General features: G+C 40.6%; 1 protein-coding gene across 3 annotated transcripts; it reads right to left on the bottom strand.

Moving 5' to 3' along the window:
- Nucleotides 1-35,002: 35,002 nt before the first annotated feature.
- On the bottom strand, nt 35,003-69,991 carry Rpf2 (ribosome production factor 2 homolog). 3 transcript variants are annotated; one of them, XM_004873993.3, is made up of 10 exons: nt 69,860-69,991; nt 67,361-67,493; nt 65,343-65,380; nt 62,193-62,232; nt 57,673-57,754; nt 54,229-54,305; nt 52,655-52,754; nt 47,397-47,499; nt 36,933-37,077; nt 35,003-35,268 (listed from the first exon to the last, which is right to left on the bottom strand). In XM_004873993.3, exons 1-10 carry the CDS (start codon nt 69,910-69,912, stop codon nt 35,089-35,091), a joined length of 951 nt encoding a protein of 316 aa, XP_004874050.1. In that variant the 5' UTR covers nt 69,913-69,991; the 3' UTR covers nt 35,003-35,088. The 3 variants fall into 3 exon arrangements, with proteins under 3 accessions (XP_004874050.1, XP_004874051.1, XP_021107206.1); XM_004873994.3 differs by lacking the exon at nt 69,860-69,991 and adding an exon at nt 69,518-69,814; XM_021251547.2 differs by lacking the exons at nt 62,193-62,232; nt 65,343-65,380.
- Nucleotides 69,992-72,089: the final 2,098 nt, after the last annotated feature.

The raw sequence follows: 72,089 nt of genomic DNA, 5'->3' as shown, positions 1-72,089 counted from the left end.
AGGTTAGGGGTTTCTACTTAGCAGCTATATGATTGGTTAACATTTTAGCAAGCATGAAGTGTATATTTTTGGTTGGCTAGGTCTATCGGGGGTCGAGGGGAATTACGTATAGGTTTTTGCAAGGGAGAAAGGGACAAAGGTTAATGGCCGACTGTCACATACTGATGGTTAGCAGATCCACTGACTAATGGTCACGTCTATCTTGTGTGGATAGTCAGTCCATTAACTGCTTATCTTATAGATAGTGTGCCTGGAACGCTCTTTCTCTGGATACACAGATGGCTGGGTAATAAACTTAGGAATTTGGCTCTGTTTTAGATTGTGTCTTTTTGTCTCTGAGCAAGCACATTTTAACCCTTAGCTTACAGGAACAATAGAGATGAAGAGAATGGTGAATTTTAGCAAGATGGAATCACTGTGGGCCTCACATTCCCCCCTTCACAGGATGGTATCGAGGACCAATCATGGGCCTCTGTGGGCTAACTCTATTAAGTCTGTCGACACTGGCTGGGCTGGCTGGTATTGGGACCTGAGTACCATCAGCTGTACAGAGTTAATGCGTTCTCTGACGAATGAGACCAGTTTGTTAAGTATGTAGGGCCCGAGGGTTAACAATAGCACCAGAATAAGTAAGGGGCCTATCAGAGTGGAGATTAGGGTAGTCAGCCATGGAGAGGAATTAAACCAAGATTCAAACCAATTTTGAGCCTGTTCTTGTTCTCGTTTTCATTTAGCAATACCTTCTCTGACTTTGGCCATGGATTCTTTGACCACTCCTGAGTGATCTATATAAAAACAGCATTCTTCACCTAGGGCGACACAAAGTCCTCCCTGCTGTAGAAAGATTAAATCTAGTCCCCTCTGATTTTGAAGGACCATCTCTGCCAGGGAAGTTAGAGACTCTTGTAAGTGGGAGATGGAGTTTTCTAGTCTCTCAATATCTATATCTATGGCCCCTCTTAGATCATTGTAATGTCTATTTTGTAACGCTAATGATGAAATTCCTGTGCCTGTTCCAGCCAGTCCTAAGTCTAAGAGAACTGTCAGAGTGATGGCTGTTACAGGTTCTCGCTTAACCTTGGCTGGGGCCTCAGTCAGGCGACGGAGGATGTCTTTTCCTGAGTGATATAAGAGCCTAGGGACCAACTGTACCAGTACACAGAAATCTTTAGTCCGCTTAAGCACCTCTCTATGTACACAGGGGGTGAGTCCAGAGGAGCAAGCCCACCATCCATCAGAAGGAGGGACAAGGTATTTCTTCGACCTGGACTGATAGGTTTTGCCACAAAGGTGTCGGTGGGAGGTTGGGACACTGCCAACACAAGTCCCTTGTCCAGTTACTGACTGTAGGGTCAGTCTGGCCGTTCCTTTTTGTTGCCATCTACACTGAGTTGGACTGTCCGATTTAGTGAAGTTGTCTAGATAAGCTATTGCCTCATAATAAGGGGGCTTGATATCATAGCATAACCAGCAGGACTGAGTGAGATCTGGCCTAGAAGCATTCAGGGCCTTAAAGGTGTGAACCATCAGTCCCAAAAGGGGGTCTTGGTCCTGGTTATGGTCGGCTTTTTCAGCCTGGGTGACGGTTTGAACAGAGGGCAGGAGCGTAGGTGTGGATGTCAGATTTGGTATCTGTGTGGAAGTCCTTGGAGGCGCAGATGAGATTTTCAGAGGAAGGGGTTTAGTGGGTCGAGGAGGAGCTAAGGGGACTAGCGTCAGATTTGGCCCAATCGGCTGGGGAGATTTTATGATGAGTGGCTCTTTTTTAAGTCTTACAGTGAACAGTAACCCGCTGTCAAAACCATCTTGATATAGGCGGAGTCCCCATGTCCGGCCCGATTCCCACCCGGTATATTTTTTACCTTGGTCGGTAAATGAAAATCTTATTGGGTTGCAAAGGAATCCTGTATACGATCCACTAAAAGTTGCAACACCATCGCTATTGAGGCCAGTGGGTCTGGGGACTTTTTTTAATGAGATTAAATCGTCTCTGATGGGTGGAGCCCACAAAACAGTACCTGTGGACTCACATCCCCATGTCGCACAATAGAACTTGTCAGGTCCCCCACATTTGTCTATTTGAGACTGCGTGTGCCCTTCTCCTGGGCAAACATAAAAGGGGGTACTCTGTAGGATGTTTCTTTCAAGGGAATGGCTGCACCCGGGGTCAAGTCTAGGAGGGGCCATGGGTACTGGGGCCATGGGCAGGGATATCCTATTATTATTACATTGGCCAATGCCTTTTTTACATATTGGCTCTCCCCCAGGCCCGATTTTCCAGTTCCCAGTGTTCCAAGTCCCTGCGGCGAGCAGACACAGATCAAAGTCCAGGTTTGGCCACCAGGTCAGTGGCGGGGCCACTTTGGATGAGCTGTTAACAATGTTACCTGTGGATGTGTTAATGATCATCCAAGTCAGGGTTAGGGGAGTGTGTGGGCTCTGCCCTCCCAATACTGGTGTCAAAAGTACAGTTACCACAATCATGATCGTCGACGACGCAGCTTGAGCTTGAGGGGGTTGTCGCGGTCTTTGGACACTTGTCATGACGGGATGTATTCTTCTATAACGGCGTGTGGATCTGCAGGGTGGACGTGAGTGTAATGTACCCACGAGGCAATTCCATCGACTTTGAGAGCAGTGGGCGTGGTCAGGACAGTGACATAGGGTCCTTTCCAGCGAGGCTCAAGGTCTTTCTACGGACAAAGACCCAATCTCCTGGTTGAAAGTGATGGGGCTCGGGAGGTGGTCCGGACTCGTACAGGGCCTTTAACTGGGGCCAGATGTCCTTGTGAACACACTGGAGGTTTCTTAAAGAAGACAATAATTCTTGATCATCAAGTTCAAATTCAGTAAGCACTTCTGACTGGAGGTTAGGAATAATAGGAGGGAGCCTCCCGAACATAATTTCGAAGGGTGTTATCCCTAATTTATAGGGAGAGTTGCATACCCTATAGAGAGCAAAGGGGAGGAGAGTCACCCAGTCACTGCCAGTCTCTATGGTTAATTTAGTTAAGGTCTCTTTTAGGGTCCTGTTCATCCTTTCTGCCTGTCCTGAACTTTGGGGTCTGTATGCACAATGTAATTTCCAATCTGCCCCCAATACTCATGCTAAACCTTGACTCACCTTAGAGATGAAGGCAGGTCCATTTTCTGATCCCAACAGTACCGGGAAACCATACCTTGGCAAGATGTCTTCTAGTAATTTTTTAGTCACAACTTGTGCCGTCTCGTGCTTGGCGGGGAAAGCCTCCGCCCGTCCTGAAAAAGTATCTACAAAAACTAACAGATATTTGTAACCATATCTTTCAGGTTTTACCTCGGTAAAGTCCGATTCCCAGTATGTTCCTGGGTGGTTTCCTCTCAGTCTGTTGCCTGGATTGGCTGTATTATGGGTAGCATTCGTCAATTGACAGGCTTTGCAGGCGGCAACGATACAGTCAATTTTGGAGTGGGCACCTTGGATCTTGATTCTGGCATGTCGCAAGAGGTCTTGCATCTTACGAGCCCCCATGTGGGTGGATCGGCGCATTTTGGAGAGAACTTGTTCTCCTAGTGCTTCAGGAAAGATGATGCTACAGTCAACCGATCTCCACCATCCTCTGAGGCATTGGGCCATGGGCTGTTGTTTTATCCATTCTAAATCTGTCTCTGTGTATTGGGGAATTTCAGGTAAAATAGCTTTCCCTGGGTCAGGCAGCTGGGTGGTCAGTATCAGGTCAGCCTCTAGGGCTACTTTTCGAGCAGCCTGGTTGGCCAAATTATTTCCCCTGGCAATCGAGTTATCACCTTTTTGGTGTCCGGGGCAATGGATAATAGCCAATTTTTTTGGCAGCCATAAGGCTGACAGCAGGGCAAGAATTTCTTCTTTCTTTTTGACAGTCTTTCCCTCGGCCGTTAGCAGCCCTCTTTCTCTATAGATGGCCCCATGTGCGTGAGCGGTGGCAAAAGCGTATTGGCTGTCGGTATATATGTTTACCTTCTGGCCCTGTCCCAGAGTCAATGCTTTGGTCAGAGCTATAAGCTCCGCCCGTTGTGCTGAAGTTCTGGTGGGCAGTGGCTCTGCCCAAACGACCTCAGTCTCTGTTACCACAGCTGCCCCGGCATGCCTGCGGCCATCCTGTACAAAGCTGCTTCCGTCAGTATACCAGGTGTTTTCAGCATCTGGCCATGGCTGGTCTCTCAGGTCAGCTCGAGTCCCATGTACTTGAGCCAGAATGTCAGCACAGTCATGGAGTGAAACTTCTAATTCGGGATCTGGCAGCAATGTGGCCGGGTTTAAGGTAGCCGGAGTCTGAAAAATAACTCAGGTTGCATTTAGGAGCAAGCTCTGGTAGTGGGTTAAGCGGGCGTTACTGAGCCATCGGTCTGGAGGCTGTTTCAGGACTCCCTCAATAGCATGGAGGGTGGTTACGTACAGTTCTTGGCTCAATGTCAACTTGTCAGCGTCTTTGACCATCAGGGCCACTGCCGCGACCATTCTTAAACATGGGGGCCCCCCAGACTCGACTGGATCGAGCCTTTTTGATAGGTACGCCACTGGGTGGCGCCACGGCCCTATGTACTGAACTAATACTCCTTTAGCGACTCCTCTGTTTTCATCAACATACAGGTGAAAGGGCTTGGTTATGTCGGGCAAGCCCAGTGCGGGTGCCAACAAGAAGGCAGTCTTTATCTGATCAAATGACTTCTGTAATTTTTCAGTCCACTGGAAGGTCTGGTTGTTTTTAGTTGCCTCATAAAGGGGTCTCGCCAATTCTGCGAATCCCGGTATCCATAAACGGCAGAATCCGGCCGATCCCAAGAACTCTCTAACTTTTCTGGGGGAGTCGGGCACAGGTATTTTAAGAACTGTTTCTTTTCTGGTGCTAGACAGCCACCTTTGTCCGTTTTTGAGTATGTAGCCCAAGTAACTCACCTCAGACTTGCAGATTTGAGCTTTCTTGGCTGACGCCCGGTACCCCAACTTTCCGATGATAGCCAGGAATTCTTTAGTTCCCTCAAGGCAGGCCTCCTGGGTTTTGGCTGCTATGAGGAGATCATCTACATATTGTAACAGGGTTAGCTGGGGGTTTTGAAGGCGGGAGTCACTTAAATCTTCATGCAAGGCTTTGTCGAAGATGGTAGGGGAATTTTTAAACCCCTGAGGCAGCCGAGTCCAAGTTAGCTGTCCATTGAGACCTTGTTCAGGATCGCTTCATTCAAAAGCGAAGATGTGTTGGCTCTTGGGTGCTAGCAGAAGGCTGAAGAAGGCATCCTTCAGGTCCAGGACTGTATACCAGTATTGACACGGTGGCAGGGAACTCAAAAGAGTATAGGGGTTAGACACTGTGGGGTGAATGTCCATGACTCTTTTATTTACTTCACGGAGGTCCTGCACTGGTCGGTAGTCATTTGAATGTGGCTTTCATACCGGCAACAAGGGAGTATTCCAGGCTGATTAGCAAGGCTTTAATGTCCCTTGTGCTAGTAACCTCCTGATATGGGGGGTTATTCCCCATTGGGCGTCTAGGGACATAGGGTACTGACGGACATGGACAGGATCTGCTCCAGGCTTTAATTCTATATATATAGGTGGTCTGTGTGCAGCCAGTCCCATGCCTCCGGTTTCAGCCCAGGCTTGTGGGTACATTGTAAGCCATTTATCTATTTCAGGATCTGGTGGGGACAGTCCTTGGTGTAGCCGATACTCATCTTCTAGGTTTACAGTTAGTACTTGGATCAGTTTGCCTTCTTGGTTAAGAGCTTTCATGCCCCCTGGTTGGAAGTGGATCTGAGCTCCCAACTTAGTAAGCAAATCTCTCCTGAGTAAAGGGTACGGGCAATCAGGAATAATCATGAACGAGTGGGTTACCCAACCCATTCTCAAGTCTACTGTTCTTTGGGTAGTCCATGAATACTTTTTCATGCCTGTGGCTCCCTGAACCCAGGAAGACTTATCAGAAATATGGCCATGAGGTTCAAGTAAAACCAAATGTTGGGCTTCTGTATCCACTAGGAACTCAACAGGTCTCCCCTCCACTTTTAGGGTTACCCTGGGCTCAGGGAGGGGTGCCGAACCCCATCCCCCCTAGTCACTCAGTTCATCCATAGCCATGATGGGAGCCTTAGGGCGATTTTTAGGCTTTTTAGGGCATTCTCTAATCCGATGGCCTTCCTCCTTGCAATAGGCACACTGATTTTTTTTCAATCGGGGGTGATCTCTATATTCTCCCTTACCTTGTTCTTCTGTCGCAATTTCTCTCAGTAGACGTTCACGTTCTTTTGGTTCTCCCACAGTGGTGGCAAGAAGGATCTGGGCTAGGTTCCTAGTTTGCTGATCACTATTCTTTGCCTGTTTTTTTTCTGCAGTTTCTCTATTGTTATATACTTTCTCTGCTACTGCCACTAAGTCCTGAACACTCTTTTCTCCCAGTCTAGCTACTTTCTGTAACTTTCTCCTAATGTCTGGCACCACCTGGTTGACAAAATGCATTATTACAGCTGCCTTGGTCTCATTTGCTTCTGGGTCCATAGGAGTATACCTACAGAAGGCTTCCTGAATCCTCTCTAGGAAGGCAGCAGGGCTTTCGTTTGACCCCTGCTGTACATCTCCTACCTTAGCCAAATTGGTGGGCTTCTGAGCCGCTGCATTGAGACCTCTCAACAGAGCCTGGCGATAGACCCGGAGTCTCTCCTTACCTTCTGCTGTGTTGAAGTCCCAATTGGGCCAAGACAAAGGAAAAGAGGTGTTGATAGTGTCAGCATTGATGGTGGGTTGGCCATTGTCACCAGGAACCAATTTCCTGGCCTCATTCTGAATTCTGTCTCACTCTTCTGTAGTAAACAGGATCTGAAGAAGCTGCTGACAATCATCCCAAGTGGGCTGGTTAGTGAACAAAACAGTTTCTAGCAGGTTAATTAAATCTCTAGGGTTATCAGAGAATTTGGCATGTTGGGTTTGCCAATTGTAAAGATCACTGGTGGCGAAGGGCCAGTAATGATGAGGCTGGTTACCATGTTCATCAGGGGGCCCTATCGCTCTTAAGGGGAAAACTGTAGAGTCCGCTGGTCCTGCCGGCAAAGCAGCATGTCGGTGGCGAGTATTCTGGGCAGGGCCATCCCTGCCATCAACACCTTGCACCGTCCCTCCCTCTCTAACCCCGGCTGGGGCTCCTCTTTCTGCCTGTTGTTGGAGGGGGGAAAGTGAGTCATAAGAAGGGGGAAAAATGAGATTTTCTTCGGTCCCCCCTTGGAGGACCGGGTACAGTGGCGCCGTGGGTTTAATTGGTCTTTTCTGGTCATCTCCTTGGGTAGTTTTCTCGTGCACCACTAGAACTACTGTGGCAGGCAGCTGTTTCTGTGGAGATAGAAAAGGCTTAACCCACGGGGGAGGGTCTTGTACCAAACTTTCCCAGGTAACAATGTATGGTACCTGGTCAGGGTGTCCTGTTTGGGAACGAAAAACAGCTTCTTTAACTCTCCCGATTATTTCTAGATCAAATGTGCCCTCTGGTGGCCAGTTCTTCTCAAGGGCTGGCCATTCCGAGCTGCAAAAAATAATTAGCTTTTTCTTCTTGATTTCTAGACTCAAATTATGTGGCCTTTGTCTAACTTCTTTGAAATGACCTGTCATTAAGGAAAGGGGAGTAGTCACAGTCTGTCCCATCATCTCTGTCTCAGTCAGATAATGATAAAGCACAACCGACAAGCAACCAAGCCAAACAGACAAACAGAAAGCAAGACAAAAAAGCCCTCTGCCTGATCGGAGGCAAAACCAAGAGTGGGACGACAGCCTCACACCGTGCCGCGGGAGCAACCTGCTTCGTCCCCCTAGAAATCTCAGAAACACTTGGGGCACTCCACCCCCTTCAGAAGGGCCTGGAACGTCTTCCGAGACCCCGGGTAGACGGCCCGCCAGCGCGTCCGCTTAGACCCTTTGTCGACCTATTCAGAAAAATGGGCCCCAGGTTACTGAACACAGTTTACAGACACCGAGACACTCACCAGCTGGCGTTGAGAACACAAACAGTTTACAGACACTGAGACACTCACCAGCTGGCGTTGACCCTCCGGTTCGGGGATCCTGGGAGTCTTGGGGATCCCGGACGAGCCCCCAAATGTTGTGCCCAGATCGTATAGTCCCAAAGACCACCAGGAGGCCGATTCCGATGTAAGCACACGAGGGTCATTTTATTCAAGCTCAAGCAGGGGCTCTCAACTGTCACCAACACAGCGGGTCAAGATTGAGAGCCCTGAGTTTCAAATTAGCAGGGTTTTTATAGAAGTTACAGCAAGGTTAGGGGTTTCTACTTAGCAGCTATATGATTGGTTAACATTTTAGCAAGCATGAAGTGTATATTTTTGGTTGGCTAGGTCTATCGGGGGTCGAGGGGAATTACGTATAGGTTTTTGCAAGGGAGAAAGGGGCAAAGGTTAATGGCCGACTGTCACATACTGATGGTTAGCAGATCCACTGACTAATGGTCACATCTATCTTGTGTGGATAGTCAGTCCATTAACTGCTTATCTTATAGATAGTGTGCCTGGAACGCTCTCTCTCTGGATACACAGATGGCTGGGTAATAAACTTAGGAATTTGGCTCTGTTTTAGATTGTGTCTTTTTGTCTCTGAGCAAGCACATTTTAACCCTTAGCTTACAGGAACAATAGAGACAAGGAGAATGGTGAATTTTAGCAAGATGGAATCACTGTGGGCCTCACATTGGGTCCAGAGGTCTTGGTCAGCCACTACTGTGACTGATGTCTATCTAGACATCATTAGGCCAGGTGTCATTGCTTATCTTGTCCTTTGGGGAAGTAGGCAGGCCTGGTCATTTTGTCTTTATCTTGAGCACAATTATGGGTGAAAAGGACAGATCCACTGCCCAGATTTACAGGCTTATTGTAAAAGGACAGATTTAGAGCCTGGATTTACAGGCTTATTGTCTTTAAGACCTTTAAGGTTTTGTTTTGTTTTTAGTTTCCTGGAAGGAAAAAGGCTTAAGTAACTTGTGTCTTGAAACTGCAGTTAAGTAAAATTTCAGTCTCAATTTCCTTGTGATATAGGAATGACATTGTACTTCCAAATGATATACAGAAATATTATCACTCTCAACCTGCTAGATGTCAGATATGCTGAGTTTGTGATCCCCAAAATCAAAGAATTAATTTCAAGGAACAACAGAGGTTAAAAGTAAGAAATATTTATTGAGAGATATAGCTTCTGAGAGGCAGGAGGGGTCCTGAATGGGTTCCTGAGTACTTGTCTCCTTTCTAATTTTTATTTCTTACACTGTACTTCATCCCCTCCTAATCCACACACTTTGGTCCCTTATTCTTAAGGAAGTACAGGAACCCTGACCATCCAACTTCATGTAACTGCTTCAGGCTGAGGAGGGGCATTGATTCTGCATAGTCAGTGACCTTAAGTCCTGTCCTGACTGATCTGAAAGAGACACAGGAATATTGGGTTCTATATTTTGAAGAACTATCATCTTTTAATAGCCTGAAAAAGAAGGGAAGGGCATAGGAGACATAAGCCCACAACAATGGATCATGCAACAAAAAAGAATTGCAGTGCACAGTATTATAGCCAGAAAATGAGAACATTCTACCAGGTTGTTCCAGAGGACCAGGATGCTAGCCAATTATTAACATGTACCCTCCAGCTTGAACCATTGGTGGTTAGAGATCTAATATCTTCAAATTAGAACCACATAACAATAAGACACATGAATTACAGCCCCGTTGTGAACATATTAAAGCTTATGGCAGAGTCTGACATTACACTGATTTGTGATTGTAGATCCTGTAATGCAGAAGACACATTTGCAGAGTTGTCAGGAATGTTGACACATTCTGTTTTGATAATGGCACATGTTCCACCTTGTGCTGCTGTTAGAATATCTAGGGCCATCCAATTTTGTATAATGGCTTCTCATCATTTTTACTTCTGAATTTAGTAGTGAAATACCCTCTGAAGTGACATTTAGAGCTTTTTCCATATAGTTAGTAAGAGATTCATTATACCTTCAAGTCCTATTTGGGGAATAAAGACAGTAGCCAAATGATCATACCAGTGAAAAACTTGATCTGGTGCAGTTGCCAGGACTGGGATGTTAGCTGGGTGCTCTATTGTTTTAACCCAGTGCCCTTGGACCTGTGTGTGCCCATCCTGGAGGCAACTGAGGCCATAGGGTTGTGCCACAGAGGCACTGGGTACCATTTGGGGCTAGCCATCTTATTCCACCTCTTGCCTTCCAATCAGTAGCAAACAAATCAGTGTCTCTTAACACAAGAGTGTGGTTACAATCTTGGGTAGGAATCCACCCATATTTGGGGTGACATTGCTCCATTTATCCTAAGTAAGGTTTTGGTTCTTTTGTTGTTGTTGTTCTCAACAAAGGAGTTAGCTGAGTAGATGTCAGCCAAATATGTTCATCCCAGACCTGAAAATGTTTATGAATCAATGGTTATCTTTCACCATGGGAGTTTTAGTGGTCTGGGGTAGACCAGGATCTCTATATTTTCATATCTGAGTATTAATCATGGCTAGAGCAGAATTTTTCCTATGGCCCTTTTGATGAAGAGTCTCATGTATTGACCACTGAGAGACATTAGACCCAGTAGCAATCTTTAAAATAATTGCTGGACTTTATGACTACTCTATAAAATTTCAAAGCTTTATCCAATCATCTCCCTATAGAGGAGATATCCACCATGGTAGGTCAGATGCACTAGAGGTGGACAATTGTCTGCAAACCCAGCGTGCACCTACGTTAATGTTTTGGGCATATTGCTGGGCCCAGTGAAGGAAAGCATTAGTTCCCCCATTGGAGAATGGTGTAAGGGTTAAGGAAAGAAAAATAAAAGAATTGCCTGATTTTGATTTTAAAGTGGTAATCAAAACTTGTTATGACTATAAATTATAAGTGTAGCTAGACTGCTAGCAGGGACTAATGTAGTATTTGGAGCCCCTTTTAATATCTATTCTAGCTCTTAATTTAATATTACTACTCTCTCTCTCTCTCTCTCTCTCTCTCTCTCTCTCTCTCTCTCTCTCTCGCTCGCTCTTGCTCTCTCTCTGGGTTATACTTTCCTGCTGGGTATTTAAGACCAAGTTTTAATCAAACTTAATCTCTCTATATTTGTCACAGTCAGTTCAGGCTCCTCAGGCATTATTTTGAGATCTATGGCCAGACCTTCTTAGCTTTTCCAGTTTTTCCTCTACCAGTTATGTCATCTGGCAGGATGAGTCACAGTCTTTGCTTGACCACATGGCTTCCCTCTTTAGTGACGCTCTTTTTTTTTTTCTTTTTTGCAGTACTGGGGATCAAACTCAGGACCTTGCACTTGCAAGGCAGGCATGGTGCCACTGAGCTAAATTCCCAGCCCTAGTGACCCTCTTTTGAGCACAATATATACTGGTTGCCTCCTGTCCTCTGGGGTTCAACAATCTCCCTGCTTGGGGGTTGGGTGAGTTACTGGAGTTGTAGTATCCTTTAGAGAGGTCCCCTCATATCCTGGGTCCTTGTTGACCCTGGAGGGCCAGGGCCAAAATGCCGGCTATCCTCTTAGCCCAGTTACCTTTCAGCTTTGGTCTCTAAGTCTCAGTTGTTGAACACCCAAGAGATTAGTTATACCAGTATTGAAGTGGGATCAATAGGTTTAACCATTACAACCCTATCTGGATATCAAGCACATTGAAATACAAAGTATGGCAAAAAACTGCTATTTTCCCCCTAGTCATGGTTGTCTTAGAAGTCAAATTCTTATACAGTGTTAACAGATAACAGTTACAAAATTTTATAAGGAAAATTTAAAATCAAGAGCAAATAACATTTTAGCATAACAGCTATGATGACACATATTAGAACTATCAGGTTCTTTTTAGTATCTCTAAAACATTTACATTTCTATTTTGTCAGTTACCTCTAATTACAAAATATTAAATGACACAAAAAACTTTTATCTAAATGTTATTTTTTAACCAAGTGACTTTCTAAGTAGAATGTATGTATTCACTGATGTATTTGACAATTTACTAATATCCAGTCTTTAATTACTATACTGACATTGCCTCAACTGTATAATGTTTAAGAACATCTCACTATCATAACACAATTATATAACAATCACATAACATAAACCTGAATTAGTCCATCATAAACAACTATAGTCTAGGGCCGGGTATTTAGCTCAGTTGTTCTGCCACCTGCCTTGCAAGCGCAAGGACCCAAGTTCGATCCCCGGGACCAAAAAAAAAACAACTATAGTCTAGAGGCCATCAGTATGTTAAGATGTTTTCCCAAGTTTCACATCTTAGAAGGCCTGTACACTTGGGAAACACAAATATATTTAATATACCAATAATATAATATAGCAATAATTAGCATCACAGCTATGTAGAAATCTTTACATATATTTACTTACGTTTTACTCTAAAGGCAAAATTTAGATTCCTTTAACAGGTTTATAAAGTATAACTACACTGGAAAGAATTTTAAAAATATATCTTGGGCAGGGGATTTAGCTCAGTGGTTCCACTGCCTGCCTCGCAAGCACAAGGACCTGAGTTCAATCCCCCATACCAAAAAAATTTTTAAAAATCTTGAGCCTCTTACAAATTTAAGAAACAGTATTACTAACCATAAGTAGATATAGATCAAGTTTCAAATGGCAGAGCCAAATTTAAAGAGATGCCAAAAATTTTGATCATATTTTATGTCTAAGCTCTAAATGTAATGTATATTGTATAAAAGAGAGCAACTATTAGTTATTTTTTATGTATTCAACTTAACTTTATTAGGTTTATACCATATTTTGTCTTTAGATGGATATACATCTCTGGTCCCAAATTTACAGGGTTTTTTATAAACCATGATAATAGTTATTGATTTAACCAATCATAAACTGATTATTAAAAATATTTTACAAGTTAACATTTAAATAATCTTTAACTCTTAAAACTCAGTTTTTTAAATAAGCAAAAGCCTAAAAATGGAAAATGTAAGAAATTAGTGAAATATAAAACCCTTTTAAAGCTAGAGCATTTTAATATCTGAAGAAAACTTTATTGTTTTAGACATAGAAAACTTGATCTTTCAATTATAGCAAGCTTAATAATATATATATATACACATATACATATACATTTTTTTTAAATCACATTTGTTGAGGTGAGACACAATAAGACTCAGGGAAGAACTGAAGAAACTGCCCATCAGTGGAGAAAACTGCTGCAAATTGGTTCAGGCAGCTGCTTTTTCAGCCACACGAAGGAGTTTTGTCTAGTGGTTCCTCAGGCCCTTGGGCCCTCATTTAGAACTTTTTTTTTATTATTTTACTATAAAACTATATATTAGAAATTTAACTTATACTCAACTCAAGAAAGCGATCTTAACCTTTTACATATGTTAACAATTTATGAGCTGGGCATATTTACCAGCTGTGTGTGGTAACACATGGCTATAATCCCAATACTCAGGAGGCTGAGGCAAGAGTATCATTGTGAGTTTGAGGCTAGGCTGGGCTACATGGTGAGACTCTGTCTCAAAAAAATAAAATTTATGAAAACACATTGAGTAGACCAAAATATATTATCTTACCATAAGCCTTAAGAAACCAAGAATGCTTGAATTTATATTTAGCGACTGAAGACTTGGATGTTGTTATGAACATTTATAACCATTAATCTTATTTATATTTACTTATTTACCCATCTTAATAATTATTTTAGAAGACTCATGAAAACCAAACCATAGCATAGTTACCTTTGTGTGTGTGTGTGAGATGGGTTTCTCTATGTAGTTCAGGCTGGCCCTGAACTTATGCTGATCCTCCTGCCTCAGCCCCTGAAGTACTGGGACTATGGGCATGTGTCACACCACACCCAGGTGGAAAATATTAGGAAAATATTATCTTTTTTTTAAATTTTTTTTTCTTTAATGGAAAATCAAATTTGTTTACCTGTTTCAGAGAGGGTGTAAATATATAAATACAGATGTACATTTAAGTATGAATATTCATATAAAATATATATCCCCACCATCACTACTGTAGTGTAGAAACTATGGTAAAATACAGAGAACCACAGTGAAAACACAAGAGTTAAAAGAATGTTTATGATGACTCAAATTCAGTTATAATGATACTTATTTCCTCAGTTTGTTGAGTACTGAGAGAGACATTTTAGATGGATACCCCAATTTTACCTCATAAAGCATTACGCTTTTCTAGTCTTCAAAAATAAAACCCTACATTGAAAATAATGCTTCTTTTTATTTTACCCAAAACAAAACAAGAGAATAGCACCATTCAGATTCTTTACATTTCTGGAAAGTGAAAAAGACCAGTGAATTAAGTTATCTCTGAAGCAAGTTTTGCTTTCAGTGAAAGTTCTTAAGGACTTTTCTGAATTACTCACCACAGAAATTAAACCCTTGTTTGGGGCATCCCCATTCTTTGTCACTTTAATTCAGTTATTTAAATGTACATCAATTTTCCTCTCAGATATAATGCAAATAGTCTTCTTAATCAGGACAGAAGCAAATGAGTACTTACATATTCTACCATCATTCCAGTTAGCAAGGCAGAAGGATTCTTGTTTTAAAGAAGCATGAGTGATCATCCATAGAATTTCTCAGCCTTGCATGGGTCATTTTATCTATTAAGGTTGTAGGCTTATAGTATCAACAGACAAATTATCTACTTGTTCATATAAGCTACTAAACGCTCAGCTACCAAGTGACAGTAATCTGGCTCCAATGAACCTAAATTGGATATAAATCAGTATTGCTAAACATCTGTCATATTTTAAACTGTACACATAAAATTCATTTGACAATCAATCTTTCGCATTTTCTTCATTTGTTCATCTCCAAATAGCACATGAAGTCCTCAAAGTGCTTTCCCTAAATTCTTTTTTTTTTTGTATTAAATTCTTTTATTGGTACATTGTAGGTATACAACACAATTACATTTCTCATTGGGAATTGTACCTTTATATAATGCATCTTGGTTCTTATTTTTTCCCCATTCCTAGCCCTCCCTTCACACCCTCCACCCTTCCCTATTTACAAAGACTTTATTTCCATTTTTTCCATTTCTCATCAGTTTTCCTTTCCCTTCTTTCCTTTCCCCTGCCCCTCCCACTACCCCTACCCCTTTGGACCTTTTCTTCCTATTTTACATTATCGATTATTCATTCTAATCATTGGTACATTTTAGGTATACAATATAATGACATTCATCATTGGAAATTTGCACCTTTACATAGTCTCTCTTGGTTCTTACTTTTCACCCTTGTCCAGCCCTCCCTTCAACCCCACCAGCCCTCCCTATTTACAAAGATTTTGTTCCTATTTTTCCATTTTCTCATATTAATCCCATTCCCTTCTATCCTTTCCCTTAGCCCTCCCACTTCCTTCCCCTTTGCCCCTTTTCTTCCTATTTCACATGACCTATTATACATTTAGTCCTTATTTACACTTTCAGTTTCTCACACCAGAGAAACTATTTGGTATTTACACATCTGTGTCCTATTTATTTCACTTAAGAGTATTGCCTCAATGTGCATCCACTTAGCTATAAATGTCTCTAATTTCTCATTTTTTATGGCTGAGTAGTACTCCATTTTATTAAAAAACCACATTTTCTTTATCCTGTCTCCAGTTGATGAGCATCTGGGCTGTTTCCAAGTTTTAGCTATTACAAACTGCGCTGCTATGAACATGGGTGCACATATATCACTGTGGTATGATTCTTTTAATTCTTTGGGGAAGATCCCCAGCAGTGGAATAGCGGGGTCAAATGGGATTTCCAGTCCTGGTTCTTTGAGGTATCTCCATACTGATTTCCACAGTGGTTGCACCAGTCTACACTCCCACCAGCAGTGGAGCAGGGTTCCTCTTTCCCCACAGCCCCGCCAGCATTTGTTATTGGTTGATTTCATGATAGCAGCCATTCTTTCTGGAGTGAAGTGGAATCTCAGTGTTGTTTTCATTTGCATCTCTCGAATGACCAGTGACGTTGAACATGTTTTCATGTATTTATTTGCTATTTCTACTTCTTTGTCTGAGAAATGTCTGTTCATTTCAGATGCCCATTTTTGGATTGGGTCTTTAAATTTGGGAGGTTTGATCTTTTGAAGTTCTTTATAGATTCGAGATAGTAGACCTTTGTCTGAGGAAGAGCAGGTGAAGATTTTTTTCCCACCTTGTGGGTTGTCTCTTCACACTGCTGGTGGTTTCTCTTGCTCTGCAGAAGCTTTTTAATAAGAAGAGATCCCATTTGTTGATTGTTTGTGCTAGTTCATGGGCAACTGACGTTTTGTTCATAAAATCTTTTCCTACACCGATGTCTTCAAGGGTTCTACCTAACCTCTGTTCCAACTGGTTCACAGTTTCTATTTTAATATTTAGATCTTTAATCCATTTTGATTTTAGTTTAGTGCATGGTGAGAGATACAGGTCTAGTTTTAATCTTTGGCAAGTTGAAGCCCAATTTTTCCAGCACCATTTATTAAAGAGGCTATCTTTCCTCCAGTGAGGGTGTTTGTCTCCTTTGTCGAAGATGAGATGGCTGAGTGTGTCTGGAGTTGTTTCTGCATCTTCTAACCTGTTCCACTGGTCCTCAAGCCTGTTTCTTTGCCAGTACCATGCTGTTTTTATCACAGTAGCTTTGTAGTAGAGTTGCAGGTTGGGGATTGTGATACCCCCTGCCATGTCTCTGTTACCTAGAATTGCTTTTGCTATTCTGGGTCTCTTCTTATTCCAAATGAATTTTTGGATTGTTTTCTCAAGGTCTATGAAGTATGCTGCTGGGATCTCAATTGGAATTGCATTAAATCTATATAGCAGTTTTGGAAGTATGGCCATTTTCACTATATTAAACCTTCCTACCAAGGAGCAGGGGATGTCTGTCCATTTTCTGATATCATCTTCAATCTCTCTTTTCAGAGTGCCATAGTTTTCAGAGAAGAGCTCTTTGATTTCTTTCATTAGGATGATTCCCAGGTATTTCAGTTTTTTGGATGCTATTGTGAAAGGAATCATTTGCCATATTTCTCTCTCAGTGAGTCTGTCATTGGTGTAGAGGAAAGCTATTGATTTTTGTGTGTTGACCTTGTAACCAGCTACTTGACTGAATTTGGTTATTAAGCCTAGAAGACGTTTGGTGGAGTTCTTGGGGTCTTCTGTATACAGTATCATGTCATCTGCAAATAATGACAATTTGACTTCTTCATTTCCTATCTTTATTCCTTTTATTTCTTGCTCTTGTCTAATTGCTGTGCCTGTTTCCAGAACTATATTGAACAAGAGTGGTGATAGTGGACATCCTTGTCTTATTCCTGATTTGAGTGTGAAGGATTTCAGTTTTTGACCATTTAGTAGGATATTGGCTGTTGGTTTTTCATAGATGGCTTCTATCAGTTTGAGGGAGACCATCTATTCCAATTTTTTGTAGAGTTTTTAACATAAATGCATGTTGGATTTTGTTAAATGCTTTTTCTGCATCTATGGAGATAATCATATGGTTTTTGTCCTTGGCTCTATTGATATAGTGTATAACATTGATTGATTTGTGTATATTGAACCATCCCTGCATCCCTGGGATGAATCCCACTTGATCAGGGTGTATGATCTTCTTGATGATCTTCTGCATTCTGTTTGTCAGTATCTTATTAAGGATTTTTGCATCTATGTTCATTAGTGAGATTGGCCTATAGTTCTCTTTTTCAGTTGGGTCTTTCTCTGCTTTGGGGATCAAGGTGCTGCTTGCTTCCAGGAATGAATTTGGGAGTATTGCTTCCCTTTCAATTTCATTGAAGAGTTTAAACAGTAGTGGCAGCAGTTCCTCTCTAAATGTCTTGTAGAATTCAGCAGTGAAGCCATCAGGGCCCGGGCTTTTCTTAGGTGATAAGTTTTTAACTATGTTTTCAATTTCATTGGTTGATATTGGGTTGTTCAGAATTTTTAGGTCTTCTTTGTTCAACTTTGGTAATTCATATGTATCTAGGAATCTGTCCATTTCTTCTGTGTTGTCCATCTTATTGGCGTATAGGTTCTGGAAGTAGGTATTGATGATCATCTGGATTTCTGCTGGGTCTGTTGTAGTTTCACCCTTTTCATTCTTAATTGCATGGATTTGGGCCTTTTCTTTCCTTTTTCTGACAAGGTTGACTAAAGGTTTATCAATTTTGTCGATTCTTTCAAAGAACCAACTCTTGGCTTCATTGATTTTTTGTATCATTCTCTTAGTCTCCATTGCATTGATTTCTCCTCTGATATTTATAATTTCTGCCCTTGTATGAGCTTTGGGGTTGTCTTGCTCTTCTTTTTCTAGAAGCTTGAGGTTCAGCATCAGGTTATTTAATTGGGCTCATTCTGTTTTCCTAATATGCATATTCACTGCTATGAATTTCCCTCATAAGACTGCTTTCATTGTGTCCCATAGATTCCGATATGTTGTATTGTCATTGTCATTTAATTGAAGGAACTGTCTGATTTCTTCTTTAATTTCCTCTGTGACCCATTGGTTATTCAGAAGTGTGTTGTTCAATTTCCACATGTTTAGGAAATGTTTTGAGTTTCTTTTGCTATGGATCTCCAATTTCATCGCACTATGGTCTGATGATGTACAGGAAATAACTTCAGTTCCTTTGCACTTACTTAAACATGTTCTATGTGTGAGTATGTGGTCTATTTTTGAGAATGAGCCATGTGCAACTGAGAAGAATGTGTATTCTGATTTTGTGGGGTGGAAGACTCTGTAAACATCTGTTAAGTTCATTTGTTCAAGAGTTCTATTGAGTTCTAGTATTTCAGTACTTATTTTTAGTCTAGTTGATCTATCTATTTGTGACAGTGGGGTGTTGAGGTCCCCCACTACAATTGTATTAGTGCATATAGGACTTTTCATGTCTGTTAGTATTTGTTTTATATAGTTGGGTGCACTAGTGTTTGGTGCATAGATATTTATGATTGTCATCTCTTCCTCTTGGATTCTTCCCTTTACAAGGATGTAGTGTCCTTCTTCATCTCTCTTAATTAGTGTTGGTTTGAAATCTACTTGATCTGCAAAGAGGATAGCTACTCCTGCTTTTTTTCAGGTTCCTGTCACATGCAGTATTGTTTTCCACCCTTTAACTTTCAGTCTATGAGTCTCCTTTTGAATTAAGTGGGTTTCTTGTATGCAGCATATTGCTGGATTTTGCTTCTTGACCCATTCTGCCAGTCTATTTCTTTTGATTGGTGAATTGAGACCATTAACATTGATGGTTATAACTGAAACATATTGACTTGTCATTGCCATGACTTTTTCTTTTTGTTGGGTTCTCCCCCTTTACATTTAATTTCTTGTCATGCCAGATGGGTTCATTCTGCTGGGCTTCCTGGGGTTGTGATCCTCCATGTCTGTTCCTAGGCTATTGTGTAAAATTCTTTGGAGTGCTGGTTTGGTAGTCACGAAGTTCCTAAGGTGCTCTTTGTCATGAAAGTCTCTTATTTCTCCATCCATTTTGAAAGATAGTTTTGCAGGGTACATCAATCTGGGTTCTAGGCTGTTTTCTTTTAGGGCTTGGAATATGTCACTCCAAGCTCTTCTTGCCTTGATGGTTTGTGTTGAGAAGTCTGCTGTGATTCTGATGGGCTTTCCTTTGTATGTGATTTGTTTCTTTTCTCTCACTGCTTGGAGAACTTTGTTCTTCTGTTGTGTTTCTGGAATCTTAACAATTATATGCCTATGTGTAGATTTTTTTTGATCAAGGCTATTTGGAGTCCTATATGCCTCACTTATCTGTATGTCAAGCTCTTTTCCCCTGCTTGGGAAGTTTTCTGCCATTATTTCTGTGAAGAGATTTTTTATGTCATCTCCACTCTCTCCTGTTTCTTCATTGAGCCCAATCAGTCGTATGTTATTCTTTTTTGCATCATCTAGCAGCTTCTGGATTGACTTCTCATGTTCCCTTATAATTTTGAAGTAATTTTTCTTTTTCTGGTCACTAATTGCAATCTTATCTTCTATATCTGAAATTCTGTCCTCACACTGGCTCATTCTGCTGTGTAGACTTTCAATGGAGTTTTTCATGTCCTGGAAATCTATTTGCATCTGTTTTATGGATTCCATTTGTTTCTTATGTTGGGATTCCATCATGTTCCTGAGGTCCTCTCTAGATTTATTAATCATGTCTGCCACTAAGGGCACAATTTCTCCTGTTATCTGAGGAATTATTTCTGATTTCATTTTTTCCAGATCCCCTTTTGTTGCCAGTTCAGTGGGTCCAGGTGGTTGAGTATCAGAGAGTTCCATCTCATTTCCCTTTGGGGTTGCTGTAGGTGATCTGGAAGTCTGGTTTTGAGACTTATTTATGTGTTTTCTCATTTCGACTGGGGCGGGGCGCTGTTAGCGCCTGCACGGATTACCTCCTCTGAGCTGGGTGAGGTGGGACAGGGGCCGGGAGCAGCGGTAGGGATGGTGACCCAAAAGCCCTTTCCTGTGGGCTGGGAGCAGCCGGAGGGATGGTGGCCAGGAAACCCCTTCCTCTGGGCCAGGAACAGCAGGACAGAAGGTGACCCAAAAGCCCTTTCCTCTGGGCTGGGAGCAGCGGGAGGGATGGTGACCGGGAAGCCCCTTCCTCTGGACCAGGAGCAGTGGGACGACGGCTCAGAAGCCCCTACCTCTGGACTGGGAACAGTGGGACTCAGTACCTTAGTCTGGTGGTCTGGTGTCCTCTGCGCCTTGGTAATGTGGAATCAGGTGGCTGCCTGTCTGCAGTGGGGTGATTCGGCGTCTTCTGTGTGACTCAGGACCTCAGTAGGGCATGCACAGACCTGCTTGTCTGCAGCAGGCTGATTTGGCATCTTGCACGTGACTCAGGACTTCGGTAGGGCCTGCACAGACCTGCCTGTCTGCAGCGAGCTGATTCGGCATGTGTTCCGCGTGACTGGGGACCTCAGCAGGGTGTGGGCAGACCTGCCTGTCTGCATCGGGGTGATTCGGCGTCTTCCACGTCTCCCTCAATTCTTTTAAAGTAATTCACTGCCTAAGAAAGAAGTGTGCTGAATCTATGTATATTCACAAAGGCAGAGAGGAATTTTATTTGTACTGTCCATTACATTTCAGGTTTGTATATGCTGGTGACTTGAAAGTGCCATGAGAAATTTTCCAAGTTTACAGTATTGATATACATCATTTTGCCTGTATGTAGAGTTCTTGGTCTCAAAACCTTAAGGAGTAAATTTGGCTATTTATCATGTCTCCTACCATAGTACTCATTTACTCAAGCTATATATATTTAGTTCTTCTAATCTTTTCTCATAAGTCAATCCCTTCAACTCATTAATCTTTTTTGTTGCTTGTCTCTGATTGTTGCCATGTGGCTTACTAAGAAGGCAGTATTTTACTAAAGAGTGCCCAGCCTCTAGATTTTGATTCAAAAGTGATAGGTCTCCCACTACCTCAGCAGCTATTATGTATAGGAGCTGCCCTCTTCTTATCGTGCCTTGCCCCCTCCCCTGTGTGACATCATGCCAAGATGGTTGCTCCCACCAAAGAACAAACCCTTCTTCCCAGCTTTCCTCTGTTCCCGCCTAGAGAATAACCTAATACTCGTTCACCTCCTACCACCTAGTGACATCACCAGCTCCTCCATTCCCTAGTCACTACCTCATTCAACCTCGCCTCAGCCCCTACAAACCCCACCCCAGTCTCTATAAAAGACTCTCCCTGCCCCGGCCATATTGCTTTTGTCTCTCCTTTGTTCAGAGACAGCCTGTCAGATCTGTTCCCCTAATAAAGGCTTGTTGTGGCCTGGTCTGGTCTTGGTTTTCGGCCTTTTACCTGACAAAAATATTATAAACTTCTCAAGGGCAAGGATCACTTTTCTTAAATTAAAAATTAGTTCCAGAAATAAAACACCTTATTGGAGATGATCTCAAACCACCTTGCCTTTGCTAGCTGACAGTGTTTTAAATCACATTAATTAGGAACACTGCATTTGTTACTTCTTCTAGGAAAGAATAAATCACAGCTCAGTGCCTTTGGACCTTTAGACTATGGAAGATCTGTGTGTGTCTGTGTGTGTACTGTATTTCTGACTGTCGCTGAACATCTGTGATAAAATAATTCTCTTAAAGAAACTGAGCCAGGGAGCCCCGCCCTCATCTGGAGCCTCTCTCCGAGGGCATTATCTTTTTAGAAATCAATTTTATTGGTGCATTTTAGATATACATAAATCTATGTCATCACATGGAATTTGTACCTGTACATTATATATCTCGATTCTTTTTTCCCCATTTCCCTCCCCTCCCTTCAACTCCTTTTCCCTTCCTTATTTACAAAATTGTTTTTTCCATTTTTTTCCTTCTATTCTCTTTTTTTCCTTTTCCTTCCTTCTTTTCTCCAATAAATATTATCTTGATTTGTTGGAATTAAGTTCCCAACAGCGATAATCACCCGAGTCACAACATGATGTAAAGTCCGCAGAGAACCTTATTTTCCAGCGGGGACCAAATACCCTTCAAGGAGACTGGCCCCGGACTTAACTTTTGGTCCTTTTTTTATAGACAAAAAAACCCTCGTCTCCTTTCCCCTCCGTAGCCCTGCAGTAAGCATATCTACAAAAGCGAGAAAGAGTGTGTGGTTAGCATATCTGAATCACCAGGTGCATGTTGTAAAACCAGCCCTCATAAAATGCAAACACCCATTCTGTTATCTACCACGGAGGATAGCACATCTGGTGTACTGAGACATCACACAGGAGTATAAACATGAGATAAGACCCCCTCAGAGGACAGTTTCCCACCAGAACTGGGGCAGTTAAGACAAAATGGAGTCTCTTAAGCTAACTTAGGTCTCTCAGATTAACTATCTTGATGAAAATATGTCACCAACTTTAAAGACATCTGTACTATTAGCTTATTAACTCACTATCAAACCGTGTGAAGAAAAAGTATTTAGATTAATGAGTCTATTTATCTATAAGTCAACTTAAATAGAAGCCTTTTGAAGGAGGGTAACATATAAACTGAAAACACACAGAAACTACATATTAACCTAAGTCATATATAATCTTTATATTACCAAATTTTTAGGCTTTTATTTGAAAGTCCTGTGTAGACCTCAAGCCTATTAAGCCTCATCCTATAGTTTTTTGAATTTGACTATTTCCAAAAACTTGCACAATCTTTTTTTGGGGGGGGAAAGCCCTATGAGCCAGAAGTCTGTAAGTTTGTAAGCGAAATAAATAAATATTAATAAATATTTTTAAAAGAAATAATTGAGCTCAAAAATTATTTTTTTAATGAAGTAACTGCAGGTACTTTAATTATCAAAACAGATTAACAGGCAGACAAAGAAGATAATACAGAACACATAAAACAACTATATTAAATTAAAATGCACTCTTAGATGTATTGGTCATGCTGAATTATAATAATATTTTCATAGTTGGAAATCTATAACTATATACAGACTAGTCCAAATTTTTTTCCAAAGGTTATCAATGGCTCTCCTTTTTACTTATGTAAGTCTTAACAGTATTTCCTTTACTACTTCAAGCTACTCTGAGTACCTTTCCTGGTAGTTAACACTATCAGGAGAAAAATCAAGCCTTTAAAATCTTCTATCTTAAATTGGTCTCAAGTTCATAAAATAACCTAAAGCCAACATTTTGGAGACAGACATGGGGATATTGGTAATAATTTAAGATGGACTATATGTCTTTAAGATTTCCATTGCGTACTTTTGTAAACAGATAAAGAAAGAGAAGAACAACAAAAGAAAAAATGAGAGCCTATTTAGTTCTCCAAGTTCAAGCCACATGAGCTGTCCACACCAAGCTAGGCTCTTGCTGTGCAACGGGGCGGGGGGGTGGGTCACACTAGATGCATTGTGCTGCCAAACCAGGTCCCTGTCCAGTAGTGGCGGGCAGTACAAACAGGATTGTGCTGCTTCTCTGCCAGCCCTCAAACCCAGGTTAGGCTGCATGGTCAGCCCACCTAGTGCCCTTAAGGCACAATCTAATATATCTACCATTACTGAGTCTGAAGTTCCTCTCCCATGTCCACCATTCCCTCAGGACAAGGCTTCCAAGCCAATCCTAATTATAGCCTGTACTGGGCTCTATTCACCTCTCTCTGATTTTGTTCAAGCTCTCCAAAGACAACATCCCTTATAAGAGGTTGATGGAGAGTTCGTCCCTACATGCATCCATGTGTCCTTTGCTCTCAGTGACCTCAAACAGGTCAAACAAGATCAAAAAGGTTTTCAAATAATCTTAATAAGTGCACTGAGTTCTATAGGAAATTTACTCAGACCTATAATCTAGACTAAAAAAATAAAATGTTGCTCTTAGGTCAAACATTAACTTCTAGTAAAAACAAGTGACATTACAGGTTGCTATTATATTTAGAGATAAATATATTGTTCATTACATACACAAATACATGTCACTCTGATAACAAAAATGGTTAAAAGATAACAAATTAAATAAAAATTCTGTATGTCATTTAATACCTTATAATTAGATAAGGATAACTGACTAAAATGCTATTTTATACTAAGACATTTAAATGTTTCAGAGATAATATCACTATGATTGTCATGCTAAATTGCTATGTGGCCCTTGATCTCAAGTCTTCTCTATAAAACTTTATAATTGGGGCCGGAGATTTAGCCCAGTGGTTCCGTCACCTGCCTCACAAGCACAAGGACCAGAGTTCGATCCCCAGTACCAAAAAAAAAAAAAAAAACAACTTTATAATTGTTATCCATTAACATTCTACAGAGGTCTGGGGATTTAGCTCAGTGGTGCCACCTGTCTCGCAAGCACAAGGTCCTGAGTTCTATCCTCAGTACAAAAAAAGTTCTACGGGGATTTGAGCCAGGCATGGTGGCACATGCCTGTAATCCTGTAATTCCAGCACTCGGGAGGCTGAGGCAGGAGGATCACCATGAGTTCGAGGCCAGACTGGGCTACATAGTGAGTTCAGGGCCAGCCTGAACTACAAAGGCAGACCCTGCCTCAAAAAACAAACAAAAAGAAAAACAAACATTATACAGGGATTCAACTTCTAAAACCACCATGATCGGTAAAAAACAAAAACAAAAACAAAAATACTTCATTGGTCATACTATATAGTTCAAGGTGCTCATTATCTGGATAAGATCATAAAATATAACACTGATATAACCAATCTTCTCTTCTGAGTATTCAACCACTGAGATTTAGTGACCAAAACTAAAAAGATAAGTAGGCAGAAAAAAAAAAAAGCAAATATTTTGGCCCTGGCTCTCCAAAATCAACAAGGACCCAGGACATGACAACTTTAGTAAGTCACCCAACCTCCTACACAGAGAGATTGTTAGACACCAAAAAACAAATATGTCATAAAAGAGGGTCACACAAACACACACACACACACACACACACACAAAATCTCCCATGCTTTCCCAAAAAACTACATTGACAGGGCCAGGGATTTAGCTCAGTGGTTTTGCCACCTGCTGCACAAGCACAAGGACCCAAGTTCAATCCCTGGTACCCAAAAAAACTACATGGCCAAACAAGACCATGGCCTATCCTGGGGGCTAACATGAATAAAAGAGCTGAGGGACTCTATATATAGTTCCGAGTAATGGCTAGAGAGACTTCATTGATCTTAACATATAGTGAGAGATTAATTTTGATTAACATGTCTCACTTTAACTTGTTCTTAAACATCCAACATAAAAAGTATTACCAAGAAATATATAAAAGTAATATAAGTACATTTTAGGTATACAATATAATGACATTCATCATTGGAAATTTGCACCTTTACATAATTTCTTTTGGTTTTTATTTTTCCCCCTTCCCCTGCCCTCCCTTCAACCCCTCCATCCCTCCCTGTTTATAAAGACTTTGTTTCCAGTTTTTCTTTTTTTTTTTAATTTTTACAGCAAAATATTTATTGGTACATTTTAGGGATACATAATGATAACACTCATCATTGGGAATTTGCACCTGTACATGGTACATCCCGCCCTTTTTCCCCATTCCCCCCTCCATTGTGTACACTGTATTGTACACTGTATTGAAATACAGCACAGATAAACTGACTTTCACCTTGATGACACATTTATCCCATTTAAATGAGTGGTCAAATAAAAAAAAATGGCTGGGGATTTGGCTCAGTGGCACTGCACTTGCCTTGCAAGTGCAAGGTCCTGAGTTCAATCCCCGGTACCAAAAAAAAATACAAAACTGGTGAGGAATTTTTCATCTTCAAATTCCTTGATTTCCATAAATGACAGTATCATTTCACAATTCACAAAATCTTTTCAGCATTTCACTCCAACTTGGCCACCTTACTTCAGCAAAGTAAATGATGTCCCCATAATCAGCATCCTTACTCTTAAGGAACTCCTGGAATTGATGATGATTCCATCCCTAGGACCTCATGAAATTCACAGCTTTGATGATGTTTTGTGTGACATCTTTTTGTTGTTGTTCTGTTACTGGGGATCAAACCCAGGACCTTGGGCTTGCAAGGCAGGTGAGACACCACTGAGCTAACTCCCCGGCTGAACTCACTATTTCAACTCATGGTGATTTTCTTGCCTCAGCCTCCTGAGTACTGGGATTATAGGCATACACCACCACACCTACCTCCCATAACATCCTTTTTTTTTTTTTTTTTTTGTACCGGGGATCCAACTCGGGTCCTTGCGCTTGCGCAGCAAGCGGCGAAACCACTGAGCTAAATCCCCGGCCCTAATTGTATTTTAGTTTTGTTTTCTTTTTTTGGTACCGGGGATCGAACTCAGGTCCTTGCGCTTTCGAGGCAGGCACCGGAACCACTGAGCTAAATCCCCGGCCCCTAGCTGTACTTTAATGGCATCAAAGAAGCCATTTCTTCAGTGATACTATATCCATAATCTATAATACTGCTAATTAAACACAGCAAGTTGAACCGTATCTGTCACATCAGCACTTTCATCTATTGCCAAAGAATAAAGTTTGAAATTAGCAGCTTCGCTCTTAAATCTTTTTCAGTAGCTTTCCCCCCATTTCCTCAATTGTCTGGCTATAGTCTGGTGAGACAAAGTGATTTTACAAAATTAAGCAGGGTGCCTTATTTCTCTCAACAAAAAGCACTCATCCATTTTCCTTTGAAGCCTCTTCCTTCTTCCATTTTTCTTTTCTTGAGTTCTGTTTTCTTGTGAACTTGAACTTGTGATCCACCTGCTTCAGCCTCTCAGCATGCTCGAATCACCGGTAATGGGCCATTCTGAGGAAGCCATTCTGGGATTCCGAGTCTTCGAGTCTCCGAGCCTGCCTCACCCAGAGGTCTCTGGTGGCCCTCGGAGTCTCTGGGTGATTTGAAGCGCTGGCACTCAAGGTTTGTTTACCGTCACCAAAGAAACCACAGCAGGGTGTGCGGGGTGGGACGTCCGCCCTCACTCCTGGCAATTCCGGTCCCGGGCACCTGGAAGAGCAACACGGTAGCCCCCCCCCCCCTTACCCACCGCCCTTGCCGGCGTCGGTGTGACTATGGGTAGCCTCCTCCGAATCCCATCTTCCCGTTTCCAGTTTTCCATTTTCTCATATTAATTCCATTTCCTTCTTTCCTTTCCCCTAGCCCTCTCACTTCCCCTCTTACCCTTTTCTTCCTATTTCACATTGTCTATTATACCTTTTAGTCCTTATTTACACTTTCAGTTTCTCACACTAGAGAAACTATTTGGTATTTACACATGTGTGTCCTATTTATTTCACTTAAGAGTATCGCCTCAATGTGCATCCATTTAGCTATAAATGTCTCTAATTTTTCATTTTTTATGGTTAAGTAGTGCTCCATTTTATAAAAAAGAAACCACATCTTCTTTATCTACTCTCCAGTTAATGGGCATTTGGGCTGTTTCCAAGCTTTAGCTATTACAAACAGTGCTGCTATGAACATGGGTGCACATATATCACTGTGGTATGTACCAATAAAATAAAATTTTTTAAAAAAAGAAATCAACCAATAAAAAAAAATAATACTATAGGTATTAGATATGAGCAGCAGAGAAAGAACCTCTCTGGGATTTGGTGTTCTGACACTGGAATATAGCAGAGTGAAGAGGAGGAGGAAAGTGAGTCCCTGGGACCCAGGAAGGATCTAAAGTGAGAATTGAAGTCCACAGGGAGAGCCAATAGAGAGACTTGAATGAAAAAGAGAGAAGTGGCAGGTGGCACTTTGTCCCAGAGTCTGGACTTACGGCATGGGAAGAGTAGATTGAACCTGTAGACACAAGGTGAATACTGATGACCCCCAGAGGTCTCCATGAAGAAAGGCAGCAGTGGAATGGAGCAGTAGACACAGCAGACTGCAGTGGCTGATGAGTTATTAAGGTTCAGACATCACCCAGGAGAGGGAGATTGGCCGGTATCCATCTTGGAGAGGGGCCAACTGAGCTCAGAATTCAGAACAGCTACAGGCTGGCTCCATCCAGTGGCTCCCAGTATTACAGTGAGGGTGCTGAGTTCAAGTCAACAGGAGGTCAGAGGGAGTGGAATTCAAGCCAGCAGGAGACACATGGACACTGGCAGACTCAACAAATCCACTCCCAGTCTCATAGCCAGAAACCAGCCTGAACTGCAGTGGAACTAAAAGTCCAGGCTTGCTGGGATTATCTACAATCCCACCATAAATCAATGGCTGGCTTGCTAGGATTTAACTCAGATCTGGACTCTGTCTGAATTGGAATTTTTTTTTCTTATTTTCTTCTTTTTTTAAAATGTTTTCTTTTCCTGTTTTTTTATCTTGTTCTGTTTTATTTTTTCTTAATCTTATTTTTACATGAGTATGTCATAGTTTCTAGTTTTTTTGTTGTGGTTGTTCTGTTCTGTTCTTTTTATTTCTTCCTTCTCTTTTTCTCTCCTGTCTTCTTCACCAGTTTCCCAAAGTTTATATGATCTTCCTTTGTCCTCCAGCCTTGCTTCTAAACTCTTCTATTTCTCTATTCTTTACCCCCTAAATCTTTTCCCTTTAGGGTAAAATCGCCATATCGAGAGCCTATTTATTGCATACAATTTTCTGGTTCATTTTAGATTTTGTTATATAACCACAAATTTAGTTCAGGTGGTGGTGGCAAATTAATAGCTACCACACTTTATCATTTTCTAAGCTGCGTTTGATGCTATTGTTATTGCTGATGGTACTACTTTAGCCAAGGTGATGTAATTGTGCTAATCAGTTGTTCTTCCTGGTATACCAAAACTGAGATTGCTTAAGGGCCTTAAAAATACTATAGGCCAATGCCAAAGAACTGGGCACTGGGCCAAGTAGACAGAAACTTCTCTCCCCAATAACTTGACAAGGTAGGATCTTACAATAGACTGAAAACCCCAAAGCCAGCTGCATTTGGAAGGTGCTTCTGAGAAGTAGTCATTTCCTAAGGGTTCTGAATACTGGCAATAAAGCTACTCACCATAAGCAATTTACAAGCATCAACCCAAGAATTAAACCACAACAACAAAAAAAAGAAAATGAGAAGACACTTAAACAAGATGCAACCCCCCACCCCCAAGACTTTCAGCTCATCAAAGGCAAACCCTAGGGGCAATGAAGTGGAACAATCCGAAAGCTACTCATCTAGACTCTCTGAAATGGTAACAGCAGAGTAACAAAGCAGGTGAATGAGGCTCTAGAAAAATTCAAAGCAGGAATAATTTCTCAGATAACTACAGAGAAGGGGACCAGGATGAAAGACATGCTTAGTGACTCTAGAGCAGATAGAAAAATAGAGGCGCTCATGAAAATGATGGAGACCATGAACACCCAGCGTAGGCAAGAAACAGAATCTTTTATAAAACAGATAAAAATACCATAATAAAGGCTAGATATAAAAAGGGGGCTCCAATCACTGACCCCTGCTAACAGTTTCCAGCTACACCTGTAGCTGACCACTGTTACGGTTCAATAAGGCCAAAGGCTACGGTGGAAGCTATAAAAGCCTGACAAGTCTTTAAATTCCTTACCTAAAATTGTCCTTCAAAACCACCAAACTCTCCATCTTCTCACAGCCAAAACTAGAGAGACTTGTGACAAAATATATCAAACTTATAGATAACCTCCATCAATAAAGGGGTCTAAGAGAAAAATAAAAATAAAGGAGTCTAAGAGCCAGTTGGTTACAATTGCTATTCTAGTCCCTTAAAAGGAGTTTGGTTATGGCTCTTTTCCTCCATCTGCCTTTCTATTCTAATGCTCATGCTGATTGTTATGTGCTTTAATCTCTTTTTAAAAATGTGTTTATTCTTTCTTAAAGGCTGCCAAACTCCAGGTGATCATGCAGGTAAAACCAATGACAAATGTGCCGGACTCCTTTTACCGGGATCCACTAGATTGACATTATAAAAGGAGTTCATAACTGCTAACCCCCAACAAGACTTCTGAGGCCCATTAGATTCACTCTCTGGAGAAGGCCCCTGACTCAGGTCTCCTCTACACTGACCCTCCTCAGCTCAAAACAGCTAGATTAAAACTATACCCATTCTCCCCTAACTAAATTAGAGATAGCTCTTCAGAGGGAAAAATATAAAAAATTAATATAAAAAGATAAAAATTAATATATAGTTGCCAGGAGTGGTGCCATATACCTGTGATCTCAGCACTCGGGAGCCTGAGGCAGGAGGATTGCCATGAGTTCAAGGCCAGACTGAACTACATAGCAAGATCCTTTCTAAAAAAAAAAAAGATTAATATACAGTCAAAAAAGACTGGGTTCTCAAAAAAGTCAACAAAAACAAAAAAATAAACACATCAAAACTGTGCCAAGAGGCACATCTGCCAAAGGTCAGGCCTCAAAATAAAGTGGCCAGACCTACATACCTAAGATAAAATAACTTAAAATTACACTGTAATTGGTATCACCTGGTCCAATAAAGTCCAAATAAACATCAGTCACCCTAATGGGTGACCAGAGCATCTAGACTCATCCCATTCCAAAAATGCCTTTGTTCTTTCCATGTACCCTTGCTACACGTCCCAATTCCCTATTTGCTCAATATTAGTTAAGTGACTATGCACATAATCTTATTGGTTAATTATAGTTTAAACCACGTTGTACTAACCTCATAATTTTAATCCACCTTGTGATAAAACATTCTTTAAAGAGTGACCTTGGAGCCAGGTGTGGTGCACACCTGTAATCCCAGCACTCAGGAGGCAGAGGCAGGATTGCCACAAGTTTGAGGCCAGCCTAGGCTAGTGAGTTAAAGGCCAGCCTAAACTACAGTGAGACCCTGTCTTAAAAGACTGGTGGTGCCAGGGATTTAGCTCAGTGGCACTGCACCTGCCTCTGCCTGCCTTGCAAGCGCAAGGTCCTGAGTTCAATCCCCAATACCAAAAAAAAAGGCTGTGGTGACAGCCCACTTCCAAAACCTCTCCTGTCTCTCAAGAGCTCTCAATAAATACTTCCTACTCTTAATCTGTTCCTTAAAATTCATTTTTCAATTTGGGGGGATGGAAATTTGACAAATCTGACACCTAGCAAATTAAAAATTATATTTCTCCTCTATCAAAATGACTTGAATTTTCTGACAGACGAAAGCCTGACTGGGAGAAAAGGGAGAAGGTGATCTCTTAGGGGAAGGAGGAAGAAAAAAATAAACACCACTGGGCTCCTTCTTGGTCTGAGTCCATAAGAGTTGAACAAGTTTCCTGGGTACTGTCAGCCCCAGGATGTGCACTCAAATCTGCATGGCTTAGGATGTGTTCCCAGCCACCCTAAAAGGGAAGATGTGACATCAGGGGGACAGAGCTTATGCCTTTTGGTTTTGAGAGATCGAGATTAAGGACTTTCCTCAGGCTTAACTGTTTAAGACCCACATGCATGCACACTTTTGGAGACTGCTTTTTCTGGTATGACCTAGAGACTGGTTCTCTCCACTGTCTCAGGATTGGGGTTCTCATGGTGGTTGCATTGCTGAAAACACTGGAAGGGGCCTCATCTTTGTATCTTCCTGGATGAGCAAGATTTTTCAGAGCCCCATCTAACCTAGGGAGGAGGTATGTTGATTGAAGGACTACTGAGTGAGCATGCTACACATCCTGGAGCACCTCAGACGTCTCTTTCCGTTATTTCAGACAGCTAAGTAGAAATATTATAGGCAGTCAGATAAGGCTGGGCCAAGAGTCAGCACAAAAGATGAAAACACATTACAACTGTGGCCAGAGACGCATCTGTTGGAGACCAAGCCTCAAAATGGAATGATCAGGCCTGCATACTTCCCCAAAGGACAAGACAAGCAGTAACACCTGGCCTAATGAAGTCTAGATAGACATCAGTCACCCCAGTGGGTGGCCAAGACCTCCAGACCCATCATCTCCTAGAAAAAGCTTTTGTTTTTTCCATGTACACATTACATGACTTGTTTCCCCATTGGACCACTATTACCTAAGCAACTATACTTGTAACCTTATTAGTTGTTCATAGCTTTAACCCACATGGTTTTTGCTCTATAAAACTTCCCCTGAGGGCCGGGGATTTAGCTCAGTGGTTCCGCCACCTGCCTTGCAAGCACAAGGAACCGAGTTCAATCCCTGTTACCAAAAAAAAAAAAAAAATTTCCCTGAAAAGTGGGGTCCTCAGCCACCCACTTGGGACCTCTCCTGCCTCAGGAGCTACATCTCTCAATAAACATTTCCTTTTTTTTTTGTACCAGGGCTCAAACTCAGGACCTTGCACTTGCCAGGCAGGTGCAGCGCCACTGAACTAAATCCCGGGCCCAACATTTCCTATTTTTTTTTTTTTTGGTACCGGGGATTGAACTCAGGACCTTGCACTTGCAAGGCAGGCACCAGAACCACTGAGCTAAATCCCCAGCCCTAACATTTCCTATTCTTAACCTCCATCGTTCCTGGAATTTGATTTTGGAGAACACAAACTCGGTATACCAGACATCTAACAGATTGGGAATATTTCCCTTATATCATTTGGAGGGCCTATTTTATCTCCTGTATCATCCCTGTATCACTATCATATTTTAAAACTACATATGAGCCAGGCTTGGTGGCACAAGCCTGTAAACTCAGCACTCCAGGAGGCTGAAGCAGGCAGATCAAAAGTTCAACCCTAGCCTGGGAAATTTAGTGACTGAGACCCTGTTTCAAAAAGTAAAAAAGGGCTGGAAATACCTCAGTGCAAAGGCCCTGGGTTCAATCCCTAGAACAAGGAGAAAAGAAAGACATATGAAGCCAGACATGGTGACACTTACCTGCAAAGCCAGAGCTTGAGGGTCTTAGAGTACAAGGCCAGCATGGGCTACATTCAGCTCCAGGGCAGTCTGAATTACACAGTGAGGATCACAAAAAAATAATATAAAACAAACAAGAGAACTATTGTCTAAAACACCCTTGAGACAACATTGCACCTACAGAACAGTTATATGTGTGTTGAGACTGGCTTAAATTACCATCAGGTGCTACAGCAGGCCTTCCCCGATGGGGGTGTCAGAGGGCAGACTTGGTTGGGAAGGACCCACTGATCTGCTCCTTCATCATGGCCTCCACTGGCACTGGCTAGGTCAGTCAAGTGAAGCAGGCAGGACTGTGCATCGACACCCTTTTCATAGCTTCCCTTCTCCCTATTATCCATCCACTAGTAGATAGCAGAAAATAAAATATTTTAGCTCTTTCCCCTCACATATACTTAAAATGAAAACTGCTTCACAAAGAAAGCTGTTTAGTTGACAAAATATATAAAAATTTAAAAAGTATGTATGAGGGCCGGGGATTTAGCTCAGTGGTGCTGCCGCCTGCCTCGCAAACGCAAGGTCCTGAGTTCAATCCCCGGCACCAAAAAATTAAAAGACATAAAAAGTATGTCTGAGGCCTATCAGCACCTTTATTTTCCTGGGGAGCATAGTCCCCACCTGGAAAGGAACAGGGAGAAGCAGGCAAGAGAATGTGTTCATGAGAAGGGAGAGGGCAGAGAAGGTAAACAGGCTCCAGCTTTTGCTACACTCCTCAGCAGACTATCATCAGAGATAACATATATATGATCTGATGGCCAGCAGCTGAGCGAGCTCAAAGCGCCTGCATGCACAGGCATGAAGGTTGGACATGGAATTGTGCACTGCTTCTTTCCTACAACTCAATCAAGGAACCTAAACTTACTACCTGGAAAAACAAGTGTGTGACACTAACAGAAGAGGGTAGATTGTCTTCCCATTTCCCCCAGGCAGAGGGATGGTCTTTACGAAACTTCCAAAACAGGGTTAGGCTCTGGCTTACTCCTACACTGAGGCCCTTCATGCAATCTTTGGCTATTGAGGGCCAGCTAGTTCCTTAAAGTGCCCTGTGCCTTAAAACTTACCTATTTTCTTATTTCTACCACATCAAAGATTCCTTTCTCTCAGAGGCCAGTGAGGCTGCACTTACAGCAGAATCTCTCTTTCGAGGGGGCTGGAGGAGTGGGGATGGAACCTAGGGCCTTGCACATACTAGGCAAGTACTCTATGCTGAGTTCCATCCCAATCTTAACTGGTAGGACTCAATCCTCTTAACTGGTAGGACTTCAGGCAAAATAATGGAGAAGTAAAGAAGAAAAGCTGGATGTACATACATACTGGAAGATGAAGGGTAACCTTCCAGGTGGCTCACAGAGCATGTATGTGGCTCCTGAGTCACTTCTTCTCTGCCTGGCTTTCTCCCTTTATCTAATCACTAACCGCCCAAAAACTTTATGAAAACACCAACGGCTGTAGAGGTTCTCCTCCCTCACTCACCCAGCAAGGGAGGAATCTTGGGAGGGCAGGGATATTACATCAGTGAGAAAATGGCACACCAGGATCTGACAGAGCAAGTAATTAGCTTCTTTAAAAACTGGTACATTACTGCTCACAATAATAGTAAAGTTATTGTGTTATAAAAATATACAATGAAAACTTTTAAGAAACTGAATTGTATTAGGGCCAGGGATGTAGCTCCTGTCTGGCAAGCACAAGGTCCTGAGTTCAATCCCTGGTACCGGAAAAAACAAAAACAAAAACAAAAACAGAAATTGAATTGTATTGAAGCTTGATGATTCCCAAAGTAAATAGATTACAATAAAACTCTAGTTGTTGGCTAAGTTCCATTAATTTTTTTTAATTCTCTTTGACTTTTTCTCCTGGTCGTCTGTTATCCTCTCTGCAGGTCGCTTCTTCAATCCCTTCATTTTCCTTGTTTGTAGTTTGCTTAGGTCTTGTTTCTGCATATGAATCCTTCCATAAGTTGTACCAAAAGTATCATGAGACATATTTTTCTTCTTCTTTGGCTATAAAATAAGGGTGGAGTGTTAATGTTTTTATACACACATATTTTTAAACGTGTGTCTAGTATTGTGAACTAGTAAAAAAGTCTAACGTATAACTCTCACCATTAGTGAGGACTCTCCTCAAAGACAAAGTGTATACACATCTCCTGGGGATCTTGTTAAGTGGGGATTCTAATTCAGTGTAGGCCTCATATTCTGTTTCCAACAATTCCCAGATCAATTGTGAGAAGAAAGATGAAGGCTACACTAACCAATGTCCCGCATCAAGAGAATTTCCTCTTGTGTAAGCTTAAAAATCGTGACTATAATTTCAATCTCTAGTAGCATTCCAGAGTTAACATTTTACTTGTTTAAATTTTAAAACCACTCAAAAGTCAAAACATGCCAGGAGAGTTGGCTCAAGCCTATAATCCCAGCACTGAGGGATGCTGAGGCAATAGAACTAACAAGTCCAAGTCCAGCCTAGGCAACTCAGCCTCAAAATTAGTGTGAAGGCCCTAGGTTCAATCCTAAGTACCACACACAAAAGAACATCAAAATATGGCCCAATGTGGTGGTACACACCTATAATCCTATAATAGCTAAATTAGTAGAAATATTACAGGCAGTTAAGATATGGCTGGGCCTCGAGGGAGTCAGTGCAGATGAGAACACACCAAAACTGTGGCTAGAGGCACATCTGAAAAAGATTAAAGACACAATGGCTAGATTTTTTTTTTTTTTTTTTTGAGACAGGGTCTCCCTAAGTAGTTCAGCCTAGCCTTGAACTTACTATCCAGCCCAGGCTAGCCTCCAACTCTCAGGACTCCTCCTGCCTCACAGCTTCCCTGAGTGCTGGGATTACAGCTGTGTGCCACCATACTGGACACAATGGCCAGATTTACATACTTCCCTAAGGGATAAATGGAAGCTTGAGATTATTGGTACCACCTTTTTGCGATATCCCATATAAATAAACCATTATCTCATTAGGGGTGGGCCATCCTCTCCCACCAAGACTAAAACTACTAAGACTAAAAATAAAACCAAGACTATAGATTATCAACCAAGGTTAATAATGTCATCAATATCCCTTTGCTACTATTGGATCAATATTAGCCAAGCGGCTATACTTGTCATCTTATTGGTTGACTGTAGTTTTGACCCATGTTGTACCCACCTTGTGAATTTGCTAACTTTCTCAGAGAAACAGGCTCATTGACAATGCACTTGGGACCCTTCCTGTCTCTCAGGAGCTATTCGTATTCCACGAACTGGCCATTTCTGACATCTAGCAGGTTGGGAGTTACATTTTTTCCTCTATATCAATTCCAGCACTCAGGAGGCTGAGGCAGGAAGATAGGGAGTTCAAAGGCAGCTTGGTTTACATAGTGAGGCAGCTCAAAAAGCCAAACAAAAAATCAAAATGTGATTTATGCACATTTGGTTTATACACCTTGTGCCCTAAATCTCCAGTCGTCACAATGCCCAAAACAATTTTTTTGCTGAAAACAGCAACCTTGGAAACCAGGAAGGTATCACCAAACCTGATGCCTGTTTATTACCCTGTATAGTTGATTTATTTGGTTCCTTCTCCTTTTCTGATTCTGAGAGTTTAGTTTCATCTATTCTATTGATCTCTATGTATGCCTTTTAAATATGGCACCAAGCCACAGGCCATGTACCTTGAGAGCTTTTGGCATTTTCATAGATAACTTATAAAGGTCATCTGAGGCCAGATGTGTTCTCCTCAGAACCATATCCAATGAAGGTCCCATCTCTTCTAACTCAATCCGTGGTGTTCTGCAACCAGATTTCTTCAACAGCAACCTTTATGAAACAGAAGAAAAAAAGACATAGTACTTTTTATAAAAGTCCTCCCCAAGAAAACAAGAACAGAAGTCCTCCTCCAAATTATTATTTGTTCAAGGCATTTACAGTGACATAAAATTCAGAAAAGGGTGGATCCTTGGGACCCAGGAAGGATCAGAAGGGAAAACTGGAGCCCACAGAGAAAAAGTGAAGAGACAGGACTCAATGCAGAAAAAGGAAGGGGCAAACTGCACTTTTCCAAAGATCCAGGCTCACAGCATGAGAGAAGAGGATTGAATCTCCAGTGACACAGTGAGGGTGGATGACCTCCAGAGAACTCTAGGGAGAAATGCACCAGTGGAACACAGCGGTGGATGCTGTGTGCTACAACACCTGGTGAGTGACTCTCAGTCCAAGCCACTACCGTATCCCTTGGAGAGTGTTTGGCCAGATGCCATTTTAGGGAGGGGCCAACTGAACCTGGGACTCAGAACAGCCTTGGGTTGGCTTCATCTCAGGGCTCCTAGTATTGAAATTCCACAGTGACTGGGTGAGGGCCAACCACAGAAGACATCCAGAGTCAGGGAACTGAGGTCAAGATGGCAAGAGACACTCAAGAGTGTTGTAGCCTGAAGAACTCAGGCCCCAACCCCCACAACCAGAGGCCACAATTAGCCTGAACTTCTGTGGAGTTGAAAACACTCAAAATCAGGGCCAGGGATTTGGCTCAGTGGTGCCACACCACCTGCCTTGCAAGCACAAGGTCCTGAGTTCGATCCCTGGTACCAAAAAAAAAAAAAAACAAAAACCCAAACAAATAAACAAAAGAAAACACTAACAATCAGGGTCCTGCTCCAATCCTACTGGAGGCTTGCTGGGATCATCCAGCAGGGATCAGGGTTCTGACTGCCTTGTTTACCAGGATAGCAGAGACATCCCCAGAAATGGACATCACCACAAAACTGTATACCCTAAACGATAGCCACAGGCTTAAAATTACAGAGAAATCTCTCTATTGCTTGCTTTTGTTTTTCTTAATTGTTTGTGTTTTTTCATAAGCGTGAACATTGTTTTCAGTTTTGTTTTGTTCTTGTTTTTGTTTTCCTTCTTTCTTTTCCTTCTGTCTTCTTCACCAGTTTCCCAAAGCTTGGCTAATCTTTCTTTGCCCCTCAGCCTTGCTTCTAATCTCTTCCTTTTCATTTATTTCCCTACTTTCTCCTCATATCCCTTTTATTTGTTTTTGTTTTGTTTTGTTTTGTTTTTGAGACAGGGTCTCACTATGTCGTTCAGGCTGGCCTTGAACTCACTATGTAGCCCAGGCTGGCCTGGAACTCATGGCGATCCTCCTGTCTCACCTCCTGAGCGCCACCACACCCAGCTCTTATCCCTTTAAAATTTTCTCCATGGAGGATAAAATCACTCTATATATTTATTGTATATAATTTTCTGATTTGTATTAGATTTTGTTACATAACTATGAATCTTGTGCCTCTGGTTAAAGATACCTGTGGTTTTCTAGACTGTGCTTCATGGTAATGTTATAGCTAATTGTTCACTTCAGCCAAGGTGATATTGTTGTGACCAGTTGTTCTTCCTTAAATGCCAACACCAAGATTGTCTGGGCATCATAAACAATACCATAGTACAGCACCAAAGAACTGAGTGTTAGGCAAAACAGGCAACAACTTCTCATCCCTAATAAATTGAAGAGGCAGGATCTTGGGACAGACTCAAAAGCCAAAAGTCAGTTAAACCTAGAAGACATCTCTGAAAAGTAATCATTTTCTAAAGTCTTGATACTAGTAATAAAGCTACCTTGCATAAGCAATTTATAAGCATCAATGCAGAAAAAAATTTTAAAAATAGAAAATGGAAAACATGGAAGCAAGATGAAACCTCAGACCTCCAGCTCAGCCAAGCCAACCCAGGAGACACTGAGGTGGAAGAAATCTAAAGCTACCCAGGGCCGGGGATTTAGCTCAGCGGTTCTGCCGGCTGCCTCAAAAGCACAAGGTCCTGAGTTGGATCCCCAGTAGCAAAAAAAAAAAAAAAAACCTACCCAGCTGAACTTTCTGAAAAGGTAGTAATAGATATAACAAAGATGAATGAGTCCCTAGAAAAAAACAAATCAGAAATAATCACACAGCAAAAAAGATGATGACCATAATGAAGGACATAGTGAATCTACAGTACAGGTTAAAACAAAAAAAATAGAGAAGCTCAGGAACGTGATGGAAACCATGAATGCCCAACATAGGAAAGAACTGGATTCCATGAAATAGATTCACATAGCCACAAAATTAAAAGTATACAAAATAGAACCAACCAATGTAATGACAGAAAATCAGATCTAAGGGTTTCAGTTAGCGATCATCAAATGAAACACTTTTTTTTTTTTGGCACCAGAGATTGAACTCAGGACCTTGCAGTTGTGAGGCAGGCAGCGGTACCACTGAGCTAAAAACACTTCTTAAAAATAGCAAAGGATCACAAAAAATCAATCCAACAGCTGCTAGATGATGCAAAGAATAACATAAGATTAACTAGAATCAATGAAAAATCAGAATATAGCAGAAAGGACATAAAAAAACCTGTTCACAGAAGTAAAAGCAGAAAACTTCCCAAACATGGAAAACTAATTTGACATATAGATAAGTGAGGCACATAGAACCCCAATTAGCCATAATCAAAAAGAACTACACCAAGACATATGTTAGTCAAAATTCCAGAAATTCAACACAAGAACAAGACTATTAAGAGTTGTTCAAGAAAAGAAACAAATCACTTATAAAGATAAACCCATCAGAATCACAGCAGACTTCTCAAAACCCTTAAGTCAAGGAGAGAAAGGAGTGAAGTATTTTAAGCCCTGAAAGAAAACAACTTCCAATCCAGATTGATGTACCCCACAAAATTCTTTCAAAATTAATAAAGACATAAGATACTTCCATGATAAAGAATATTTGAAGAAAATCATGACCACCAAAACCAGCACTCTAAAAAGTTCTGAAGGATATTCTAGAAAAATATAACAGACAAAAATTCCACGAATCCCAATAGAATGAATCCACCAGACAAGGCAAGCAATTAAATAGGAATCTGGAAAAAAGCAGGGGTAGCTATTCTATTTTCAGACAAAGTGGATTTCAAGGCAAGACTAATTAGGAGAGACAAGGTGATCAGGAAAGACAAAGAAGGTCACTACATACTTGTTAAGGGAACAATCCAAGAGGAAGAGATAACAATCATAAATATATATGCACCAAACGCCAGTGCATCCAACTATATAAAAAAATTCAAAAGGTTGGGCAAGGTGGCATACGCCTAAAAGCTCAGCTACTCAGAGGAGTCTGAGGTAGGAAGATCACTTCAGGAACTTAAGCCAAGCCTGGGCAACACAGTGAAACCCTACCTCAAAACATACACTTTATACATTCAATCCAATTGAATCCTTTGTTTTATTTTTTAAAAATCAAAGATAAAATTGTACCATATTATTGAGAAACAGCAAGTCAGAAAATTTTGTCAGAAAATAAACAATTTTTTAGTTGACTTTTTCATCTCACTTACAGATTTACAAAACTTGGGAGTTTAGCTCAATGATAGACCATGTGCTTAGTAAGCATAAGGCTGAGAATTTCATTCCCAGCACCAAAAGAATTAAATAATTTTAACTGAATCCTGGAAACAGCATGTTTGTAAGATTTAACAAATTCCCTAAGACCATAAATGTTTAAATCAACCCACTGAGAATTAACTTTTCCCTACAGCACAGAGTTTAATGACCTTAATAGATTAAAATTAACTGAAAAAATCCTAACAGAAACCCCCACTTTCTGGACAGTCTATGTCCAAATAGCTTCAGATGTGGAAACGTCTGAGAGAAGAAGGTAGACAGCCAGCAGGTGATGGAGTACGCAGGAGGAAAGGCTGGAAAATTATTTTTGTGAGTGCTATCAAAGAAAAACTGCAAGACCTGAAATTTATCTTCAATTTAACTAGCAACCTGGTCTCTAGGGAGTAAGGGCTACTTACTGAATGACAATGTTTATGTGTAAAAAGATCAGCCTTTTCAGCCAAATGCTACAGTGTGAGTGAGGAGAAAGATGACAAGAAAGAAAAGGAAAGCCCCAAGGAAGGGAAGAGACCCAAAAGAGGGCAAATACCAAGGAGCTGAGGTGACTAAATCAATGTTCACTGAAAGCAATCTGGGCCCTGCAGATAGATAAACAGTCCTCTACCACCCACGCAGGCAGAGCTGCAGGGTACAGGGAATCACACAACTATGCTCCACCAGATATGGTCACTAGTACAACTGAACAAGGCAAAACAAGCCCTCTAGGATACATAACCAGCCAAAATGTTAGAACAACAAATAGCTATACTAACATTAAAAGATAAAATAACCCATGGTGCACACCTGTAATGCCAACACTCAGGAGGTTGAGGCAGCAGGACTGCCATGAGTCTGAGGGCAGCCTGGGCTACATAGTTAGTTCAAGGACAGTCTGAACTACATAGTGAGACTCTGTCTCAAAAATGAGTAATGAGTATTACGATGGAATTTGACAGGGCCATACATGGAAAGGACAACATAAATAATACCCCAGTCAGACTCACTTTAGGAGAAAATGTTTTAGAAGCTGAAGTTACCAGGGTCTTCTTCCCTAAAGGCTAATTCAAAGCATTGTGGGAGGGGACCACAATATGACTGTTGTATTACATATACTTCTACAAATTTTGTTATTTTTGTTTTTTGAGACAAGGTCTTGATATATAATTCAGGCTGGCCTTGAATCTTCCTGCCTCAGCCTCCCAAGTGATGGGATTACAGGCATGTGCCACCATACTCAGCCCCAACTTCTGTACTTACAACCATGTTTTCAGTAGATTCAAATAAATGGCATGTGTAATGTTAAACTAATAACAGGTTAACAAGGAAGATAAGTTCAGTATACTATTTAAGAAATCAAGCAAGGACCCGAGTTTGATCGCTGGTACCAAAAAAAAAAAAAAGAAATCAAGCTAGGTGTGGTGGCTCATGTCTGTAGCACTCAAGACGTAAGAGTCAGGTGGATCAGGAGCTCAAGGCTTGTCTGGGCTACATAGCTAGTGCCAGTCCAGCCTGGACTAATAATAAGACTCTATCTTAAGAACAAAAGAAAACAAGAAAATTATATGTAAAATTTCAACTAAAATTTTTCTACCACTTAAAAGTACTTCAGGGCTGAGAATTTCACTCAGGTGTAGAGTGCTTGCCTAGCATTCATGAGATCCAAGTCTCAATTCCCAGAACCACAAAAACAAAACCTAAGGTACTAATTTTCAGCTAAGTAGAAAATACAGCACAACAATCCAAAGATACCTGCCTGATAGATTCAGATCACCAAGATCCTCACAGCCTTTGTTATTTATGCAAGTATTGGAAGGAAGTCATTTTTGAGGGTACGTGTAATTAAAACTACTTCCAAATCACTGTGTGTTGCTATCTTGCTGAAGAATTAAGTGATGGGGCCACACTGTGTACCGCAGACAATGTGATCTGAACCATTCATTGAGTATTCTGCCCAGCAGATCACACTGACAGGAGAAGGGCATGTTCTCCAGGGTTCAGGCTCATGGTTCTTTCCCATGGTTAAAGTCTGTTTTTGAGACAGTAAGTTTCTCAAACTGGCCTCAAACTTATGATTCTCCTGCCTCAGCCTCCCAAGCAGCCAGGATTAGAGATGTGTGTACCATGCTTACTTCCTCCCCAACTGGCCTTTTCCTTTATTAAACTTTTAAAAGTGAAATCTAGAATCTCTGATACACTTTCTCTTACAGCTTTAAGTGTTTAGGAGAAAATGCATCAGACACTCACTTGTCTACCCTTAATCCTACAAGGAATCTCTAGCTTTCTCCCTACAAGAAAGCTGCTGGTTATCTTCCTTCATATACTACCCTCATGCCAATGGCTCAGTTCAGTATCTGAAATAGTGTGAGTTTTCTTTTATACAATTAATATAATGTACATTCTTCATGCTAATAGGTTTGGTTTTCTTTTTTCTTAGGGTCTCACTATGTAACCCAGGCTGACCTTGAACGCACAATCCTCCTGCTTCAGACAAGAGTGGGTTTGCTTTTCTTTAGCGTTAAAGTTTTCAATTGTTAATCCTTCAAAAATAACTTGTTTACTTCTTCTCATAAAGAAAGTATTAATAGAGAATTTGTAAATGATTCTGGGGATCTTGTTAAACAAAGTAGAGACATGGGCCCGAGATTTAGCTCAGTGGTGCTGCCACCTGCCTCGCAACTGCAAAGTTCTGAGTTCAATCCCTGGTACCAAAAAGTAAAATAAAAGAGATGATTGAGTTATAATTTTAAAAATAACAAAAATAAAATCTATTTTCTTCACTCTCATCTCATCACATACACTGTACTATTTTCTAGAGATACACATTTCAATTCCAGGTCTTCATATCTCTAGCCATCTACTGCCCAGAATTTTTATGTCACCTGCCTAATATTCACTTCAGATCCTAACCAGGTTTATTTTTCCCGCTCTGTATGCTCTGAATCAAAAGTAATCTTTAGTTCTGCAAGACAGAATGGCACAAAATGCAGAGATACAGAGACAAAGAGAACTTGGTTTCTTCTTGTTAGATGGGCTTAGGCTGTAGTTGTGCCAACTGTAATTTCATTTTTTTGGTACCAGGGATCGAACTCAGGACCATGCACTTGCGAGGCTGGCTGTGGCACCATTGAGCTAAATCCCTGGCCTGCCAATTGTAATTTTTACATAAGTTCTCTATATATTTAAATATTTGCTTGTTTTTGTTTTTTTTTAGAAAGACTGATATTATTACTTTTGTGTAAATTCTAATTTCTTGGTTTTTCATCCTCTCATATACCCATCTTTGGCTGGCATTCTATGTTTTCATTCAGTAAAGTCCCTTACTGATGAAGCCTGTGTTTACTTCTTAAGGAAAGCAACCAGGAGTGGTGGCACATGCCTGTAATCCCAGCACTTTCGAGGCTGAGGCAGGAGGATGCTGAGAGTTCAAGGCCAGCCTGGGCTACATAGCCTGAACTACATAGCGAAACCCTGTCTCAAAAAGACAAAAACAAAAACTCCTTAAGGTAAGCTAACACTTTCTGTTTGGTGTATTTCTCCCCATAAAACCTAACCAATGCCTGGCAAAGGTATATGTGGCATTTACTAAAGACTGCTTCATACTGATGCTTCTGACCCTGTACTGAATAAAATTTTCCAAGGAATACAGTACTCAAACATGAGGAATTACTGCAGGATGTACAGGAAGAAGACATAGAATTATATTCACTAAAAGAGCATGTTAAAAGTTTACATTAATAAAACTTCATGTTCAAAGTTCTTTTCATCCAAGAAGCCCAAAACCATTTATAAGCCTTAAGAGTCTTGACAAATAATGCATATAAACATTAACTATTACCTTTTGCAAGTCGCTTCAGGCCTAACTTGCTGTAAGAGAGCAAGGACACCACACCACAGCCCAGAGAGTGCCTGAGGTGTCGAGTTAAGTGATACACACTTCTCTGGCATATTCCCAGCTATCTCAGCATTCATCTCCCTTTTATGAAGAACTGTTGATCTCATTCAAAATTATCTCAATGGCATCATGACACTGTGCAGAAAAAGAAACGTGCTCTACAAAGTGGAGGGCAATACTTGGTGACCAGGCTTGAGGCCCACCCCTCCTTCGCATTCCAACAGCTGGGCTGGGCAGAGAATAATGAAGGGTACCAAGCTACAGGTTTAATGATTCTTTCCATTAGCAGCCCACTCTCCTGCACACCGCCTATTTTCTATTTCAAATCAGTGGCTAATAGGTATTATGGGGCATGTGTGGAATATCTGCAATTACAATTCCATACTAGGCTCTCTGATTTTAAAAGTTCAAAGGGTTTTGTTTCCTGTTATGAAAGCCACCATGCCAACCTAAAAGTTATTTTAGCAATCCTATACTACAGTGGATGTATCCAGTTACACTGCTAGTTTATCCTTTTTCTGAAGTCTGATTTTATAATTTTCTGTCCGGTTTTAGTGTCTCTAAATTTCTTTTTTTAGTAATACATGTCTGTAATACATGATAATTACATTCATCTTGGGGAATTAGTACATGTATCTTAATCATTTTTACCTCCCCCTTCCCTCTGTGAGCTCCTGTTCTGCATCTCTTTAAAAACTTAAATTTTCTTTTCACTAAATTCAAGATCAGGTATAAATGGTTTCTGCAAAACTGTTCACTATGAAAGAGTTTTATGTAATTGTTACAATTCATTCCTACTCTCAAAGATTTAAAAAAATATATTTCTAGTTCCTTTGTATCCACAGGATCTCCACATCTAACATAAGTACTTAAATGATAACATAACTTTAATATAAAATTTTGCTCATGTTGTAATTTTAATTGTATGTTACCGATTTTACATCTTTTCTAATTTTCTAAACAGCGTTCATCTACTTTATAGGGTAATACATTTTGAAGGGGTGAACCCAGGCCTTCATACATACTAAGTGTGTTCTCTACCACTGTGCTACATCTTCCCGCTCCCAATACAGTCCTGAAACCCCAAAATCAAGTGAGGAAATACAAACAACAGACTTAAGGGCTTTCTAATCTTAACTAGCTAAAACTGATCATCAAACCCCTAATTACATTTTGTAATCATTGGGTATTCTATTGTCTTTTGCCTTATTATTTTGCTTTTAATGAAAGGAAAACAGAAAAATAGAAATGGTACTAATCATATGATGAAACAAACTAAGCAGCTTTTGACTCAATATAGTTGAGACTAAGATGGAAATTATTAATTGAAAAAAAGTAATATTGTTTCATTTGGATGCTCACTGGACAGCCACATACTCCACTGTTAAGAAAAACAGCCTTTGAGGGCCGGGGATCTAGCTCAGTGGTTTCACCACCTGCCTTGCAAGCGGAAGGACCCGAGTTCGATCCCCGATACCAAAAAAAAAAAGAAAGAAAAACAGCCTTTAAAATCATGTATGAGGAGCTGGGTACAGGGGGCCCCTATATTTCAAGCTCTTGGGAAGCTGAAGCCAGAAAAATCACTTGAACCCAGGAGTTCAGGGCCAGCCTGGGCAACACAGCAAAATTTCATTCTCAAATCAAATATTCCACCATTGCTGGGAATAATAGCACTGCCTGTGGTCCCAGCAGTGAGCTTGAGGCAGAAGTGTTACAAGTTCAAGCCCAGCCTGGGTAACTTAACAAGACCCTATCTCAACATAAAAGTATAAAAAGTCCACGATATGGTTCAGTGGAAGTTCTAGGTTCAACCCCAGTACCACAAAAACAAAACCAACCTATGGATAAGATGCTGGACACAAAGGGTCGCATAGCAGCACTGTCACAGAGAAGACACTGTAAGCACTGAGCCACTGCTTAAAGTCTACAATGTCAGCTTATGATGCTCATTAGCCCCCAACCCACTGCACCAAGACAGGCAGATTGGGCGTGGGACTCCACCCAGTGTCTAGGACAATGTAGATCTAACCACCAAACAAATGCTTGTTTTACAGTACAGAAAAAGGCATTCTTATTTCAAAAGGCACAACTATTGCATGTCAAGCTCTAAAAAAAAGAATATGGGGCCTGAGATTTAGCTCAGTGGTGCAAGGTCCTGAGTTCGATCCCCGGTACAAAAAACGAAAACAGAATATGCTTGTTAGGATTTATTTTTATATTGTGGTGGGGTTGGTGAGGCTGGAGAGAGAGGATAAAATGAATCTAGCCACTGATCCTCTTTATTTCCTTAAAGACTCCAGTTTAGAGCTGGGGGTGGTGGTGCACACCTGTAATACCAGCTCTGGGGCAGCTGAGGCAGGAGGATCACACTGAGTTCAAGGCTAACCTCGGCTACCCAGTGAGCTTAAGATCAGCCTAAACTACATAGCTAGACCCTGTCTCAAAAAAAAAAAAGACTCTAGTTTAAGTTTTAGGGTTCTGAGATTTGTTTTGCTGGCCTGACTTGTGGCTTGGTGCTCGAAACCCTGTCAAGAACAACAGAGTTAATTCATAAAGCTAGGGAGAGTCACTCACTGAGTTAGTGTTCCAGCCTCAGAGAGCACAGAGCAGTAGATGCTCGGGGACCCTGGAAAAGCAGTGTTTTAGAAGCAAAGTCAGCAGGAGAATCACAAATCAAGGACCACACCAGGCTGCTGCTACTACTATTCTGAAAACTGTCCCAAAGAACTTTCAGTGAGATACCAATGCTAAGATTGAGTTCTGTAACACAGTCACACTAAAACGCTAACCCTGAGGATAAGCAAAAAATATGGTAGGAAGTGCACTTACTTATAGCTTCGAAAGTAAACCTTCCCCTTCAGAGCGGTGAAGTGCAGAACATACTCTAACCCAGCCAGGCGGATATTTGCTACTGTGGGGCCTCTGAAGAAATCTAAAAGCACACAGTAAGTTGTTAAAACAAAACACAAAACAAAAACTCAACATACTTTTAAAATTCTGTTATGAAGTGGTGCATTCTCAGTGTCCCATTTTGCACCAATACTTACGCAAAAGGTAAGACAGGTAGGTAGCAAAAATGATCCATGAAAAATGGACAACTGGGCTGGGGATTTAGCTCAGTGGTTCCAGTGTCTGCCTCACAAGCACAAGGTCCTGAGCTCGATCCCCAGTACCAAAAAAAAAAAAAATGAAATGTTTAAATTTTGGGCCGGGGATTTAGCTCAGTGGCTTCGCCGTCTGCTACACAAGTGCAAGGACCCGAGTTCAATCCCCGGTACCAAAACAAACAAACAAACAAAAAAAGGGCAACCACCTCTGAGACATTTTATCTCATGAATTTATTTATGTGCTCAGTTCACTGGGACATGCAGTGTTTCACATTTGAAGTTTGCCCTTTTAAACTCAATATAGCATCATCATATTTACCATGTTTGTAAACTTTACAAAAGAATGTAGACCACGGTATAAAACTGTAGTTTGGGGCCAGGGATGTACAGTGGCACTGCACCTGCCTGGCAAGCACAAGGTCCTGAATTCAATCCCTGGAACCAGAAAAAAAAAAAAAGAAACAAACTATAGTCTGCAGACAGGTACATGACAAGTCCAGGACTGTCACAAGGCGCACAATGAGTCCAAGACACCAAAGGAGGAATGAATTAAAACATGTCCAGATACAAAACACTGACTAAAATACCTGGCTTTAAAATGGCAGGATGAAGCCAGATGTGATGGAGCATGCCTAATCATGGCACTCGGGAGACTGAAGCAGAAGGACCATCACAAGTTTGAGGCCAGCTTAGGCTACACAGTGAGTTCAGATCCAGCCAAAACTACACAGCAAGACTCTGTCTTGACAGATAGATGACTAATTGATAGATAGATAGATAGATAGATAGGAGGCAGTATGATGGCTGAAGTAAAAAGTCAGGTATTGTGAGTACAGGGATAAAGATAAAAACCCAGTTAAATAGAGAGGGGTGGCAGAGGTTGACGATGAGCTGGCTGTAGTCAGAAATTACATACTTCAAGTTTGGATTTTTTCAATGAATTAATTCCAAGCAAAAATAAGATCTCAAGGGGCTGGGGATTTAGCTCAGTGGCACTGCACCTGCATCGCAAGCGCAAGGGCCTGAGTTCGATCCCTGGTACCAAAAAAAAAGATCAAGTAAGTTTGTATATCTAAGTAAATAAAGTGGAAAGGTAGGCAGCAGATTGACCAGGGTACTTAAGAGGAAAAAATATGGTGATTAGGAGTCAGGGTATAAAATCAGATCCTAATTCTGCCACTTACTAATAACTTTTCACCCTAGGCAATTACCTGATCTCAATTCCCTCATCCATAGTTTGGAATAATATTGCTGTTATGAACTCAGTATTTGTGTCCTCTCAATATTTATATGTTGAAACCCTAATCCCCAATGTGGCTGCATTTACTTATATATTCATTCATTTCGTGCTGCTGGGGATGGAACCCAGGACCACCTGGTGCATGTTAGATAAGTGCTCTATCACTGAGCTACGTCTCTAGCTGCACATGGAAGTACTATGAAATGGGGCCTCTAAAGCAGTAATGAAGTTTAAATGAACTCATAACAGATAAGATTAGAGCCCTCATTAAAAAAAAAAAATGAGGAAGCTTGTTCATTGGCTCCTTCCTTCTCTCTCATGAATCAAAGGCAGGCCCTGGGAGGACACAAGTGAAAAAACAGCCATTTGAAGCCAGGAAGGGAGCTCATATCAGAAGGACTGACAGGAATCTACATCTTGGACCTTATGCCTCTAGAACCATGACAAAGTACATAGTTTAAGCTACCAAGTTAAAGATATATTTTGTCAGCCCAAGAAAACTAGTTCAGTTATCTCTGAGGCAATATAGAGAAGACTAAATTTAATAAATTACCTGACCCAACCTATAGTGGTTATTTTCACTATTGCATACTTTTCAAATGGAGTAACAAATGAGGACATGAGAAAGGTAAAAAATTAAAATTAAAATGATGACACCTGATACAGTCATAACCACTGACATAAATAAAGACAATGAAGAAAAAGAAATCTACTTAGGTAAATAGTGGGTCTTTTTTTGTTTATTTTTTGGTTTTTTTGAGACAGGGTCTTGATTTATAATAGACTGGCTTTGAACTTACTATGTAGCCCAGGCTGGTCTCAAACTTGTGGCAAGCCTCCTGCCTCAGCTTCCTAAGTGCTAGGATTACAGGTGTGTGCCACCACACCTGGCCAAATAGTACAGTTGAAGTAGTATTTGATAAAACCAAAAATTTATTATGTCATTTACTATCAACTTTACATATAAATAGTTACATTTTAAAAAAAGGAACCCTAAAAATGAGAATAACTGGGGATGCAGTGCCTAGTGTCACTAAGTAGTAGAGGGTGTGCCTAGCATGAGTGCTGCCTTGGGCTTGACCCTCAGCATTAAAAGTAAAATAAAAGGAAAGAAAATTAGGATGGGCTGAATCTAAAAATAGTTATATATGGGGCCGGGGATTTAGCTCAGTGGTGCCACCGCCTCCCTTGCAAGCACAAGGTCCTGAGTTCGATCCCTGGTACCAATTAATAAATAAATAATTAATTAATAAAAATAGTTATGTACTGGTTTTCTATTAAGAAAAGCAGCTCCACCAGCCATGGTGGTGAACCCCTGTAATACCAGCATTCGGTAGGGGGGCTAAGGCAGGAAGATAAGTTAAGAGTTCAAGGCCAGCCTGTGCTACATACTGCGTTCAAGACAAGCTTTAACTAGATAGCAAGACCTTGATTTAAAAAAACCAAACAAACCAAAAAAGGCTGGGTATAGTGGCACAAGCCTGTATTCCCAGCATTTGGAAGAGGCAGGAGAATTGCCATGAGTTTGAGACCAGCCTGGGCTACCCAATGAGCTCAAGGCCAGCCTGAACTAAGTAGCAAGACTGTTTTAAAAAACCAGAAAAGGGCTGGGGATTTAGCTCTTAGCTCAGTGGTTCCGCCGCCTGACTCAAAAGCACAACGTCCCGAGTTCGAACTCCAGTACCAAAAAAAAAAAAAGAAAAAGAAAAAGAAATGAAATGAAAAGCAAAAAGCAGTTCCCATTAAATTTATTATGCAAGGGCCAGGGATTTAGCTCAGTGGTTTTGCCGCCTGCTGCACAAGTGCAAGGACCCAAGTTCGATCCCCGGTACCAAAAAAAAAAAAAAAAAAAATTATTATGCAAGTCTATACAATACAGTATTCAAGGAAGCAGAAAAGAAACTTCCTAGAAAGCCCTTAATTTCTTTCTCCACTGATCTACTATTCAGTGTACTACACAGCCATGCACCAGATAAGGATGTTTCAGTTGTGCCGGGGATTTAGCTCAGTGGTTCCGCCGCCTGCCTTGCAAGCGTAAGGTCCTGAGTTCAATCTCCGGTACCACAAAAAGAAAAAAAAGGCTCTTTCAGTCAACAAAGACCACATATAGTACATAATCATCTAGTGATGTCCCAGCTGTGTTAATCTGCGTAAACGCTACGCTCATACATTGACAAAATCACCTTGTGACACATTTTTCAGAACGTACGCTCTTCATTAAATTTTCACTTATTACTACTTCATCTAAACACACACAAACAAGGAGTTGTCTTACTTCACATTTATACCTTACCGAAAACCCAACTTCCTCTGTGCCCTAGTAGAACCTCATTCCTCACCTCTGGTTTTCACGCCTTTCCCTCACTCTGCTTTATGTGGTCACTCCTGCCACCTAGTGGACGCACAGAATAATGAGACACCAGGGCTTAACCCAAACAAAAAGCGATTCTGTTTTAACAAATTACCTCCCTCGCTAACAATAATTGTACAGGAGATGAGGGGATCAGGGAGAAAATGTGAACCAATAGAGGTCAAACAATAGATATATTGCCTGAAAATCTCACTGAAAAATACTCTTTTGATACTTTGGAGTATATTATAGTGAAAGAATATCAGTCACTACTATTCATATACAGATTTAATTCACAGAAAATATAGGTGGGGAATGGTAGTATAGCTCAATGGCAGAACATTTGCTTAGCATGTGCAAAACACCTGGTTCAATTCCCTTTGCCACCCCTCCCCAACTCCAAAAAGAGAGTAAGTCAACTATAAAATGACCTGACAGGTTCTCATGAGAATGAAGCACTCAATAAAAAGTACCCAGCAAATGCTTGGCACTTAGGATGATGATAATGAAATAAAAGGAGCCAGCGAGGTCACGGAGGGTTTTCTAGAAAAGACGCTTGATCTAAAACTCAAGAATGGCAGAAACTGGGCACATAAGACACCAGACAGCTGGGAATGTAGCTCAGTGAAGAGCACTTGCCTAGAATACATGAGTCAGCCCCTGGGTTCAACCCCCAGCCCCACACCTGTGCATGTGCACACACACACACACAAACACATATACACACACACACATCCCACAGGAACCTTAAAAAAGACATGCAAGCAGAAGAGAGACTATTATTAGACAAGAGAAAGGGAGGGAGGAGGGTGTAATGGAGGGGGATGGGGAGAATAGATATTATCAAAATGTTATATGGATGAAAAGCCATCATGAAACACAGTATTTTATAAAATTAATATGGCATTCAAAAGAATATCTCCATAGAAGACAATAGGAATGTGCATAGTACAAGCCATTTTTAATGAAGATGAAGGAAATCAAGAGGGCAGGTATATTATGAAAGGTTTATCAAACTAAGGTCCTTTGAGTTAAAAATGGATAATGTACAAAAATATTAAAATTTCAATCTTTCAATTTTCTAAATTTAATGGTCATCAAAGACAGATGAAGAACATATTAAAAAAAAGCATAAAACACCATTTTAACAAGATGATACTTTAGTTATTACAGCACCAAAAATAATCATTTACAGCATACAGCAATCCCTTTAACTCTACTAGGATAGTTAAGCACTTTTTCTGTTGCTAATAAAACTAATGAAAATGAAAAATGCAAAAAAGAAAAAGAAGAAAAACTTGCACCCTCCGAGAGAAGTGGTAAAGTGGCACCAACCAAAGTCTCAGGCTGTCTACTCAAGGTGCCTTGCAGATAATACTAACATACTTACCAATAAGAAGACTTTTTAGTCTTTTGTAGTCTTCTGTAGTGTCAAAATCATCACCAGCAAATATTATCATGGGTTTTGTTCCCTCAGGACATTTACTATTCTATGAAACGGAAAAAAATCATAATTATCAAAATCCAAACTTTTTATAGCCTTTTCTTCCCCATGAGGCTGGGGACTGAGCCCAGTGTCTCCCCGTGCTAGGCAAACACTACCCACTGAACTACATGGCCTGAGCCCCACACACTGATTTTAAGACAATGAACATTTCTATACAGCAATGTTTTCCAATTTTTATTAACTGCCCTAAAACAATGTCTGCAAATGTTGATTTTTAAACTTTAAATACAGAGATGCAATTTGATACACTTACCACATTCTATTTCATAATCCTTCTCAAAAGAGATATAAAGATGCAAGTCTGAAAGGGGGTTATACTGTGTCTAGTAGCCACAATATTACAGGATCAGCCAGAGCTTCCAAGGCTCAAATAGAAAATTTTACTGATTGGTGGTGGGGGGTGGGGGATGTTGGCCATAGTGTGGATAAAACCCAGGGCCTTTCAACACAGATACATCCTTAGCCTTTTATTTTTCATTTTGAGACAAGATCTAAGTCACTGTTATGCAGGCTGGGCTCCAACTTGTGATTCTCCTGCCTCAGCCTTCTGGAGTGCTGGGATTACAAGCATGTGCCATCCATCATGGCCTCTCTGGTATTTCTGAAGTTTCATAAAGTAAGTGCTATGATCATCCAGAGGGAGAGGAAAGCATTAAAACTATGAACCTAGATAACAGCTATGTTATATGCTATAAATATATTCTTCTTTTTAAAAAGTAAAGGTGAAGTAAAATTATATTTGTTAGAAAATGCCCAAATTAAAAAAAAACAAAAAACTGAAGTTCTTTATCTACAAAAGTTTATCAGTAGCTGGGTGTGGTGGTCCATGCCAACAATCCCAGCCACTTAGAAGCCTGAGGCAGGAGGATTCCAAGTACAGTAAATACCCGACTGGACCCACAGGTCCAACAAAGTGAGTCTTTGATACAAATATACTATGTAAAGTATTTAAAAAAACAAATGCGAGGTCCACTCCTATTTGTGAAAGCTCACAACTCAATGTTTTTAAGTTGGAAACTTACTGTACAGGCCAGCCTAAGCAACTTACAGAGACCCTGTCTCAAAACAAAATTCAAAAAGTAAAAGAGAAAGGGCTGGGGATTTAGCTCAGTGGTGCCGCCCCCTGCCTCAAAAGTGCAAGGTCCTGAGTTTGATCCCCAGTACCAAAAAAAATAAAAGTAAAACAAAAAAAGGCTGAGGGGGGCCGGGGATTTAGCTTAGTGCCACCATGCCTGCCTCACAAGGGCAAGGTCCTAAATTCAATCCCTGGTACAGGGGAAAAAAGAGGGGGCTGAGGGTATGGCTCAGTCATAGAGCCCTTACATAGCATGCTTAAGGACCTTTGTTCAATCCCCAGTACTACACACACAAAACAATTAATACCCTTCATCACAAGAGAGTACTATTGGCCAAAAAAAACTATAAAATACATTCTATCTTTATAATCAATATCTTACCTTAATATCTTTTAGAGACACAAATTTCTCAATACCTAATTCAATCATATCCAGCACATGGTAGTCATACATACGACCTAAAAGAAGAATCCATTTTTAAGCATTTTTTTTTTTTTTACTGGTACATGATTATAGTACATGATGCTTATACTTGTTGTAGGAAGCTGGTACGTGTTCATGACACTTCTTCTCTTTCCTCCCTGCCAGATCTCTTGGATCCCTTATGCTCTAGTAACTACCTGGTCCATGTACACAGCACTTGACAATACCTCCCCCCAGCCCCGTTCTTATTCTCATTTCCCTCTGTCTTTCAGTTCCCTTCCCATATGCCAAAGATCCATCTCACCATTTTCTACTGTCTTTTATTTTGCCCTCTTTATATATGGGGCTTCTCATATAAAAGAAACCATGCAGTACTTAAGTTGTATGTCTGATTTATTTAACATTATGTTCTCAAGGTGAACCCATTTTCCAACAAATGACTTATGTTGATCCTGCTTTATGGTTCAGTAGTACTCCAGTGTATATATACTATACTTTCTTTATCCATTCATCTGTTGATGACATATATGCCACTTACAAAATTAAGCTATTATGAATTGTGCTGCTATAAATATGGGTATGCATGTATCACTACAATATGATGTCTTAGTCTTCTGGTAAGATACCTAAAAGGTTAACAGTTCCATCAAATGGAATTTCTATTTTTATTTTAAGGAATCTCCATACTGATTTCCATAGTGGTTGTACCAGTTTATATTCTCATCAGCAATGAAAGGTTCTTTTTTCCCTACAGCCTCTTTAGCATGTTATTACTTGATTTCGTGAAGACAGCCATTCTTTCTGGAGTAAGATGGACTTTCAGTGTGTTTTTTTTTTTCCTGGTACCAGGGAACGACCTCAGGACCTTGCACCTGCAAGGCAGGCATGGCACCACTGAGCTAAATCCCCAGCCCTCAGTGTGGTTTTAATTTGGATTTCTCAAATGGCCAGCCATGTCGAACATTTTTTCATGTACCTATCAGCCATCTGTACTCTTTCATCTGAGAACTTTTCAGACTGGGTTTTTTAATTTGGGAGTCTAATTTTTTTGAGTTCTTAATATATTCTAGATATTAGTCCTTTGTCTGATGAGTACCTGGAAGTTTTTTTCTCATTCTGTAGGCTGTCTCTTCACTCTGTGGTGGTTTTTCTTTTTTTGGTACCAGGGATCAAACTCAGGATCTTTCGCTCGCAAGGCAGGCAGTGGCACCACTGAGCTAAATCCCTGGCCCTGTGGTTTTCTTTGTTGTGCAGAAGCTTTTTAATTTGATATAATCCTATTTGTTGATTCTTGATGTTATTTCCTGTTGAACTGGGATTCTATTCAGAAAGTCTTTGTCTACACCTATGTTTTGTTCAAGAGTTTTATTTTGCCTTCCAGCAGATTGTTTCTGTTTTTAATACAGAACTTTAAACCATTTTGATGTTAGTTTGGTGCATGATGAGAGATACGAGTCTAGGTTCAATCTTCAGCATATGGATAACCAGTTTTCCCAGCATCATTTGTTCAAGGGGCTGTCTTTCCTCCAAAGGCAAGGTAGCTCAGTGTGCCTGGAGTCATTTCTGCATCCTATATTCTAATCCAATGACCCACTAGGTTTTTTGTTGTTGTTGTTGTTTGTTTTGCTAATATCATCTAATCACTGTAGCTTTGTACCATAACTTGGAAGTCTGGGGTTGTGATTCCTCCTGACTTGCCCTTGCTGCCCAAAATTGCTTTTGCTATTCTAGGTCTCTTCCAGTTTTATCTGAATCTTAGGATAGTTTTCTCTAGTTCTGTGAGGAATGCCATAGGTATTTTTTTGGGGATTATGTACATCTGTATAACAGTTTTGGAGGTACAGTATGGCCATTTTAATTATACTAGTGTATCTTTCCATTTTCTGATGTCCTCTTCAATCTTAAGCACGTCTTTCCCCAATAAAGGGCTGATGTATACCTATTTATCTACATGTTCAAAATGCCCTATGCCTCTTTTCTTTTTCCCTATACCCCCTTCAATCATGCTCCACCTCCCACCCCCAATACTAGGGTCTGGATGCAGGACCTTAGCACTGAGCTACACCTTGTCTTTTTTTATAGTTTTAGTTTAAGACAGGGTCTCACTTTAGTCCCTGTGTTGTTCAGGCTGTGACACTCCTGCCTTAGCACACATCACCACACCTGGCTCATGCTCCCTCTTTCTTAAACTTTCGACTCTACCTAAACTGGACTGTTAGGATGTTAGCCACAGATGAACCTTAGAGAGCATTTAGCCTACCTCCTTCATTTTACAAAATAAATGGGAACTCAAAGAGTAGCTCAGCAGTATGAAGTCCACTTAGCATGTGCAAGGCCCTGGGTTCAAACCTCAGTGAGCACACATACACATACACAGGAAAACTAGGCTTGATGGCACATGCCTATAATACCAGCACTTGGGAGGCTGAGGCAGGAGGATCACTGCGAGTTTGAGGCCAGCCTGAGCTACATACTGAGTTTTAGGCCAACTCAAACTCATAGTGAGACCCTGTCTCAAAAACAAAAACAAGAAGAGTTCAGGACTAGTCTGGGCTATATAGCAAAACAGTCAGAGGACGAAGGGGGGTAGGGGAGGGGAGGGAGGGAACCCAGGCCCAAACAAGGTAAAGAGTTTGCCTAAGCCAGTGAGCATGCCAGATCAAAACTCAAACACACAAGCAAGGGTTCTTTTAAAAATGTACTTATGCAAGGGCCGGGGATTTAGCTCAGTGGTTCGGCTGCCTGCCTCACAAGTGCCAAGGTCCCAAGTTCAATCCCCAGTACAAAAAAAAAAAAGTACTTAAGCAAGAGATATTATGAGTTAATTTATATGAATAAATATGCTTTTCCCCCTAACTCTAATCATATTTCATTTTAGAAAAATACAACCTGAGGCAATGTTCCCTCCAATTCTAGTAGATCAATGATCTATGGGCATTCAATTTAAGTACAAAGTAACCATGTTGCATCTACAACCAGAGAGACAGGGATGCTGAATCTCAGGGCCACACTTTGTTTTAACCAGAGCTTGCTTTGACAGTCAGAAGCAATGGTATCCTAATACACATGAATAACTGCGGAACTCTTCCATATTCTTTCCTACTCGTGTTACTTCCATCTATTGGTAGGACAATATTAATATGCTCTGTTCTTTACCTGGAGACTAGCAGGCAATTTTTTCTCCCCATGTTGGGACTTTACCCAGGACTTCACACTTGCTAAGCTAGTGCTCTGCCACTGAGCTAGACTCCAGCCCAGAAAAATCATTTCTTTCAGTGTCACAAAGAAAAAGAAAAAACCTACTTTAGAGCTTACTGGTTACTTCTGAATCCTGAGCACTACTAGTTTATCTGAATCACAGAAATAACTATAAATAAAAACATAAATGGAAATGATACTTACCTATTACTAGGTTATTGGGGCGCTTCTTATTATGGGATCCAAACATGAATAAAGAACAATCTGACTTCTTTGAAAAGAACTCCTATAAAACCAAGCAACAATAACACCAAAAGAATGTTAAGAATGTTACCTCTTTTAAAATATCAGTTTTTTCCCCCAAAGGAATTTAATGAAGACAATGAACTAGATATGAATAGAGAAAAAAATACTTTTAGCTTTTTACTTCAAATTTTCTAATTTGGGTTATCTAGAAGCAAATATTATACTTTAAGATTAAAAATACATGAAAACCATTAGGTTAATAAGCAAACAAATTTATTTTGCTATATAGTGTTTTAGAATAGCATATCAAGTGTCTCATTTGCTGAATAAATTCCCTTACTCAGGACCAGGGATTTAGCTCAATGGCCCCCGCCTGCCTGGTAAGCACAAAGTCCTGAGTTTGATCCCAAGTACCAGAAAAAAAATTCCCTTATTCACAGAACATAGCTATTACCATCAATGGCCCTACTATCTAGGGGATCCACATGAATTTATCAATACAGTGTTTTGGATATTTGTAACTGAATTCATGAATTTAAATGCATATCACTACTTATCATTGCAAACTTGCAACTACAGGATTTTGACCCTCAATCTCCATGCCACTCCAGCGGTGACTACTGTACTTTCCATGCTGGACACTTGGCAGGGCTGGCTGAGGCACATATGAATCCCAATGTAAGATCACTCTTCTTTGGCTCTCAGAATATTGGCTTTTACCTGAGTGTGGTGGAACATGTCTGTAATCCCAGAACTCTGGGCAACTTACCAACTTAGAGAGACCCTATCTCAAAAAGTAAGAAAGGGGCAAAAATAAATAAATAAAATAAAATAAAGGGCCAGGGATTTAGCTCAGTGGTTTCACCGCCGGCTGCGCAAGCGCAAGGACCTGAGTTCAATGCCCGGTACTAAAAAATAAAAAATAAAATAAAATAAAAAGTAAGAAAGGGGCTGGGATGTAGCTCAATGCAAAGACCTTGGGTTCAATCCCAGTCACACACACGCACACACGCATGGATACAAGGGGACACATACACACACCATGCACTGGCTTCCATTACAGGTTTGAGGACTGGAAATATAGGCACAACATTTAATCCTGAGGCATTCCTTTTACACTATGCGTATATTCACTGTGTCCCACATACTTTGATTCAAATTACTGAATTCACCAATCTTAGCACAAAAATTAGATTCAAAGTGTTCTGTTGATCTGGGCAGAGTGGTGCACACCTGTAATACCAGCACTCAGGAGAGGATCACTGCAAGTGCAAGGCCAGCCTGGGCAACACAGTGAAATCCTATCTCCAAAAAAAAAAAAAAAAAAAAAAAATCAGCTGAAAACCTCTCAAATTAATGACCAAAAAATTAAATAGACAGATAAAACAGCCATAATCCTCAACCTTTTCTTCGCTGGTAAAAAGACTTAAGTATGGGCCCCTGAGTGGTTATCATTCAACCCAGTACCTAAACAGAAGCAAACGGGGCAAAAAACCACCCACCTGCCTATCAGCTCCCAGTGTGAAGAAAATAAAGTCAGAAAGTTCAAGAATTTAGGCTCTGCCATTTACTATGGCATTGGACGAGTTAACACTTCTGAGAATTTTATTATCAGAGAAAACCTGCAAGAGTCATATAACTTGTGAGCATTTCCTATATAGTCTGGTACAAGGAGATGTTCAAAAATGCTGTCTAAAAAAGAACAAAAAATAAAAATACTGTCTTAAATCAACAAGAATGCTTTCCCTTTTTTTGTTTTTTTCCAGACAGGGTTTTGTTATATAGTTCAGGCTAGCCTTGAACTCACTATGTAGCCCAGGCTGGCCTCAAACTCACAGCGATCCTCTTGCCTCAGCCTCCCAAGGGCTGGGGATTACAGGCGTGCACCACCATGCCTAGCGGGAATGCTTTCTTAAAATGTGCATGTGTATGTGTGCATGCTTGCACGTATGTTTTCAACAGTCTCGTTTCATGATTAACTCCCCAAAATACCTTCACTTGAGTGTTATACAACTGTCACTCTTCTCTACAAAGTCTGCTTTTTATTTGCTAAAATTCTAGAGCAAGGGCAGTCATTATCTTTACAAAGTCCACTTAGTTAAATATGTTAGGCTTTTTACATGGGTGTTTATGCTTGGTTTTTGGTACTCGGGATTAGACCCAGGGCCATACCCACGCTAAACACACCTCTACCACCTCTACAACCGCCTGCAATGCTTTTTATTTTTTTAAATAATTCTTTAAAATGCCAAAATTCTTATTTCATGAGCCTTACACAAACAGGGATTTTGTCCACAGACAATGTATTTTTGGCAACTTCTGCTGAGGCTGGAGGACCATGGGTTCAAGGCCAGCCTGGGCCACACAGTGAGACCTTATCTTGAAAACACAAAGACCCATAAGAAACAGAACTGTGGGATAATCCTGTATTTTTACTTCCATGACCTCTTCACCAAATGACTGAAAAAACATGACACTGAAATGAAATGGAAGTTACATATTTAAAAAAGAGAATAAACATTTTAAAGAGACTGGATAAAATTTATTTTGCCAATATGTATTTTTTTCAATACCGGGGATCGAACTCAGGACCTTGCACTGAGCTAAATCCCCAGGCAGCCAATATATTTTTAATTTTTTTAACTTTTAATTTTTCACTGCAGTTAGCTTCTACATCAGGAATTGTATTTTTTTTTTTTTTTTTGCAGTACTAGGGATCAAACTCAGGACCTTGCACTTGCCAGGCAGGTACAGTGCCACTGAGCTAAATCCCCGACCCCAGAATTTAATTTTAATCTTTGAATTATTGATATTCTATTCAAACATTATTTCTTTTAAACTCACAAATCAGAAGAAAAAATGAGTCCCTATAAAGAGAACTTAATCACATCCTTATTTTTGTTAAGTTGTAGTTTTTGTTGTTGTTTTATGGTGGTGGGGACTGAACCCATGGCCTTGGCACTGGGCTACATCTCTAATGCCCCCTCCCACCCTTTTTAAAAAATCTTTATATTTTGAGACAGAGTCTAGCTTGGTTGCTCAGGCTGGGCTCAAAGCTCCTGCTTCAGCCTAATAAAATGATGAGATTACAGGCATGTGCCACCACACCAGGATAAATTTAAATACTTTAAAACACTTATTTTCTTTTTTTTTTTTGTCTGGTACCGGGGATCAAACTCTGGTCCTTGCGATTGCACAGCAGGCAGCGAAACCACTGAGCTACATCCCCGGCCCAAAACACTTATTTTCTTAATACTGTTAAGTTTCTTAAGAAAGCTGGACATGGCACTATAGTAATCCTGGCACTGTGGAGACTGAGGCAGGAAGATCTCCAGTTGGAGGCCAGCTTGAATTAGGGACCCTCTCAAAGCAAAAAACAATGTCAAACAAAAACAATTTTTTTCTTCAAGAAATTGATATAATCACATTCTCAATATTCATTCATCATTCACCATTTACCTCAAAGTTTTATCTTCTGATTTCATTCATTACCCCTTTTCATTTAGTGTTGGTTGACAATACACTCAAAAAGGAATCTGACTAACTCCAGCAAAGCAAATGACAACTGTTAGCAATAATTCAGGTAGTATTCTTTGTTCTAAAAATATGTGAAGGGCGAAGTCAATTTTCAAAAATTCTTCTTTGGAGACAGGGTCTTGCTGTGTGCCTCAGTCTCTGGAGTGCCAGGATTACAGGCCTGGCTAAAACTTTAACTTCTTCATAATAACAGATAGATCCTATAATCCCAGCAATCTGGGAGGCTGAAGTAGAAGTATTTCAAATTCAAGCCCAGCCTGAGACTACATCTCAGAATGAAAAATAAACAAGGGCTGTGAATGTAGCTCAGTGCAAAAGCCCTGGTTCAGTCTCCAGTAACACATACAGAGAACTAAAGTGTTGTTAATCACAAAGCAAAGGCCTGTAATACATTGAAAATAAAAGGCTACAAATCAAAACATGCTGCTAGAGAAAATCAATACCACAAAGGAAAAAAGGAAATAAAGATCTCTAAGAAGCTTTCTTTGATAATTCATTAATTATGCACTTAAATACAATTCAATTTCTAAAAGCAATATACGTAGAAGCAATGAATAATAACATTTATTGGCAATAGTTAAAGATCTTGGGAAGCTGAGGCAAGAGGATGAAGTCAGACATTCAAAGCTAGTTTAGACAACCTGGCAAGACCCTGTCCTTGGCCTCCTAAAAAATAAGATCTATAGTTATATTTTTAAAGGAACAAAGGTCTTGTTTTTCTTCTATTTTTTAATCAAAATTCTCTCACATGGGATGTCTAGTTTTTTTAGAAAAACATCAGAAATTCATGAAACATGAAAAATTATACGTGCTCTTAAGAAGATTCTTTGGCAGGGGCAGGGGCGGTGGTTACAGGGATTGAACTCAGGACCTCACACTTGCCAGGCAGGCGCTGTGCTGCTGAGCTACATCCCCGGCCCCAAGAAGACTGTTATACTTACCAGTGATGTCTGATCCTCAAATGGTCTTGTAATATTTTTCCTAAGAATATTAACAAAAGATGACTCCAAGGTTAATAATCTTGCTAAGTAAATCCAAATAATACTTGCATAAGTTTAAGATAATTATATACTTGGATGATTAAAAAAAAACTGGAAAAGCCAGGTGTGGTGGCTGGAAAGATAATCATTCAGATACTTCTTTAATATCTACTTTATGATAGGCATGGTTCTAGAAGCAAAGGACACTATAATGCTATGTCAAATAATGTTAATATGCTTGCTTTTATGAAGATTTTTCTTTTGACATGGTCTTTCTGTAGCCCAGGCCAGCCAGACTTGAACTCACTATATAGGTCAGGCTGGTCTTTAATTCCCAATCCTTCTGCCTCAGCCTCCCAAGTGCTGGGATTTCTATGTGCGCCACCACATCAGCTCATGGAGCTTATATTCTATTGAAAAACTAATAAATTCAATAAGCAATAGTAGTCAGCTGGGCATGGTTGTACACACGTGTAATCCCAGTACTCAGGAAGCTGAGGCAGGAAGACTGCCACAGGTTCAAGGCTGCCTTAGACTACATAGTGAGTTCAAGATCAGCCTGTCCTGTTTCAAAAAAAAAAGCAATAGTAGTGACAAAAACAAAATAAGGCATTGTGTTAGTGTGAAGAGTAAAAAATGACTGAGGGCTGGGGATTCAGCTCAGCGGTTCCACTGCCTGCCTTGCAAGCGCAAGGTCCCAAGTTCAATCGCCGGTACCAAAGAAAATGACTATGATCTGAGACCTGACTAATGGGTTAGCCACTGCGAAGTTCTGAGGTTAAGATTATTCTCAGAGAGAACAGAATGAACAAAGACTCTGAGATAGACATGAAAAACTCTTCAAGAAACAGAAAGAAGCAAATGTCATTGGAGATGAGTGAACAAAAGGGTAATAGTGGGATATGTTCAAGATGCAGACAAGTCTCAGATTACGCAGGGCTTTACTGGTCAAAGAAAGGAATGCAGATTACTATTAGAAGAATAATGGGGAACACAGGAGAGTTTAGACAAGACAGTGATATGAGCAGATCTAATTTTCTTATAAAGGATCGCTCTGTCTGCTATGTGAGAATGGACTGTACTGTGATGAAGCAGAAAAATTTCAGCAGAAAATAATGATAGCATTGGATATATCCCATGGGAAATACTGAGTCCAACGATTTTAAAAATACAGAAAATACTGTAAAAATACAAAAAAATACAGAAGGAATAGACTTTCCTTCAGAATTCCAACTAATCTACATAGAAGAAATAAGGGAAACAGAAAACCGCCATTAGAGCACCACAGTAATCACTATTGTACACACACACACACACACACACACACACACAAACACACAGTGCATGGATGCTAAAATTAATGAGCAAAAGTTTCAGAAAAAAACAATACAGTTGGGTCTCTTAGCTGTAGATTCAGCATTCATGGGTTCAACCAACTGCAGATGGAAAATATTTGGCAGGAAAATTGCATTTGTACTGAACATGTACAATTTGCTGCTTGTCAATATTTCCTGAATTATTTTCTGATTTAGCTCAGTGGTTCAGCTCAGTGGTTCCACTCCCTGCCCTGCAAGCGCAAGGACCCAAGTTTGATCCCCAGTACCAAAAAAAAAAAAATTTCCTGAACAACACAGCTTAACAACCACACATACAGCATTTAGACCGTGTTAGGTTGTAAAAGCAACCTAGATTTAAAGTATATGGGAGCTGCTGGCCATCATGGTACATGTCTTTAATTTTAATACCAGCAAGTGGGAGGTGGAAGCAAGAGGACTTTAAGTTTGAGGCCATCCTGGGGTACATAGTGAGACTCTGTTCGTCAAAAAATAATCAAAATAAAATAAAGTATATGGGAGGATCCACATAGGTTAGCAGCAAATACCACACCGTTCTGTATATAAGGGATCTGAGCATCCAGATTTTGATATCCAAGGAGTCACAGACCCAATCACCAACAGATAATGAGAGATGACTATATCTGCAGTCTTTGCATAGTCTCAAAGTACTTCCTCTAAGTATTTACTAACTACAAAGGGAAAAATACCAACTTGATAGTCTAGAAACCAAGCAGACACCACTTTGTTTTGGGGAGGGTACTTCTGTTTGTTTTTTGAGACAGGGTCTCTCTATGCAGGTCAAGCTGGTCTTGAACTTACAGCAATCCTACCTCAGCCTCCTAAAGGCTGGGATTATAGGAATGTACTACCACACTAAGCAGCAGACACCACTTTGACCAACATAACACTACCAGTATAAAACACAGTAATCATCATATGTATCCTCTAGTATTTTATTTACTGAGAAAAGCATATCATTTTTGTGACATTCTTAAAAATACGTAACTTCAATCTATTCATGAGAAAACGTAAGACAAACCCAAATAGATGGATAATGTACAAAATAACTGACTACAGTTTTCATCAAATGTGTCAAATCTATGGAAGACAAAGAAAGACTGAGAAACTATCACAAATTAGAGTTAGGGAGACATGATAACTAAACACAATGTGGAGCTAGATATGCTGGTCCAGGCCTATAATCCTAGCACTCTGAGAGGCAGAGATAGAAGGATTACAAATTCAAGCCCAACTGGCAAGTCAGTGACTTTGTGAGATTCTGTCTCAAAATAATAAAGGACTGAGGCTGTAGGTTAGTGGGAAGGCACTGGGTTTAATTCCTAGTGCTTCAAAGAAGAAAAGGAGAAGGAAGAAAGGGGAGGGGGAGAGGAAGGGAGAAGGGAAAGAAGGAAGGGGGAAGGAAGGGGAAGGGAGGGGAGGGGAAGGAAATAAATGCAATGTGCGATCCTGGAAGAGAAAAAAAAATTAGTGAAAAAACTGGTGCCAACCAAGTAAGTCTGAGGCCAGCCTGGGCTACATACATAGTGAGACCTTGTCTCCAAAAACCAAACCAAACAAACAAAACAACACTAGGAGAAGCTGGGTGAAGGATACATAGGAACTGTATTATTCTTGCAATTACCCATAAATCTATAATTGTTTCAAAATATATACATTATAATAACTAATTTTTTTCTAAATCTTCCAGAGTGGTTTTAACTTTTATAGCAGAATACAATAACTTAAAATAAAGTTTTAAAAAATTATGACTTACTTTTTATACAGAACTCCATATGGTTTTTTCAGTGCATACTGTAAAATATAATTTATAGCATTCAAACAAAACATTCTGAAAAGCACTGATAAAAATAAAGCATTGTAACATTCACTCTACAAGACTGCTCTGGTCCCTGAATCCTGTTCTGATGTCTTCTGCTTGACTCCTTTTTGATCACTTACAATAACGTGTAACTTCCACTTAATATTTAACTTAGACTAGACTTTACTAATTCAAGGTTTTCATGCCCTTTCAATAATCTCTCCAACTTAAATGATTCCTTTCATTTTTCATTTTAAAAACTCTACCCAAAAAACCAAAACAAAACAAAAATAACTCTACCCAGTTCATTCTCTTCATGCAAAATGGGAGTAGAAAGAAGGGTAAAAATCAAAACAAAACAAAACAAACAAATCTTATCTGAGCTGACAGAATTAACTAAAGATAACAACTCAGAATAGTCATATTGATGACAATGAGAATACTATCCAGAGTTTAAACACAGCCCTTAAAAAAAATTTTCCTGTTATCTTCTAGCTTTTTAAAATCTACTTCTTTCCACTTACCCATGAATAATCTATTGCCTACATGGCCACTACTGCCCTAAGAGGGAATAGCAAAGACCTAAGGCACTGTCTTGTGTTGGAGAAACAGATCAATAAGGAATCAAGGTGAAATGATCTTGTCAACTAACAGAGCTAGTAAATAAAGGAAACTGACCAGTGACATCCACCTTTTTTAGGTACTGAAACTTTTGATGGTGACTCTCAATCAAACATTCCCTGTCTCAAGATAATGAACACAACTTCTTTTTTTTTTTTTTTTTGTACCGGGGATCGAACTTGGGTCCTTGCGCTTGCGAGGCAGGCGACGGAACCATTGAGCTAAATCCCCGGCCCCACAACTTCTTTTTTTTGACAATTCAGGAACATCATTTAGAATTAACCACTGTAATAATATGAAACACCATGCTATTCTTAGAATTTACTTAAAAGTGTAGGGTCACTGTATTGAAAGGATCTGGGAAGGAAAGGGGCATTGCCCTGTCAACTCAATGACATTTAGACAACCATTTCAAAAAAGGATGAACATATATTAGGCATTAAGATATCTGAAATGACCATCATGTTTAGTCATGATAGCATAAGGGGTTTAGTCAAGTTTTTTTTTGTTTTTTGTACCGGGGATCAAACTTAGGATCTTGCGCTTTCCAGGCAGGCGCCGGAGCCACTGAGCTAAATCCCTGGCTGTCAAGTTTTAAAAGATATTCAATTAAAGCTGGCCAGGGTAGCATACCAAGTGCTGTAATCCCATCCCAGCACTTGGGAGGCTAAGACAGGGAGTGCCATGAGTTCGAGGCCAGCCAGACTATCCAGTGAGACTATCTAAAAAAAAAAAGGCAAACCAAACCAAAACAAAAAAGTAACATATTCAATTATTTACTTGATTTAACTCAATAAAATCTATTAGCTATACTTAAGGCCTAAATACTCAAAACTACCTATGAGATATCTACCCATGCTGATTAAACACTGAGTACCTGTGTCCAGACACTGGGCTAGATGCCACGCCATGGAGGTAGAAAAAAGATTCATCTTCCCTAAATCAGATGTCCCAAACTGAAATTATCACCTCTCTCTTCAAACCTGCACTACCTCTGGCATTACTGCCCGTCAAGCACTTAAGCCAGAAACCGAGGCACTGTAATTCTCATTAATACCTGAAGTCCTCTGCTCTTACGATCTATGCGCTAATAGGCTCTTACTCCTTTAACGGCACCAGACTCCGATGTTCTTTGCCAGGCTGATTGCAAAGACTACTATTTTCTGAAATCTGCAACTGGTCATCAGTGCCCTGGCAAAGCAAATAACCTCTGATTTCAGCTCTTCTCTAAAGCTAGCAAATGTTAAGACAAGGCAAATTTACCTGTATGTTTCCCCAGCAGCTCAACTTGGTATGCTGAAAATTTCTAAAATGATTCCAACACCATTGAAACAGTAAGTATATGTACATACCACGTCTTTCAGTACTTGTGTCACTGTTGCATTTGCATTTCCCCCTTTGATCAGCATAGCATTTTTATTATTTTCACTAAGTTTCGGTTCTCTCTTCTCAAGGAATCTCTTGGCCCTTTTTGTTTTCGGCTTTCTGTTCAGAAAAGCACAATTCATAACAATTTAAACATTTTCCTCATATTGTAAAATCGAGACTTGAACAGTGAACAAATTCTCTTAAAAAAACCAATCAATAGGGATGGGTATTTTGATCAGTGGCACTGCACCTGCCTCGCAAGTGCAAGGTCCTGAGTTCCACCCCCAGTACAAAAAAAAAAAAATCAATAAATGTTTCACTTATTTATCAATTAGGATTCCACCATTAAACAAAATCTCACATTTTAAAGAGACAGCATTAAGGGCCAGGGATTTAGCTCAGTGGTTTCACTGCCTGCCTCGCAAGCACAAAGACCCAAGTTCGATCCCCGGTGCCACAAAAAAAGAGATATCAGTAAAAGATAGTCTATTACTGGTGTTTTATTAGCTTTTGATTTTTTTTAAAAAAGCTTTCATTTGGGCAGGGGATTTAGCTCAGTGGTTTCACCACCTGCTGCGCAAGCGCAAGGGCCCTAGTTCGAGTCCCGGTACCAAAAAGAAAAAAAGGTTTTCATTTTAATCCTCCCAATATTCTTTTATTACTACTGTTTTCTCAATGTTTTTCAACTAAAAAATAAAGGACTCAAAGGAATTATGTTATTTTTCACTCCATTATTTTTTCTTCAAAGTAGATAAACTTAACCCTACACCCTAACACAAAAAACTGCATATCAACCTGTGGGCATTTACTAAAGATAAGGAGGCTGATTACTATTTCATCTTTCTTCCACGGTCAAGATTATAGTGACTGTCAAGAAACTACTGTCCCACGGTGACATCCTCGCTAAGAAAGTCTACATTACTGCTCTTAAAGGGGAAAACTGTTGACACTATTACAGACCAACTCTATATATTGAGGCTTTATCTCCACCACAACCCTATGATTACAATTATTATCTTTGTTTACAAATGAAGCAACTAAGAGGAGATAAAGAATTTGCCCAATGTCACACAGCTAGTATAATTAGCCAATTTTCAAAATAAGCTAGATTTTAAAACTTATCTTAAGGTCAATTACTGTACTCTATAAAATATGAAGAGAAAATCAGTTCATTATTCTGACTTTATGATGTGACAGTCCATATTTTTATACATTTCTTTTCAGAAAAAGGATTTTTTCCTTTGCTTCCTCTACATGACGGTCTTGCTTTTCAAACACCTCTGCCATCTCCTGAAACAATCTTTGGGGGGCGGGGGGGGGGGGGGTACTGAGGATCGAACTCGGGTCCTTGCGCTTGCGCAGCAGGCGGCGAAACCACTGAGCTAAATCCTCGGCCCTGAAATAATCTTCTCTTAAAAAACTATGACCTTCCTTCTTGCACTGCTATGGATACATTAAGTTAAAAAAAAAAAATCAAACTTTTTTTAAATCACAAGAAAAGCCAAAGCAAGCAGTAGGAATACTTAGAAGCTCCAATACATACTTTCTGAACGAATTTAAAACAAATATCACTCAGGGATAATTCTGAGAAATGCACGAAGTTGGATGGAAAACAAAAACCTAGCGAACATTTTCTACCTGCTGAGGCAAAGGCTTTTACTACATTCACGAAACACATCTCTATGCAACACGGCTATTTTAGAGTGAACTGAGATTTAGGAAGGTTTAATGGTCCCTAGTCACAAGGCTTTGAATGGACCCTCCCAGACTTCCACCAAGATCTCTGATTCCGAAGCCTTCCCTCTACCACCTCCCCCTCACTTCAGAAGCCAGAGGTTTTTAGTATCTTTATACACGCACACGATCGGACCAAGGGCCTCATAAAAGCTAGGTCAGAGCTCTACCACGGAGCCACATCCCAGCCCCTGGGCTTCCTCTTTTTTAATAGCACTTATTTCCAGTACATAATGATTACATTCATTGTGTTGAGTTGGTACACGTACACAACACATCTTAATTCATTTATGTCCCCTTCCCCTCTCCTTCCCTCTTTCCCTCCATCTCTTGGTCACCTTTTCATATCCAAAAGATCTACGGCCCCGTTTCCTATTATCTATCGTCTACTTTTTCTCCAGACATACTTGGAGTTTTTGATACAGTCCCTTGAACTCGCAGCGACCCTCCTGCTTCAGCCTCCCGAGTGCTGGACGTGCGCCACCACGCCCGACTCCAGACGTTTGTTAATGGCTAGGATAAAGACGGGCCAACGTTTCTGACCCCTCTCCCAGACCGTTGCATTGCGAGCTTCCCGGCTCCCTAACTCTGCAGGCTGAACAAGCTAAAATTTGTGAATCAAATGGCCCTCACCCCGCCACGTCAAAGAGCGTCAAGAAGGAAAGAGGAAGCCAGGAAGGCAGTGGGGCAGTGACAATATCACTCTTGTCACAAGAGACCCTCTCCTCAAGGGAACCCAGCGCACTTACATAACTCGGTCCAAGATGTCCATTGCTACCACCTCAGTCCAGCCAATACACATGCACTGCGCGAATGCGCGAGATAGTGCGTGCGCGGGAGGCAACCGGAACCGGAAACTGCGCGACGCAACTTCCGGGGACGGCTGTGTCGCTCGGCGCATCGCGCTTTTTCCCGGATTACGGGTTTTTGCCTTGGCTCTTTGCCGGAAATTAGGTGGCGATGTAACCAGTTTAGCTTCGCCTTCCGCGACTGATGTACAGGTTTGTGAGTGTATCTGGAGTCCCGTATTCAGGGACCAGGTGTTCTTCGGAGAATCCTCCGGAATGCCAGAATGGTTGAAAGTACGGCAGGTGCTCGTGTAGTTACTAAAAATACTCGTGTACAATGGGCGTCATTGAACGGTGAAATCAAATGAGGCAGTTTATTATTACCACAGTTCTCTAACACATAAAAGATACTGGAAATAATACTGCTCGTCGTGATTATTTTTCTAATTTTTAATTGCCATATAATTCTGATACCACAGTTCCATGGGTTTTGGTACACTGTATTCGCAAAAAGGTGAAACCATCACCACTATGTAATTTCACACCATTTTTTCTCAAAAAAAGAATCCCACCCACCCACGAACGTCATTCCGCGTTTTTAACTTCCACCAAGTCTTGGCAACCATTAATCTACTTAATAGTCCATAGATTTGCCCATACTAAACATTTATATTGTAAATAGACTCATACAATTTGTGGCTTTCTATCTGACTTCTTTGAACTAGTTTGTGTTTAAGATTGTGTTGTTGCTCCATGTTGCATCATGGATCAGTACTTCATTGTGGGGGGTTTTATTTTTTTGGAGACAGGGTCTCGTTATGTAGTTCAGGCTGACTTTGAACTCACTCTATAGCCCAGGATGGCCTTGAACTGGTGGTCCTTCTGCCTCAGCCTCCCCTCTGCTGGGATTACAGGTGTGCACTACCCAGCAGGATTGTGTTAAATTTTAAACAAGGAAGTGTGACTCCTTCAACCTTGTTCTTTTTCAAGTTTAAACTCTTATATAGATTATAAAATTAACTTCTGCAACAGAGGCAGCTGGGGTTTTGCTAGGGATTGAATCCATAGGTCAATGTGGGGGATACTGCCATCTTAATATTCAATTTTCCAGCCTTGAACTTGGGAGATCTTTCTATTTATTTAGGACTTCTATTTCGTTCAGTGATGTTAAATTTTTTACTGAGTTTTTGTTTTGTTTTTTGTTTTGTTTGGATTTATTTTCAGGGAGCGGGGTAAAGTACTGAGGATCAAACGTAGGCCTTTGCCCATGCCAGGCTGATCCTATAACACTGAGATGCAGCTACAGCCTTTATAATTCCCCCGCCCCCGGTACTGGGTATTGAACTCAGGACCTTGAGCTTGCAAGGCAGGTGCAGCACCACTGAGATAAATCCCCGGCTTTTTGTTTTTTGAGATAAGGTCTTCCTACACAGTTCAAGCTGGCCTTGAACTATGTAGCTCAGGCTGGCCTTTAACTCCTGGTGATCCTCCCGCCTCAGCCTCCCAAGTGCTGGGATTACAGCTGGGTGCCACCGTGCCCAGCTTCATTTTATTTATTATTTCCCCCAGCCTTTTTTAAAAATAACCACTGAATTCCCAGACTGACCTCCAATTTTTAGTCCTCTTGCCTCAGCCTCCCAAGTAGCTGGGATTATAGGCGTATGCCACTGTACATGTCCTATTTTATTTAATTTGGTGGCATTGTAAATTGAAGTGTTTTTGTATTTTCACTTTTGGTTTGCTCATTGCCAATACATAGAAATATACTTAAGGTTTATGTAGTGATTTTATATCTTGCAACCTTGCTGAGTTCACTTACTGAGTCTTTTAGTATTTCTTTTGATTCCCTCAAATTTTTTTCTTTAATTTTTTATTTTGAGACAGGTTCTCACTGTATAGCCCACGCTGGTCTCAAACTCCTGATCCTCCTGCCTCAGCCTCCTGAATACTGGGATTACAAGTGTGTGCCATCACACCCAGCAAGATTCTTTGTAGTTTTTTATAGAGAGATCATCTGCAAATACAGATTACATTTTCCTTTACAATTTTGGTGCCTTTCACTATCTTCCCCTAATTTCCTTGTACAATGTTAAATATAAGCAGTGAGTGCAAAGCCAGGTATGGTGGCACAAGCCTATAATCCTGGCCACTTGAGAGGCTGAGAAAGGAGGATCACAGGTTTGACACCAGC

This window comes from Heterocephalus glaber, unplaced genomic scaffold, assembly GCF_053883595.1.
Source record: "Heterocephalus glaber isolate CG9 unplaced genomic scaffold, H.glaber_assembly_v1.0 deba00000942, whole genome shotgun sequence".
NCBI classification, from domain to species: Eukaryota; Metazoa; Chordata; class Mammalia; order Rodentia; family Bathyergidae; genus Heterocephalus; species Heterocephalus glaber.
The sequence above is the reverse complement of the archived record's forward strand: the minus strand, read 5'-3'. Positions and strand labels throughout refer to the sequence as shown.

Bases quoted from the DNA above. Each gene is read 5' to 3' on its own strand.
- Rpf2 (XM_004873993.3), bottom strand. From the start codon at position 69,912: ATGTGTATTGGCTGGACTGAGGTGGTAGCAATGGACATCTTGGACCGA. The intron at 65,381-67,360 runs GTATGTACATAT...TATATTTTACAG, and splicing joins CACAAGTACTGAAAGACGTG to TATGCACTGAAAAAACCATA. The intron at 35,269-36,932 runs GTACATGGCCTG...CTTATTTTATAG, and splicing joins AAATGCCAAAAGCTCTCAAG to CCAAAGAAGAAGAAAAATAT.